Source organism: Chrysemys picta, chromosome 1 (genome assembly GCF_011386835.1).
Source record: "Chrysemys picta bellii isolate R12L10 chromosome 1, ASM1138683v2, whole genome shotgun sequence".
Classification (NCBI taxonomy): Eukaryota; Metazoa; Chordata; order Testudines; family Emydidae; genus Chrysemys; species Chrysemys picta.
In genome coordinates, this window is record NC_088791.1 from 317,120,953 (window position 1) to 317,193,041 (window position 72,089).

Genomic DNA, 72,089 nt, shown 5'->3' on the forward strand with positions numbered 1-72,089 from the left:
AAGTTAGCACATAAATTGGCCCACCAGCTTATGTGATGTATATCAGTGGTTCTCAAACAGGGGTACGCATACCCCTGGGGGTATGCAGAGATCTTCTAGGGGGTACATCAGCTCATCTAGATATTTGTCTAGTTTTACAACAGGCTACATAAAAAGCACTAGCGAAGTCAGTACAAACTAGAATTTCATACAATGACTTCTTTATACTGCTCTATATACTATAGACTGAAATGTAAGTACAATATTTATATTCCAATTGATCTATTTTATAATTATTTGGTAAAAATCAGAAAGTAAGCAATTTTTCAGTAATAGTGTGGCTGTGACACTTTTGTATTTTTATGTCTGATTTTGTAAGCAAGTAGTTTTTAAGTGAGGTCAAATTTGGGGGAACGCAAGACAAATCAAGCTCCTGAAAGGGGTACAGTACTTTGGAAAGGTTGAGAGCCACTGATGTATATTAATACCATACACATATGTTAATATTAATACCATACCATACATATGAGTCTGCAGAAGAGAAGAATGAGGGGAGATTTGATAGCTGCTTTCAACTACCTGAAAGGGGGTTCCAAAGAGGATGGCTCTAGACTGTTCTCAATGGTAGCAGATGACAGAACAAGGAGTAATGGTCTCAAGTTGCAGTGGGGGAGGTTTAGGTTGGATATTAGGAAAAACTTTTTCACTAGGAGGGTGGTGAAGCACTGAAATGGGTTACCTAGGGAGGTGGTGGAATCTCCTTCCTTAAAGGTTTTTAAGGTCAGGCTTGACAAAGCCCTGGCTGGGCTGATTTAGTTGGGGATTGGTCTTGTTTTGGTCAGGACTAGATGACCTCCTGAGGTCCCTTCCAACCCCACTATTCTATGATACACGCCTGTGAGTTCAGAGTAAGTGAAGTGTTAACCTTCCAAGTTACACTTTTCCTTTTCTTTAATGTAAGAGTCAGCTTACAAGGATTTGCAGGCCCTGAAGATGAATAAGGTTTGGATTAAAATGAGATCATTTTCCTATGGTTGGATCTTACTGTGATTCCATACTAAGATTAGGCTAGCTGATTTGTCAGGGAGAGAAGTAGGATGAATGGCTGCATCACAAACGGTTATGTGACTTTCCCCATGTGCCTTTTCACAATTAACATAATTAGAACTCTAAATGCACTTGCAAACAGAAGCCTCAAAATATTCACAGCTATTAGAGACAGAAAGTGTGCATTATATATATAAAGCATTGACAAACAGTTTGCTAAATGAACCAAATTCATGTGACCCACCGCCAGTTTGAGAATACAGATTGAAGTCAAACCAACACCAAATGTTCAGATGTGTAAAGAATGGAACAAAAAATAATACTCACAATATTATAATGCCATTATATAAATAGACAGGATACCTGGAATACACCTAGTGTTTAGCTCTAGTCAACCCATCTCAAAAGAAATATGGCAGAAAAAGAAGGGTTATGAAAAGTATTAAGTAAAAAAATATTCAATTTCCTTCCCCAAAATAATGATTTTTTAAAAACTAGTAAATCACTAGGTGAATGTACAGAGTATATGCAGGTTGGTAAAACTTTAGTTCAACCAGCTTATAATATAAGTAAAGAATATGATGCCACTGTTACAATTTCCAATACTGCTCTGCTTGTACTTTTTTCACATTGTAGCATATTAGAAAAATGTTTTCACATATTCACAGCAAACATTTATGATGTGAATTTTCTGCAGAGGTGCCCTGATAGCCTGGAGAGTGAGCTGCCAATGCTGGGAAGTACTGTTTGCTGTGGTAGTGCCAGGGCATGGCAGGAATGATTTGCATCACATTGTTTCAGCATGTAGTGAGTGATGCACAGTAATAAGACATGACACTGAATAAATTGATTAAATGAGATACAACAGAAAGTGTGGGACCACGTCCAACAGCGGAGACCTTTGAGTTGTTAATTTAAATCCTTAATTTAATCTTAATTCAATGTGATGACAATAGTGCAACAGGCCTTAATCCATTGTCAGTCACTGAGCTACATTCTGGGACAGGCAGACCTCACAAGCTAAAGCACAACCATTTAAAAAGTGTTCCATGTATGACATGCTGTAGGTTCTTACATTAACTTTCTTTTATTATTATTTGTATTACAGGAGTCCTAACCAAGCCAGGGCCCCATTGTGGTAGGCATAGTAAAAACACATAGGAAGAGAGAGTCCCTGCTCTGAAAAGCATAGAATCTAAATACACAAGGGCACAGAGAAAGGAAGCATGATCGTCATCATTTTGCAGGTTTACAAAGATATTAAGTGATTTGTACAGGGTCACACAAAGTATGGCAGAGCTGGGAATTAACTCAGACTTTCTAAACTACCAGTCGAATGCACTAAACTACAAGAGACTCCTTCAACTATACAGCCCCTTCATTTTTCTTCTCGGCCATTCAAACACTCTCCAGACCCTGCCTACACACCTCACTATACCACTGCATAATTCCATTGTTACTCCCTTTTAATGAACGTTATTTTAGAGATGAACCTGAATCCAAATACTTTGCAGTCCTGCTCACTGTTAGCACACAAATAACCCCACATGCAGGTGGGAACACTGAACAGCTGTGATGTGATGACTCCAGCAAGTGACTGGTAAAGGAGAATAACATCAAACAACACCAGCCAGTTGGCAGATCTAAGGCTGTCAGTCTCAGAATTTCTCCCTCCCTTCATGACACTAATATCAGAAACAGGCCACCGCCCACCCTATTTAAAATGGTGAATGGATAAGACTAAGAAAATTGCAGGCTGCAATTTTGTTGCAGAAACTACAACTTTCAACACACACCACAATTTCTTTGCAATACCACTCACACCATAATGATGGAGGGGCAGCTGGGCCACATTTGAGTGAGTGACATTGTGGCCTGGCACATGTGGTTGGGGCAGAGGCTGAGGAGGAGGAAGATGGGCCTAAGGACTTGTATGGGTCAGGCCAACCTCCCCGGGGGTCTCACCATAGGCAGCAGGTAGCCCCCTCAAATCTGAGACACCCCACTGCCTGCATGAACAGTGCTGCTAAGCAAGCAAATCTCTGCCTCCAGCAACACCACCCAGGTTGGTGCCAGACCCCCGGTCTCAGGTTTCTAGGAGTCTTTCAGCTGGGCTGAACTCTAGGGCGCAGGAGCTTGCCTCCCTCCACTCCACCCTGGGGAATGGAGCGGTATCCATCCCTGTTGGAGGGTAAAGAACCTTGCTGCCAATTCAACATCTAGTCAGTTACAAAAGAGTTTAGGTCCTGCCCCATACCCTCAGCCACCCATACACACCTGCACACCCCACACCACCTTTTATGGTACTGTAACTGACCGCACCAAAACCACGGCTTGCATAAACAGCAGCTGCTACTGCTGAACCAGAAAAAAAAAATCACAACTTTCTTACAGGTCTATCAGTGCATAGTAAAATACCTGCCTGAGATGGGTATGCATGGGATAACCACAATATCTGCTCACAGTGGAGATGTACCCAGCAGTCTTTCAAAAGTCATTCAACCCATCTCTAATTTAATTAATTCTGGAGGAAAGAAGGCACCCTAGGATGGTTGCTGATATAGACCAATATCCAAGTGCAAAGGGTAAGATCCAAAGCTTGGTGAGGTTACTGGGAAGACCCAGACCATCTACTCCGACTTCACGAATACTGCCAGCAAAGGCGGGATCCAATGAGGCAGGCCAGCGGGACTATACTGGGTGCTATACTCTTCTATTCATTTTCAAGAGTATCATTTATACTCCACAGCCAAGGTAGTGTGCACCGCAGATGGCAGCTTGTGTGTTGGCTTGAAGTCTGGTGCATTTCCACACAACGCTAACCAGCACACCATGAGGCTGCACAACCTCTCAGCCAGTGTGGGAGCAGGTGTGATGATTTGGGACAATTTATGAACGCTGTGTGAGCTTATGAACTCTTTGTATCTTTACCAAGCTGCAAACTCCTTTTTCAGTGTGGTGCCTTTTGCCTTCTCGGAGATCTCTTGCCTCCATGTTGAACTGAAATTCCAAAGGCTGGTGGCAAAACAACAACAAACGAGGGTGGTTGACTTAAAATTCTCAACCACTGAAAAGTAAGAGCTCCAAACAATAGATTTGCTCCCAACCAGCTGAAGTGGTTTAACAGAGGAGAGGTTGCTTTGGTAATGAAGTCACCTGACAGAGGGTTGTGCTGGCAAAGGTATCACCTGACAAAGGAGGGTAAATGCTATAAAAAGGAAAGAGCTGATCTTTCTGGGGACTTTGTTATTTTTGTCTCTAGCTCAAAAGGAGATAAAAGCAACCCAGCATGCAGCAACCTCGTGAGGCGGAGGGTCTTGCTGGCTTTTCTGAGCCCAGATGGCCCCAAGGTTTCTCAAGGGAGGGGTGACCTTGTGAGGGGCATTGCAGTTATGATGTTTATTGTTTTCTGTATGATCAGTCCTCTTTGATGCTTTACAGGAGTAAGTGAAAGAGCAAATGTGTTAGACCTATGCAAAATGTCTCTGTGTTACATACATCACAGCTGCTACAAGACCCCTGAGAGAGTTCAATTGTAAACCTGAAGCTTCATACCTTTGGGGTTGAGTTCTAGGAGAGGATGAGCTTAAGTTCAGGGGAGTCTGAAGGGCCTTCTTTGTCCCCAGAGGGGCTGGGCAGCGTGTTCCAGCTCTCAGGCAGGAGTGCTAGTCTGCAGGTCTGCACTCCAAATTGGGCCTAAGGATCCCAAGATTCACCTGGACTTCACTCTGATGCCAGAGACTTCAAACACCTTGGGATCCAGGGAACACAGGGATTTGTATTCCCCTCACAGCAGTCTTGCTGGGTTGGCAGAGGGAAGGAATAGGTGTCCAATGTTTTTCTCCTCAGCTATTGCATCTTTACGGCACGGGGCAGGGTCTGGCCCACAGCTAACAGTGCCACGTCAATATTTTGATCAACAAGATTTGGAAATGACTTTTAAAAATAGTGAGTGTGGTGTCATGCTGCTAACCATTTCTTGTTGGTCAATCTAAGGCATGTAGTGGAATCGGATTTGTGCTACAATGCATGTTGCAGACTAAGGATTAAAACTGAACACTACCCAACCAAGATGTGGATCAAAACGCAAAAATTAATTTAACCAAAATCTGGGAGCTCTTTGGATACAGTGGTTGGTTTGGTCCATTAGAATGTTAATGGTCAGCCACAAAGTTCATATCTGGATCCCAACTCTTCATAAGTTTTGAGGTGTTTGGGTTGGAGGCTTTGCCTTAGCCCTCACTCATCTCAGTTTGCATCTTGCATTGTGCTTGATGCAACTCAGTTGACTCTGATGGACTTGAACCTGCTTTTGCCCTGTCTGAATTTCATGCTTTGTGCTTACGTCTTTTAAACATTTGCAGACTAATGCCATGTGGCCCCTAACCCTTCACTGTCATTTACCAAAGCTAGTGTATTGTCTTTTAATCTTTTCTTGTTAGTCAAACCCTAAGGCACGCAAACAATTTTTGTTGCTCTTTTCTGAATTTCCTCCAAGATGTCCATATCTTTCTGTTAAAGCAGTATCTCTTTTCTGATAATTTCCCCTTAGATCTATTAGCTTGGATTTTTTTCAAGTTGTATCATTGTTTTTTTCTGCTCATATTTTCAGTATCTCTAGACCTTTTTGTATTATTCAGCTGTTCTCCATGTTTAGTAATTACCTGCAACTTTCATTAACATATTTTTTCCTCCCTCTTCTAGACCATTAATGGATACGTTCAATGAAACTGGACCTAATACAGATTCCTTCAAACCCACTGGAAGCTTCTCCACAATTTATTTTGAGCATTTCAGTTTTCACAACATAGGCTCATCCCAGATTCTGGAACAAGCTCAAATGCTCAGTTCGTGGAGTATGTACATAAGCTATACTAAAGACAAACCCACAGTAACCGTCCCCAGTTTGTGAGGGACCCCATGGAGCCAGTCTCTAGGAAATTCATGGAGATTAAGTCCATTAATGGCTATTAGCCAGGATGGGTAAGGAATGGTGTCCCTAGCCTCTGTCTGTCAGAGGGTGGCGATGGATGACAGGAGAGAGATCACTTGATCATTACCTGTTAGGTTCACTCTCTCTGGGGCACCTGGCATTGGCCACTGTCGGTAGACAGGATACTGGGCTGGATGGACCTTTGTTCTGACCCAGTATGGCCGTTCTTATGTTCTAACCTAAATGAACCCAAAGTTATGGAGACAGATATGAGTCAAGGAAGCCAGCAGAGTATCAGAAACCTGGAAAAATCTCTGACTGGATGGACTCAGGCATTTGGTCACAAGCTGAGGTGGTTCAAAAGTTCAAAGGTTTTGGATTTTTTTTAAGCAGAATTTTTGTATTGTTTCTTTAAACAATCAAACACAGCAAGCAGCAAATATTTGGTCACACACTTCTGAAACCGCAAACCATGTTCAGGTTTTGGCAGACTAATTTCAGCTTTTCAATTAAAAAAACCACAACAAATTTTGAAGGAAAGCAGACATTGTCCGTGATTTTTTTTCTGCTTTTTAAAATCCCTAGTTTTCGATCCAAAAAAAGTTTTGATGGAAAATATTTGTCCAACCCTTTTAATGAGCTTTAGTGCCTTTTAGCACTAGCTGATGCTGAGAACCAGTGATACCTTGCAAAGGTGACTTGAAAAGAAGTTCGTGGAGTATGTACATACTTTCTCAAAACTGGGTTTGTGCCGAGATGTGGAAGGTTTTTAAATGTTTATTTTTCCCAGGGCCGCCCAGGGAGGCGGGGGGGGGGGCAAGTGTGGCAATTTGCCCTGGGCCCCACAGGGGCCCCCACAAGAATATAGTATTCTATAGTATTGCAACTTTTTTTAATGGAAGGGGCCCCCAAAAATTGCTTTGCCCCAGGCCCCCTAAATCCTCTGGACAGCCCTGTGTTTATGATGCTTCAGCCGGTTTTCAATTCTCTTCATGTCCATCATGATTTGAATCAATTTTAAGCTCAAACATTTGCAAACAAACGATTTAGTAAAATCCACATATACTGCATTCTTTTCTCATCTACTGATTGTTTTGTTTTGTTTTGTTTTTTTAAATCAAAATCAAGTTTGTCTGGCAAGATCTGTTCTTTGCAAACCCCTCCTAATAAATGTTCATAATTCTATTTTTGTCTTTAGGTTGAATTTGGCCTCAAGTGGGAGATTAATTAATTAGTATAATAGAAGATTACAATAATTTAGGAAGAATATCAGGAAAAACATCTTGACAGTTCTGTCCTTTTCTATTCGGGTTGTTATACTGAGCCTGTCATCTGAGCACAATAACATTGAGATCTGTTAGGTTGTGATCAAATCATGAGATCAAAAGGTCACCAACCTCATTGACTTTCATGTGAGGAGATAACTTTGCAAATAAGCAGCAGAGTACATGCAACAAGATGTATTCTGTCATTGCAAAGATGGTTTAAAAGAAAAAAACTACATGAGCAGGAACCACAGAAGGTGATGAAGCAAAAGGAAAGAGGAAACAGAGAAAAAACTAGAGACATACAAACTGAGTGCATCAAAGGTAGCTGCCACTGTAGCATTTTGGAATATGAGCAGACAGACATTGCATAATTTGTAAATTCAACCTTCTTTGAAAGGTGATCACTTGAATACACTATATTATATCAACTCTACACATGTTATGCACACTTCAAAGAGCAAATATATGGTATCAATTTTAGGATGCTTTCAGGTGTAACAGATCCATGTACAATTCCATGACTCTCAGAAAAGTTTATATGATTTTTTTTCACAACTGTGCATTAAAATTGCAACAATACTTTAGATGTGTGTTGGAGGTGGCCCAAATCAGAACCTTTTAACTGACCCTCCTATTTCCAAAAAGATCAGGTGGTCCTGATAAAATGAAACCCAGATTCAAATCACTCCAGAGGGTTTATTTTGATTTTGCAAAGCTAGTTTGCAAAACGAAACCTTTGTCCCATTTCTAATTTCTATAATAGACATCAGTATGACTCAGCCCATAGCCCAAATGCCTTATCCAGTTTACACCTTCTTTTAACACATAAATAGAGCCCTACCAAATTCACGGCCATGAAAAACACATCACGGACTGTGAAATCTGGTCTCCCCCTGTGAAATCTGGTCTTTTGTGTGCTTTAAACTATTTCACAGGGGAAACCAGTGTTTCTCAAATTGAGGATCCTGACCCAAAAGGGAGCTGCAGGGGGAATGCAAGGTTACTTTAGGGGGTCTTGCCACCCATACTTCTAATCTGCCTTCAGAGCTGGGTGGTCAGAAAGCAGCGGCTGTTGGCTGGGTGCCCAGCTCTGAAGGCAGCACTGCCAGCAGCAACGTAGAAGTAAGGATGGCAATACCATACCCATGCCATCCTTACTTCTGCGCTGCTGCTAACAGCAGCTCTGTCTTCAGAGCTGGGCTCCCAGCCACTCCCCAGCTGCCCAGCTCTTAAGGGAGCGCCACCGCCAGCAGCAGCGCAGTAATAAGAGTAGCAGTACCACAAAACCCCGCTCCCCCCGTACAATAACCTTGCGACACTCCCCCCCACACACACACAGCTCCTTTTTGGGTCAGGACTCGTACACCACGAAATTTCAGATTTAAATAGCTGAAATCATGACATTTACTATTTTTAAAATCCTATGACCGAGAAATGGACTATGAATTTGTAGGGCCATACATATAAGACTCAATATTCAAGGATGAATTGGAAGGTTGCAATACATAAGCAGATAAGATACCAATCAACACATGCAGCATAAGCTGTCATTCTCATGTACCTTCACAAGCAACAAAAGTTTAATCAATGTCAGATATTTTTCTTTTCTTAGTTAGCTGTTCCACATGAATAGGATCTTTCAACTTCTCAATAAATATAACTAAGGAAAAGAACAGAACCTGGGATGACCTGAAGCATCTGCTGTGTTCTAATCCACCGAGACACTATCTTTGCATGAAAGTCATCAGCCTAGTTGAAGAAAAAAAATCTGGTTCTATTCACTGGACAAACTTTACGTGTCTTTCACCTGCTGTCTGTGTTACTGAAGAAGCTTAATACACTACAACTTCCTTAGTGTGCCAATCTGTATTTCCATGTCTAGGAAAGCACTTGCATCACACTATGAAACACTATAGTTGTTGGGTCTTGTACTGGAGAGAAAATGGAAAAATATCTAAACATTAACATCTGCAAAGCACCAGAAGAATAGAAGTGGAGTGACCTCACCTTGCTTCACCTGCAATTTGCTGATATAGAGGAATGTAATATAGTAAAGATACAGATTGCTAAACACTGCTGTGGTGCAGAGTTCACTCGGTATCTGGACTAGCATAATGCCATTTCCCTAGGGAAAATCGCCATTTGCATACTTCATACCTTCAGGACACAGGCACACCTTCAATGTAATGATTCAGAGGCAATTAGAGTCCAACAGAGAAATACCAATGCATTAGTTTTGCATAGGCAGCAATACAGGCTCAGTTTAAATGCAGTTTGAGCACCTGTACATTGCATGCAAAGTGCGAGCAGCACTGAATTCCCAGTTTGATTTGGATAAGTACCCAGAAGTTCCGCTGGATCTGTGAACTATCTAGACAAGAGAATACAAAATTGAGATTCAGGTTTGCCAGCTAGATTTTTCAATACTTTCTGCTTTCAGTTGAGCCAGAAATAACATTTCCCACAAAACCATCATTATTTCAGCAGTTCCACTTCTGATTGCACACAAACACACAAAAATGAAAACCACTGGGGGAAAAATATATCCAAATACCTTCTAACCTGTAAAAAGGTCCAGTATGATTTTGGAGACAGAGGTTTGGATGCACTCTTCTTTTATCTTAACAAGTTTAACCACCCCTTGCTTTATTCTGCAAAACTTCAGGTCATTTTGAAAGGAAATAGTGTACACAGACAGTTTATTTTTATTTTTCATTTTTTTGATGAAGATAAGAGATTCTTGAATTCAAAAATACTATCCTCCCAGGAATTAGAGAGCAAAGAAGCCATAGTTTGAGGGGATGATTTGGTTTTCAGTTTTCTCCAATCCAAATAGCCTTTTTTTTCTTTTTAATAGTGATCTCCATTAAATAATTGCTACTCATGATAGACTCTGGTTTTGTTTCTCTCTCTCTACACTCCAGGGTTGTGTGCTCTCCTCAGCCTCATTGTCATTTCAGTTGGTAGGCTCTTCAGACATGGTATGTCATTAGAATCTTATTTTCAGTCAACAGCATGTGCATATGTCTTTTGAACAGTTGGATATCAATCGCGCAAGTTAGGTTTCTGTAGTTTATAAACATTTTATTCCCTCCCTCCATGTGGCATAAACTTTGGACTACAGAAATAACATGTGGAGAGATTTTTGTTTTGCATTTTGGTAAGGTACACAATAGAAAGGATGGTCCTGTGGTCAAGGCTGGGACTCTGGGTTCAATTCCCAGTTCCACTACAGACTGTCCTGTGTGACCTTAGACAAGTCATTTGGGCCTGGATCCACTGGAAGTTAGGAGCCTAAACAGGGCTGGCTTTAGGCCGATTCCCCCGAATCAGGCCCCGCGCCCTAAAGAAGAGTGGCTAACGTAGGCATCTTTTTAATTTTTACTCACCTGGCAGCGCTCCAGGTCTTCGGCAGCATTTCGGCGGCGGTCCTTCAGTGCCGCCGAAAACTCGGCGTGAGTGAAGGACCCACCACCGAACTGCCGCTGAAGACCCAGAGCACCGCCTGGGCCCCGTCAAAACTATTCGAATCAGGCCGCGCACTTCCTAAACCAGGCCCTGAGCCTAAATACATTTGAGGATCAGGGTCTCAGTTCTCCATCTATAAAGTTGGGGCAGTAGAACTTTGCTACCTCACATGGGTGGTTTTGGGAGGGGAAAAATACATTAAAGATTGTGAGGTGCTCAGATACCATAGTAGGGACCATGTAAGTGTCTTTGATAGATTAACAGTTGCTAATGTGCTATCAGTTTTATTTGACATATTTGTTGGGAGAAGGCTTGCTAAATGTATATATTAAAAGCAAAAAAGAGCCTGGGTTTCAGTGATCTGAAGCAGGTGGCATTCCCATACTAATTATCTTGTTTGAAGGAAGTTCACTTTGGGCCTTATCCAGTATACACCGAAGTCAGTGTGAGCCCTTCCATGGACTAGAATGGCCATTGGATGAGGCCTTTCTGAACAGTCTTCTGATGTAAAAAAATAAAAATGAACAGCCTGGGCAGCTCATTTCTCAATTAATTCCTCCTCCTTTTGTTATTTTCACACCACACAAAAGGTAAAGGTTTTTCCACAGACAAATATTACTGTGTTAATTAGCTCCTATTTGAACAGACGTAAATTGCTCTATAAATGACAGGTATTCTTGTTATTATTCACTATGTAAAAGTCACTACATTTTCAAAGCAATAAGCAGGGTTTGGGGTTTTAGCCAGACAAGTATCACTGACTGTAATGGAAGTTGCATTGCTAAACCCCACTGCAATGGTTTGAAAAATTACCTTAAAAATAGGGCCAGATTCTGCCACATTTACTCACATTAAATAGCACTTGACTCCATGAAGCCAGTGGGACTAATTGCAGAGTAAGTGCTGAGGAATATGGGCAGAGCTAATTTAATGTGTTTCATATTTTGTTCAGCCAGTTAGAAGGAACCCAAAGGATTGGTTGCTACCGTGTTGATAAATGATGCTCAGTGTCTATGAGTTATCAAGATGGTACTGAAAGATTAGTCATAAGATAGGCTGTTTCTTGTGTAAGTGAAGCCGAAGAACCGTGTGCCACTTGCAGAGAAGCTGGAAATGAAAATATGATGCTTAGAGAGTGGGTGAAAGCAAGAAAAATTCTTTGCAAGCAAGATAAAGGTTAACTTACTATACTCTGTAAATTGCTGTCAGCTCAGTCTGAAAGGATCAAGGTTGAGTCCTCACTTCAAGAGACAACAATGCCACGGAGCTTGACTCCATTTTGTGAAGGATTCCTCAACAATTCCCTCTCTCTAATCAAGCATCACCACAAACAGCAAGCTTTAACCTAGAGCCACTCCAGCTTGAATACAAAGCTCTACAAGCAAACCCCAAATGCCACATGATCCTGCTTATCTAATTTTTCCTACAGAAGATTTTATTATAAAATTTTCTTAACAAAAGAAGCACATGAAATACTAAGCAGGCAAAAATATAGCACAAAGAGGTCTGCTCTCCCTCTTGACACCCATTTGTAGGATTGGGACAGTTAAACATGAACTTTGATAGATAACCATCCCGAGTATCCTATGCAGATTTTACCCTGGGAGCAGAAAAGCTTTGAAATCAATATAAGTCTTGCTGCTATACTACCCTGCTATTTTTGTTGCATATGATAAGCTGAGCAGTTTGCACATACACCTCTACCCCAATATAACACTACCCGATATAAAACGAATTAGGATATAACACGGTAAAGAAGTGCTCCGGGGAGGCGGGGCTGCGCACGCTGGCGGATCAAAGCAAGTTCGATATAACACGGTTTCACCTATAACGCGGTAAGATTTTTTGGCTCCCGAGGACAGCGTTATATCGGGGTAGAGGTGTACTTAGATTGGGAGACCTCTAATGAAAAACATAGTAGCGGCAAAAAAAGTGTTTGTGATTCAATAAGTGTCACTTTTCCTTCTAAGTCAATACTGAACTGGAACAAGCTAGTGCTAGTGGAGATGCCATCGTTCAAATGAAATATAAAACTGAGGTCCTGAGCAATTGTCATTATTAAGGATACCCTCAGACTTTCTGAAAGATGTCCTGATCAGCTTCTGGCTTTGGTAATTATTTTCTGCCTAAGTAAAAGTTTCCTTTGGCGGTATTTAACTGGTCATGTAGTATTGCTGTGTGTGTTTTTAAAAAGCAGTCTTGATAAACGCAACAGGTGGCTGCATTTCAGTGATGGGAAATGGTATTCCTGTGGACTCTATATATTTGAATCGGGTTTTGTCATTCTTCTGGATGAAAAGTGCTAAGCATGTAAATGTGCATGAACACCACCTGATTCATAAAGTCAGTAAGTAAATCTGTATTGGAATGAGTGTTCTTCTAAGGACTGAACACATAACCACAAGGAAACCCCACTCATACACGTGTTAAAAGCTCTTCATGAATTTCTTTCTAGGGCAGGCATCTCTCAACAGTCACAGAAACAAACATGAAGAAAATAGCAAATGCCAATCAGAGATTCAGCCCATCCTAATCAGCAAACCCATTATCTGTACAACAGGAGCGGCCAGGTCACACAAAACCAGATGTCACTGCTAGAGAAGTAAAAATTCATGCCTACATCTGACTCTCACAGTTAACAAGCCAGCTGCCAAATTGGATCCCAGCAGTTGGCTCAGATGCAGCATAACAAAAAAGCAGCAATGAAATGGGAGCACATCAATTCTCAAATCAAGAATCTCCATAATCTGCTATCAATTGTGTAATATCATTGTTAGTACTTCAATTGCCAATGTGCTTGGGAACTCCTGAAGCTGTGTCCAGCGAATCTTAATCTGTATATTTTATCTTGATACAATATTGAACAGTTGTAATATACAGGAGAAGATAGACAAGCCATTTAAACTCTGCCTAATGAGGTTAAGCAGATTAGTTGGATCCATATTTAAGAACATGAGAACGGCCATACTGGGTCAGACCAAAGGTCCATCTAGCCCAGTATCCTGTCTTCTGACAGTGGCCAATGCCAGGTGCCCCAGAGGGAATGAAAAGAACAGGTAATCATCGAGTGATCCATCCCCTGTTGCCCATTCCCAGCTTTTGGCAAACAGAGGCTAGGGATACCATCCCTGCCCATCCTGGCTAATAGCCATTGATGGACCTATCTAGCAAAAGTGAGATTGTATCCAATAGATCTATGAATTTTTAGTGGCTTGGAGAAATGTGTATTTGGAAAGCCCAGTAAAGCAGTGCTCAGTGTCCCAGGAACTCGTTATATTTTTGTATTATAGGTAAAGCTCCATTTTATGAAATCTTGAGGGATACCCAAAACTTTCATGAAATCAGGGGCCATCAGAAGGCTGGGGGAATAGAAAGGCACTTCACAATAAACAATTTTGGAAACTCTGGGTTAGTAAAAAATCAGGATTAATCTATAGTAACAAGTGTTGTTATTTTTTACTGCAGTAGAACCAAAAATGTGTAAGGTGCCAATCAAACCCATGGGAAGCGACATGCCCTGCCCTGAAGACTTTACAATCATCTTCTTTTCATAGAACTTTTGAATTATTAGACAGTTATAATATCGGAATCTAGAACTGGTACAGGAGGCAGCTGCTCTCCTGATGAGTGGAACATCTGAGATGGTTCTCGGGGTACCCAGAACTGTGAGCCACCTTGTTACACACTTGCCTCCACTATGAAAGAGTCTTTCTGGTGCTTAACTGCATGTCAGTTCCCTGACACCACCAGCCTGTTAGCCACCCATGGAGTCTCCTCTGGACTATGCCAGCCCTTTCTTTGCCTTCCAGAATAACAAAAGGTACAGCCCAGTTCCTGAGCTCATTTAAAGATTCCCCCTGTAGTGTTCAGCCCTTATCCACTCAACACTTAGAAATACCAAGTCTGCTGTCCCCAAATGAACAATGTGCACAGCAGTTTGAATGATGCAACTCAGGATCAGCACCTTGCTTAATATCACAGCACTGAGATATATTTATTGTGAAAACAACAATAAATTTACCATCAAAAAGTAAAGATTCAGGGGATAGTGAGTACAAATATTGGAAACAAATGGTTACATATAAAACAAAATTATAACAGTTTTCTAGAGCTTAACTAAGAACAACTCTTGTTTAAAGAAGCTTATCTCACCCAAAATTTTCTGCAGGGTCTTCAACCAAAGCTGGCTGAAATCCAGTTTTCATGAATGTAAACACACTGCCCGTTTACTTCCTAGGTGCAGAATAAGGGGGTATTTTCTTTGCCTTCTACTTATATTCCCAAAGTTCATGGTCTGTCTCAGAGACAATATAACTGCCCATGGCTTGTCATCTTCCTGTGTGCTGCTTTCCTGTTGGCATCATATCTCTTCAATAACTTCACATGTAAATGTATATCCATTGTGTTAGCTTACAATGCTTAATTTACATCTGTCAGAGAGAAAGATGGATAAACATCTCTTGTCTGACAAAAAAACTATTGTTTTTTTTCATCTCTGCTATGATACAGAATCTAAGAACATATTTTCAATGTGGATACATAGATCCCCACACAGTATCTGTACATACATTTCACAATGATATTATTGACCATTGTGACCTTGGCTTTCATTTAAGATCTCCCATGACATTCTTTGGTGAACCAGAATGTACACACCAGAATTAGGATATTCTTGTAACCCTTATCCTAAAGGATTCTGTTGGTGCCACTAGGCATAGCTACCAGGTAACTCGGGGAAGTGGAAGGCCATAAGTGCTGATGTAACTCCCCTGCTCTGGGTCTAAGTGAGCCACAGTACCTCCATCTTGTGAACTTTGACCAGCCTCCATGCTAGCAGCATAATGCTGAAGCAGAATATGTAATGGTCAGCTTTTTCTAGCAGACAGCTGCAGTTTCGCTCGCACTAGCAGAAGCAGTAGTGATAAGAGGGGGCAGAGGGGGGAGGAAGAGGCCTATTACGTAGAGCTTGCAAGGCCGAAGATAAGAATGCGAATGGGAATTTTTCTAACAAGCCACAATGTGTACCTACTGTAACTGCTCGGGACGGGAGGGGTAGGAGGGAGAAACCAGAACAAAGGCTTACGCAAAACAGCTTGGAATATAAAAGGGAAAACTTGCTTATATTTGCTGCGCTTCTGATTTGAGACATGCTGGTCTCCTGAGTGCCTTTTCGAGATCTCGAATAAATTTGGTTTGCTTCTCCACCCTGGTGTGTCAATTGGTGTGGCACACACCGGGCAATGAACCCTGTTGCCCCCTCGGAACCCTCTGGGCCGGCAACAGTTCTGAGGTCACAACATCTTTTTGCGAGCACATGACACTGGTGCGCCATGAACTTCACCAGCTGCCTATTTGTTCCATGATAGAATTCAATCTATAAAGCCTTTTATGGTCTGGAATCTGCACACCCCAAAAACCTCTCTCCCCATATTATATGCCACAGCTGTATTCAGTGGAGATGCTCTAGCCAGAGGACCCTTCATGTGATAGAGAGAGCTGCTGGCAGGCAGAGCAAGATCCCCTCAGTTTTGCAACTTTCCCCTCAGTCTGAAAGGAATGAGATATACTCCCTGACTGGGGCCACAGAAGAACCAATTATTTCTTATGTAAGAAGAGCAAAAACATCAAAAACATTTTAGTTCTGACCTCCATTTCTGTGGTTACTATTTTGTGCCTGAACTTTTGAACTCACAGGATTAAATTCACCTCTGTGCTAAGGGCTATGTACCTTGTAAGCCCAATCAGGCCCTCAAAATACTGCTAGGCACAAAAGTGATACATAGGTATTGTCCTGGCTCTCTGCAGTTGAGTGAATTGCCCCCACAATGAATAGTTGTTAGACAAGAGGTCAGTCTGGCACTCAGAGATCTGCTGGATGAGACTTCAGTCATGCCCATTCTGCTGTCATCCAGAAGTGGTGTTTAAGCTTGAAAACTTGTCTCTCTCACTAACAGAAGTTGCTCCAATAAAAGATATCACCTCACGCACCAGGTCTTTCTAATATTCTGGGACTAACACATCTACAGCAACACTGCACTAACTTCAATGGACATCGGAGCTGGCCAAAATTCCAAACTCTCGTGCATGTTAACCAAAGACTATTTAGCTAGAAAATACTCTTCTGAGTAATATGCCGTAGCATCTTATGGGTTCCCTAGTTATCGGGATGAGAAGTGGAATATTCTCTGAGACCTGAGAAATAGCCTTGAGATAGGGACTTGGGTGAGACGGGCCAATAACTACTGACTGACTCTGCATGTGGCCTTCTTTTACTCAGAGTCCATATTGACATGAATTTTTCATGCTTCATGATCATCAGGATGAATATGTAGTCTGCATGTCACAAGAAGATATACATGTGTTTATTAGCAAATCAGATCAGAGCCCTAAAGCGATAACAATACCATAATGGATACTGTATGGTAAGAACAGCTCTATCTGCAGTATTTTCATGGTTATTCATTTGTGCTTTTTCTGAACATGCTCCAGTGTAATTGCCAAGATTGGATATATTTCAGTTCCTTTAATATCGTGTACTATAGCTGGATAGTCATCTCCAATTATTTGGCGAATGCTGACTGGTGTATAAATTATTTCAGGTGTAAATCAATCTTTCAGTGCACAGATTTTTGGCCTCTCTCAATTAAGGTCCGGCTTGACAAAGCCCTGGCTGGGATGATTTAGCTGGGAATTGGTCCTGCTTTGAGCAGGGGGTTGGACTAGATGACCTCTTGAGGTCCCTTCCAACTCTGATATTCTATGATTCTATGATTCTATGAATGTGCCAGTGCATTTGATATTCCCATGACAAGAATTCAGGATGTTTGTGTTCTGTGATATTTGACATTTTTCATCTGCTACTCTTTTAGTATTACTGGGTGATCTAGCATGTAACATTGGAGCAACCATTTCTGAATGACTTTTTGCCCAAACCAAACTAAAAGTGCTGAGAGTTCTGTGAAGCAAGCGATGAGTAAGTTGATAATGTGAAGCATGTCACTGGTGGAGAACTATACAAGTTAGGTATTAAGAGTCAACCATGTGGAACCTAATGTGTATTTTGCTTATGAAATTGCCTGTGATGTATCTGCCAACCAGGGACTACAACTCCTGTTAGCCCACTCCCCACTGCACTTCCGTTTCCTTTGGCCAGGCAAGAGCAGGGTCCTGAACCAGGAAGTGGCCCAGGCTCTTTTACAAGGCAATAGCCACTTGGCAAGCAGAGAGATGCAGAGAAGCTGGCCAAACGGATGAATCCCCAGGAACTGTACCCAGAACCAGTTGTGAACAGGCTGCAACGTTACAGCTGGGTTCAGCTCTGTGTGCGACTTACAGGGGAGCAGCAGTGGCTGGACAGGGAGCCAATACAGAAGAGCCCCAACAGAGACACTCATTGAGCCTGGCATGGAAACCAGCAAACTCCTATTTGCTTGAATAGGGACTGGACTGGAGAAGGCACCCCAAGTACTAGGCCTGAAAAGCCCTGACTCTCAAGCGGACTGCCCCAGGGACCCAAAACACTTACCGCTATAGCTCACTTTGAACTGTCACTACTTAAGCCTCTGTACATAGAGTGGAGCAATTGCAACCTTTCCCTTTCCTGCCAGTCCTGGTATAATACCCGTTCACTTAGCCATGTGTCTGAGTGGTTATGGGGACCTACCAGGGCTGGCACCTGCAAGAATGAAGGTGCTTGTTAGATGGAAATTAAAAGGAGTTGTACGAGGGTTAAATACCTGCAAGCGGCATGGGGACTATTTAAAAACACCACAATAGAGGCTCAGACTAAATATATACCCCAAACCATTAAAAAAGAGAGAAGCATAAGAATGCCACTATGCTAGCCAGGAGAGTAATGGAGCTGCTAGAGGCAAAAAGGCATCTTTTAAAATTTGCAAGTCAAAACTTAGTGAGGATAGCAGGAAGGCACACAAACTCTGGCAGGTTAAGCGTACAAGTATAACAAAGCAGGCCAAGAAACAATTTGAGAAGCAGCTTGCTAAAGAACAAAAACTAACAGTAAAACTTTTTTTAACATACATGAGAAGCAGGAAGCCTGCCAAACAGACAGTAGGGCCATTAGATGACAAAGTGCTAAAGGAGCACTTAAGGAAGACAAGGCCATTGAAGGGATGCTAAATGAATTCTTTGCATTCGCCTTCACTGCAGAGGATATGGGGGAGAAGCCTGAAGGCTGAGCAATATATTTTTGTGGGGTGCCCTATGGCATGGGGCCCCAGGCAATTGCCCTGATTGCTACCTCTTAACGCCGGCGCTGGCTTTTATACGCAGAAAACAGCTGTTGTGGCACAGGTGGGCCATGGAGTTTTTATAGCATGTTGGGGGAAGGGAGGGGATCAGAAAGAAAAAGTTTGAGAACTCCTGCCCTAGCTAACAACCTTTCAAATTAAATGGGAAAGATCTGGTGTTTTCAGTGATAGGTTCTTGACTGAAATTTGCATCTCCCTCACCTGTGGATCTGAAAGGGTCTGAATTATTGACTTCCAATCCTCATCTATTTTCCTGTGCTTTCCTGGGTGGGTGCATGGGGAATGGAGTGGAAGCGAATGGGGTGAGGATTAGGAAAGAATTTGTAGACTCTGGTGTCTTTGGAAGGTTTTAATATGAACATTGGTCCTACTAATATTTGATTTGGAATATATTTTGGGGATTTTTTTATACATGCATCTAGACTTTCAGATAAGTGCTGTGGGATATCCAGGTGGTGGAAAGCTGGTATTATGGCCTCAGGAGGAACCTTTGGGAAAGAGACTTGATGTATAAATGCCATGGGGTGATGGTGGTAGGGTAAGATAACTGGAAGATGATTGTTCATCGCTCTGTTGATTTTTTAAATGCTATTTTCAAATACATTTTTAAGTACAACAAAACAAAATATCTCTGTTTCTAGCATATACTATACTGAGCTGCTCACAACACACAAAAAACTGTACTCCTGTTCATTGCAACCCTGATATTGCCATGAAGAAAAGAAGGCCATGCAACACTGCCAACATAATCAGGATTTTTGTATGCTTAATCATAATTAAACAAACTAAAAAATATCTTGTCTGTTTTAGGAAACAGCTTGGAAACTCTGAACAAAGAAGTAATCTTGACAGATGGTCTCATTGGTAGACTGGGTGAATAGGAAACCTCATATGCCAAAATGGATACAGAAGTGGGAAATCAAAAACACTTAGTTGTGCAATAATTTAGAAGTGACCCTGGTTTAGAAGGCTTAGAAAATGTTGCCAGAATTTACCTTCTGGGGAATCCTGGAGATGTTAAGTACTCTGATCTTGTGGTCTGGTTTAAAATAAAATTCCTAAACAATTGAGGCTGGACCCAAAAGAAAATTCTATGTAGGCAGATAACTGTTTCTGGATCCCTAATCTGAAGGAAACAGGGACAGCTAGATGATAATTCAGCAGTAATAACAATCCTCTAAAATGCAAGAGATAAGGAACATCTGCTAGCAGAGGCCTGGGTGAAAAAAGACCTTTCCATGGATGGACATAAGATATTAATATTCCCATATCTGTGTCCCACTACGCAATGGAGGAACAATGAGCTAACCAAGAGCAAACAAGGCTTTGCAGATGAAAACGTCTCTGTGAAACTTAAAGCCATATTTCAAAATAAGACTTGTTTCCTGGAACACCACTTCATTATCCCATTTGCTGAGAAATATCAGAAAAACATAAGCCCAGGAGATTGTAGCAGCACAGGTCTCTGAGGACAAAGGGCATTGATTTTTAATGTTCTGATTTTCCATTTATTGTGAGCTAACTCATTTTTCTATGTGATTTTAATTTTGCCTGGGATAATTTGTGTACCCATTCTGTTAAACTAGTCAACTCAACAGAGAGATCTCAGAGAACCACTAATTTCCTGTTTAAAAAAGACTAAAGAGTACCCTCATTGCTTTGATGACGTGCATTTCTGAGTAAGTAAAATCTTTACTTTACTGTATGAGGAAATGATGGTTACCTTTATTTAAAGGAAGAAAACAAGCTGGACCATATATGTTACAGCGCTAACCTTTTCTCTTGTATACTCTTCCACCTTATAGTAACAACCATTGTATGAACAGCTGTATTTCAAAAGCACAATGGCCAGTCTATTGGAAACATATCGGACATAATTTATGACCATATGACTTATGCACCTCTTACCACTGCACCCAATAGAATTACAACAGCTATAAACTACAGCAATTTACCAATGAGGTCCATGAGGCAGTTCTATGCCCTTCCATATTCACTGTATTCCTGGGTTGGGTTTCCTTTTTGCTGGCTTGCAGTCTATAGTAAAACTATTGTTGGATATATAAATACAGCAGAGAAAGACTCAAACCAAAACCTCAAATCCAAACTTTGCAGCAGTTCACACTGAAATCCAACACTGTGTCTCTGAAATACAATAAGGGCCTGATCCAAAAGACAAATTCCCATTGACTACAATGAGAGCAGGAACAGTATTCTGCTTTTTTGCTATAAATAAGGTTTTACTTATTATAAAAGCTTTTTTAAACTATCTGTAAGAAAAGTTTAATTACTGCATAAACTTATGGCCCTACATTTTCAAAAGTGTATGATTTTGGTTCCCCAACTTAAGACACCTCAAAGGGGCCTGATTTTTAGAAAGAATTGAGCACCCATTCTCTGAAAATCAGGCCCCTCAAAATTACTAGGGACTTCTGAAAATGTATAGTTACATGGTAGAGAAGAAAGAACATCATTCTTCACATTCAGGACAACATTCAGGTAAGGATGTGAAGGACTGCCCGGAGGTTGTTACCATTTGGAATATGATTGAGGGATAACATAAACAAGTTGGGGAAAGGAAGATTAAAGATGCAGCAGGTGTGGATGGGGAACAAAAATAAGATGATGACAATGACTGTGCTAGTTCATATATACTTCTCCTTAAATAATATTTTTAAGGGCAAGATTTTAATTTAACCAGTTCCTTTCTTGTAGACTTCATGACAGAAGTGAATTTTCTGGAGGATTTTGAATGACCTGAGGGTTGTGGGTTGAGAGATACACTTGGAGAATTCATTTCAGACACAGGCAACAGTGTGGATGAAGACAAAGAAATGCTTTTATGAGGAGGACATGTACAGGGTGTTAAGACTGGCTGTATAGTCCAGAGTATTTTCTCTAGTTCATACCAAGATCTCTACGAATCTAAAATGTCAGACAAATCAGATGTAATTGGTTGTATTTTGCTTCCTCCATAAAAGTCTGTGATCAAGAGGAATTTCCCCACATTATGACTATAAAACTTCACACTAAAGAGGGCACCCTCCAAAATGATATTTTGCATGTTAGACCAGAGTGAGTTGAACTATGAAAAAACACAGCAGATAAAATTCACCCTATGCAGAGGGCCAGCAGGAGACCTATTCTCCTCTTAAGCCATAATTTGAGGTCTTAAATGGGGCCTAAGAGGTGCACATAAAACCTTTTATTGGCCCTCTGCACAGGGCAGAATTTCAAGCCAAAACAATCATATTACATGGTATTTTCAGAGCAACACTTCTGATCTCTCATCCAGTTCACTCCTGTATAGACAACAGTGCCACTATTTCAATTACTAAAGAGACTCTACTTTCTGCCATGGCTCTACATCCTAGCTAGTATCATTCTAGATACTGTTCTTACTCATTTAAAAGTCTAATTTTTTTGTATCTCTGAACTATGGTCTTCAGTGATATCTTGCAGATGTTGTTACCGGAAGATTTGAACCCAACTGTCTTTTTAATTTAAAACCCTTTATTTTCAATTTGCCTATTCCAGTATTAAAGGTTGTGGCCCGCCCTATGGATTTTCCAGAGAAAATCCGCTAACCAAGGCCAGCTAACTTTCCCCTTGAAGGACACAGATACAGCCCTCCGATAAAGAATAGGCAGCAAGCAGTAAATTCTTCAAAAACAAAAATAATATTTATTTCGAAGTAAAAGGTTACAATAAAAGAGGAGAGATATAGGTAAAAATAAAAATAATAAAATAACAGTAACAGTTACAGATACAGTGTAAAGGAAGCAGCACGAGAAATAAAGCCACGGTACTACAATTACAGTTTAATAACCATATACTTAATACTCTATACCTTGCAACAATATCTATTATATATACACATCTCTACCTTGATATAAAGTGACCCGCTATAACACCAATTCGGATATAACGTGGCAAAGCAGTGCTCCGGGGGGCAGGGCTGCACACTCCGGTGGATCAAAGCTAGTTCGATAAAACGCGGTTTCACCTATAACACGGTAAGATTTTTTGGCTCCCGAGGACGGCGTTATATCGAGGTAGAGAGGTAACAATATATCAATTAAACATGTAACAATATATCAAACAACAGGCTGGCCTAACAGGTACCAAATGGGTAGGGAGATCTCACTCAAACCACGGACATCCAGCTTTATTTAAACTTGAGACCCATACGCTTCAGGATGTCAAATAAAAAAAGATTTTTAACTTACAGTTAACTTACAGAAAATCCCTCGGAATCGTCTAGTCAAGGTCCTTCTGCTCTGTCTGTTGCTCGAGAGCGATGACCATAGATGTTTTGGTTGCTGTGGCGAGTGGGCAGTGCTGCGCTGGGCGGCTGTCTGCTGTCGCGGAGGTAAAGCTGCTCCTCCAGTGAGAGATACAGAAGCTTGCTGGGCACTGCTCCCGGGCTGCTGTGGAGGCCTCCTGCTGGCAGGGTGCCGGGAACGGCCATTGTCAAGGCAACCCTGGAGCCTGGGGGTGCACTGCTTCTGTTACAGTAGCTGGCTTTCAAGCAGCTCCTCCTTTTTCAGCTTTTCAGGTGGCTTCTTTTGCGCAGGTATCTTCTTATAGGTGTTTGACAGTGTTCCGCTCTCTTGCTGGTCCCTATCCCTTCAGAGCTTTAACCTGACGGCTGCTGCCTCAGGAATTAGCATATTTATGGCACGTGTATCGACATGTGACACTCAAGATCAGCCAATCAGTTTCCAGAAATTAGCATATGCTAATTGCTAATCTCACTACATTACATAACCCTATCGCCGCCATTACTGTATTTTCTCATTTAAACTATTATTAATTTTTATTTAATTAAAGCTTTATTCTTAAAACTGTTGATTGTTCTAAGCATGTCAAAGCGTCCTCATACTATCACCATGTATTTTATGTTCAATTAAGCAATTTTTTAATTTCAGCAAATTTAAACCCCTTCCAAGGTTTTTCTGTAGATTTTCCCATTCAGAACTTGATAAGGTATTCCGGGCAACTGAGGTAAAATTCTCTCGTCACAATGTGAGTTCCACAGGTTAATTATACTTTGCAATAACAAGTATTTCCTATTATTCAATATCATTATTTCCTTATTTCAATTGTCTATTTGTGCTGTAAGGGATAGAACAAATGAAAGCAATCAAATGAGGTCTATATTACCATTTATTATCTTATATTTCTCTTTTATACATAATTCTCCTTTCCAGATTAAGTACTTTTTAAAGTCTCCCAATGTGTTTTTAGTCTCTCCATATGTAGAATGCCTTCCCTCCAATCTTAAACTTCTAATCCATTTTGTTGCCCCCTTCTTGACTTTTACTATTTTTGCTATGTCTCTTGTCTTATACACGATCCTTCAATGTGATGAGTGCCTACCACTTTCATTGAAATCAAACGGAAGGCACTGGGCATCATCAGGGTACTTATTTTCTGTCCCCTGCTTAACACAGTTTAACATCTGATTCACTTTCTTTTGAGTCCCACTGTACATTAAGCAGATGTCTTTACCTAGCTGTCCATGATGACACCTAGATCTTTTTCCTAAGATGTTACAGCTAATTCGAAACCTAACAAGTGGGAGCAGCAGCAGCAGATTCACCTGGCTATGAAGTAGCCATGGTGGCACATAGAATGGACTTCCATCTTAAGCAAGTCCTCTTCATTTGACAAGAGTCAGTATGGGAGGATGTAGGTCTCTTACCCTGAGAGGGATAACGGAGTGTGTTGTGTACCTGTAATTTGAATTGTTCTCTCCAGCGTGCATTATCTTACACACTGAATTCCATCAGCTATCCTGTTAGGTCTTTTTGGAGTTCTTCACATTCTCTCTCACTTTAAACTGGTTTGGCCATTGGTATGTAGTAGGAGCGCAAGTGAAAAAAAAAAAAAAAGAGAGAGTTTAACAAAGCTACGGCACTGAGTTACGTCACAAATTTCCAAAGTGCACTGGAGGTCTTTCCAATTCAAAAGCTTTTAAAATATTAATTAATTATAAATAATTAAAAACCTAGTCTGCCACACAGAACACCTTAAACGCTAACAACATCAAGCCATGAATATTTATATTATGGCAGCATCCAGACATTCTGATCAGGATTGGCGCCCTATACAGACAGGTAATCTGGGGTAGGCTATAGATAATTTTAGGCACTGAACAAACCAAGACTGACATGAGATAGCCCTTACTCCAGGTTGTTTGCAACAAGCATCATGTGTATGTAGCCCCACTTACTTCAGTGGAGCTGCCTATCATGGCTGCCTGGATGGAGTTCATTGCAGGATCACAGCCCACTGGTGGCTGGGAAATGATTTTCCATTTTTTGTTGAAAATTTTCTTAAACTTTTTGAGGTTTTAGTTGAAAAACTGATAAGCTGAAAATAAAAATAAAAAATTGTGGGTTTCAGCAACTGGAATCTCCTCCCCTCTAATTTTATGAAATCATAATTTTTTTCACAAAAATCTTACTTTAATTAAAATGCCATTTTTTATCCACAACGTTTCAGTGGGAAACTTGACCAGCTTTATCAGGGTGTACGAGGATTATATTTTCAGAAGTGCTGAGCACTCAAACTTCCCACTGAAGTCAATGAGAGTTCTGGTTCTAAGCCCCACTTGGAAATCAGGCCTTTTACATTTTAGGATACACTTTTTCCATTTTAGAAATTAATAAAGCAAAAACCAACGGTCCCTGTTTCTTTTTTTCAGGAAGGACCCCATGCACAGTCCCTTGTCAACCAAGCAGTCTGTAAGCCTTAAACCGCTATCTACACTTTGTAAGTAATGAACGAGGTGACGGGCCAGCGGATTGACAGTTGTCTATGCTCAAGAGGCACTGAGTACATGCCTACAATATAAACGGGAACAATCCGCCAGAGAATTTCTATTAACTTTTAGTGAAAGCAATTACATATAAAATACATATAGGAAACAAGAAGTGGGTGAAAATGCTGTAGAGGCAGCATGCTCAGCCCATAGCAGGGCAGTAGGTTGTTACCCAGAGAGGTCACTGCTAGGCTGCACAGAGGAGCAGCCCCGACTGTTTCTGCTGGAAGTACAGTCCAGTTTCCCTTGTCAGCACAAGGAGAGTTTGGTGCGTATGATATGAGATGTCCTGGGTGAGAATGTGCAGGTGGTGTGGGAGGAGGTGAGGGAGAGAAAGTGGGAAACAGACATTGAAAGCTCCTGCAGACACGTGGAGAGCCCTCCCTGGAAAACAACAGCTAGGATTTTGTTTTAAAATTCAATCCACAGAAAATTCATGTACAACTATACTTTACTCCAAAATACCACCTCCTTTGCCATCTCTTGCAAATAACGTGATCATGGCCAAAGCTCTAGGCAGTCTTGTGAAAAGCTTCAGCATTTACACAATTTTTTCAGGGGGGGGGGAGAGGAAACAGGATGGGGCAAAAAGATACACTGTCTGCCAGAGAATATTTCTGTGCCCTTCACCACCCTCATTGTAAGTCAAGGTTTCAAACCATCTTTTAATGATTTCAGAGCAAAGAAAACAGTGAGCTTACACAGGATCATCTGAGACAGAGCTGGGAATAGAGCCCACTCCTGGAGTATAATAGGCCCAAATCTTAGCCATTTTGCCACATACACTTTCATAAGAAATATGTCAGTTTAAGTAGCCGTTAGACCACATATAGAGGTTTATTACTGTGCATGCCAAGAGACCTGGCTCTTTAGCTCAAGTAACAAATGCTCATGCTTTTATACCCAGATGTCCTGGGTTCAGTCTTCACAGATGTCCTAAAGAGCAGCTGTCTGTAACCACTAGATCATAAAACTGCCCTCTTAACAAAACAAAAAAACAGTATAACCCTTTTGCAACGCGAGTATTGCACTCCCTGTGTGGACTGGCCCACATAGAGGATAACAGCAGCATACTTTCCTCACCAGTCACTGACAGCCATGGGGGAGAGTGAAAAAATGGTGTACAACTATCTTTGCATGAACTGTAACAGGTCTTTTCATATGTTTTCCTATTGCAAACTACATCTTGATAGAATGAATCATGAACAACTGCCTTTCCATTTACAGTTTGTGGGAGACGACCTTCCCATTCCTGATGGCAAAACATCCCTACAACAGTACAGCAATCACTTACATGGACAAGTAACATTAGGAATGGGGATTTTGTTTTAAATTAAATTTAGCTGCTGGAAACAAATAGGAGAAGCAGCACCATATGGCCTGCTAGCTCTCTAAAGACCACCAGTAAGAGCTCCATACACTTCAGACTTGGGAACCTTTTTTAGACCTTCGCAACAGAGTCAACAAAGATCAACAGAGCTATGGAAAAACAGATTCATTTTCATGTAAGTAAACTGATATTTTCAGGAGTATTCATAATTTCAAGATTTCTACCATCTAACAGGGGTTTTATGATGAAAGCAAAGACATTCTCTACTCTGGACAAAAATCTGGGATTTTTATGACTTTTCCTGAGGTATAATTCCTTGCAAATGTAAAAATGGCTTCTCATGTAAAAAAAAAATCACTTTATAATCAGTGCTAAGAATTTTGAGCACAACTCTAGTCAGCAACAGACACAATGGCCCTGTCCTGTAGTGCTTAGCAGGTGACTTCAGAATAGGGTTCAATAACTGTTCCCTACTTTTGGTACTGGGTCTTCAGAACTAACAGAATACCCACTGCCTTCAAATAAAAATTAATAGAAGCAATAAAATAAATGGAATAGGAAGGCGTCATTGCTAAAGTCAGAGAGTCTACAAGTTGCATAAGCAGCATGGTAGCCATTGAGAAACCAGGCAAGCTGCACATTTGCATAGATCCAAGCAACCAGAACAAAGCCCAGAAAAAGCTCAGTGCCAAATATCTACAACTGAAGAAATATTACCTGACTTGGCAAAAGCAAAAATATTCTCAGTACTTGATGCCAAAGATGGATATTGGCACGTGCTACTCAGTAAGGAAACCAGCTACCTCACCACATTTTGGAGACAAGCAGGTAGATCATTATGGTTGAGAATGCCATTTGGAATTAACCACGGAGCAGAAGCATCCCAAAGCCACCAAGATACGCTAACAAGACTTGAGGGATCAATGTCATAACTAATGACATTCTGGTTTACAGACACAGAGGTGGCATGCCAGAAGCTGTAGTAGATCATGACCACAACTTCATCTGTCTGCTAGAATTGAAATAAATCTAAAACTGAATACAAATAAGATGAAATGTGATTAATTATAGGACACTATATGAGACATTTGCTGGCTTTCCAAGGCTACAACCGGATGAGAAAGAGGTAAAAGCAATACAGCTGTTGCCCACACTTAATGATATTAAGTCAGTTCAGAGACTATTAGGATTGTAAAGTATCTGAAAAAAAATGTCTAAGTCTCTCAGAGATGTGTGAATCTCTGAGGCGATTACTGAACAAAGACACAGTATGGATAAGTATCAGAGGGGTAGCCGTGTTAGTCTGGATCGGTAAAAAGCAACAGAGAGTCCTGTGGCACCTTTTAGACTAACAGATGTATTGGAGCATAAGCTTTCGTGGGTGAATACCCACTTCATCAGACACATGCATCTGACGAAGTGGGTATTCATCCATGAAAGCTTATGCTCCAATACATCTGTTAGTATGAATAAGATCACCTCAACGTGATACAGCCATCACATGTGTCAAGAAGCTGGCAATCAGCTATCCCATCCTGAAATACTACGATGTGGATGAAAGGGCAACCATACACAGCAAAAACTCTCATCCAGGTTGTCCTCATCTTATGTCTCAATTATTGCAACATCCTTTTTTCTGGCCTTGATAAATGCACACATGCCCTGCTCGTAGCCATTCAGAATTCGTTTCCAAAAATCATTTTCCTAGTTCGTTGCTCTGACTATGTCACCCCATCGTTAAATTTTCAAACACTGTCATGCTTTGTCCCTGCTGCTTCTCATGCTTGGGAGAAGCTCCCCATAAATATCTGCAAAACCACTTCTTAGTCCTCTTTCAGATCTCTCCTCAAAACTCTCCCTTGCCATGGTGCCTATAAATAACATAACAGTTTGGATGATAATGCACTGAGATCACTGCCTAACATGCTGACTGATATTGTCTCATATTTTTCTGGTACTCCCCCCACCCATCTGTCTGTATACATCTGTTGTCTCTTATACTCTCCGGGACAGGGACAGCCTTTTTGTTCTGTGCTTGCATAGTGCCTACCACAATGGGATCCTGGTCCATGAGTAGAGCTCTTGGGCACTATAGTAATACAAATAAATATATACACAACCATGTGAGGCCAGTGGAACAGGGCTTGGAGCATCACACCTAGAAAAGGGACAGCCAGCAGCTTTCGTATCAAGAGCACTATCACCAGCGGAACAAAGATATGCCCAAATTGACAAGGAACATCTCATATGTGACCACATATGAAAAGTTCATCCAGTATGTTCAAGGATGGGAAATCATTCGAGTAGACCACAAACCACTGGACAGCATTTTTTAAAAATCTTCTTCAAAGAGGCCCCAAAATGTCTTCAGTGCATACTACTGAAACTGCAACGCTACATCTTAGATATCCGCTATGTGAAAGGGACTAAGATGTACATAGCTGTTACTGAGAACAGCGTTGGAGCATGAAAATAAGACAACTGAACACGAATATGAGATCCTCAACCAAATAGAAATCATTAACCAAACCAGTGCCACTTTCAAGACAGGGCTGGAAAGAATCCAAAAATAAGACACACAAAACAAAGATTTACAAGTGCTCACAGCCATTAGTGTCTAGCTATCAGGAGATAAGTTCCAATTGCTCCTGAAGAATTCTGGAATTATCAAGACAAGCTAGTGTACAAGATAGCATCATATATAAAGGCAGTCAAAATATAATAATCAGATCACTGAGAGCAGAAACTTTTTCAGGACTAGTTCAGTGCATTGTGGAATAGAACTCTACATCTGGAAAGCCAGAGATACCTTTTACTGGCCAAACATGACCAAGGATATCAGAGCTCTAGTGAGCAGTTGTGATAACACATGGGGAAATGCAGCCCCAGCAGCAAAAAGAGACAATGAAAATACACAGCATTTCCAACAAATCTTGGAGCAAAACAGGAAGGGATCTTTTCATGAAAAACCGTACTAACTATCTCATTACTGTAGATTACTATTAATCTAATTTTCAGACACTACCGCTGTGACCATCATAGACAAAGCAATGAGGCATTTCAGCAGACATGGCATTGCAAACTGTGCTGTTTCAGTCAATGGGCTCCATTTACCTGCAGTGGGTTTGTGCTATTTACTCAGGAATGGGAATTCGCTCATATCACATCATCACCATAACACAGTCAGTCAAATGGCAAAGTGAATCAGCAATTTAAATTACTAAGATTCTATTGAAAAAACTGCAAAAAACAAACAAACCCAACAACAACGAAGAAAATGTATGGCAAACCATCCTTGAATAGAGAAATGTCCACAGAAGGTATGAATAGGAGCCTAGGACAATTCTTGATGTGAAGACGCACACATGCATTGGTGCATATAGACCCAGAATTACTACTACTGGCAGTGGTGGAAGGAGTAACAGCTGAAAAAGAAGACACGCATAAAAACCAAAGCCTACTGTGACCAACAAGCTAAAGACTTCCCAGTACTACTGTTTCCTCAGGAGAAATCATGTACTTAAAGAAAGCAACATATTTCAACAGACGAAAACCTCATTAATATAAAGAAAAGGATGAGAAAACAAGAGACTGACAGCTATTGGAACAGGTTCTTAAAACCCCACACCACCAGAAGAACTGAGTACCAGGCAGTCTCCTATCACCATAAGAAAGACTTGCACTTGCTCCAACATCAAAACTGCTCCCAAGGTATACAATAAGACTATGTACAATACTAAGGCATGAAAAACAACCCTTCCAAACTCAGAGGAAAATACTTTAGTTCCCAAACAAGTTAAGAGTTAATAAAAAATAAAGACTTGGCATTGTTATATATATATACACACATACATATAATCTAAATAGGGTTGCCAACTGTCTAATCATACAAACCCAAACACTCTTGCCCTGTCCCCTTCCCCAAGGCTCTGCCCTGTCCTGCCCCTTCTTCAAGGCCCTGCCCATTCTGTTCCCCCCCCCCCCGTCACTCACTCTCCCCCACCCTCAGTCACTTTCACGGGACTGGGGCACGGGGTTGGGGTGCTGGCTATGGGCTGGGGCCGAGGGGTTCAAAGCGTGGGAGGGGGCTCCGAGCTGAGCTTGCAGCAAGAGGTTGGGGTGCAGGAGGGGGTTCAAGCTCTGGAAGGGAGTTTGGGTGCTGAAGGGGGCTTAGGGCTGGGGCAGGGGATTGGGGTGCAGAAGGAGGTCAGGGGTGCAGGCTCTGGGAGGGAATTTGAGTGCAGAAGAGAGCTCTGGGCTGCGGTAGGGGGCTGGGGTGCAGGAGGGGGTGCAGGGTCTGGGAGGGAGTTTAGGTGCAAGAGGGACTCCGAGCTGGGTTTGGGGTGCTGGAGGGGGTTTGGAGTGTGGGCTCCAGCCAGGAGGCACTTACATCGGGTGGGTCCCAGGCAGTGGCGCAGTAGGGCTAAGGCAGGCTGCCTGCCTGCCCTGACCCCGTGCTGCTCCCAGAAGCAGCCACCATGTCTGGCCCCTGGGGGGGACAGGGGGCTCTACACTGTGCCCACAAACGCCACCCCCGCAACTTCCATTGACCACAGTTCCTGGCCAATGGGAGCTGCTGAGTCAGTGCTTGGGGCACGGGCAGCGTGTGGAGACCCCCTGGCCACAGAGACATGCTGGCCACTTCTGGGTGCGACACGAGGCCAGGGCACTTGCCTTACAACTCTGCTGCGCTGCTGGACTTTTAGCGCCTAAAATCTCCCAGTTTGGCTTCAGTAGCCTCCGGGAGATAGGGTCTGATTCCAGGAGACTCCTGGCGAAATCAGGAGGGTTGGCAACCCTAAACTTAAAGTACATACTCGGGGAAGCTAACTAGGTATGTATCCAGGGCTATACATACTTGGCCACAGCTACACTGCAATTTTTAGTACACTAGCCCGATTAGTGCTAGCACAGGTATATCTACCCAAGCTGGGAATTATACCTCCAGCTCCTGCTCCTGTGTAGACATGCCCACAGTAACCACAAACTCAGAACTATTACTAGCTTTGCTACTGTAATGCAAGGAGAAAGCCTCCTAGCTTTTGAACATAAACAAACTGTGCAAATCTGTTGACTTCAAGGGGAGCCACAGTCCTTCATACAATAATCTACTTAATGTATAAAACACAGGTAACAGAATCATAAATTAACACAGTTGGCTGTCTGGCTAACCGCAGGACAGTGCACACATTGAAACCTACAGGGTGCTGTTCTGTCTGAAAGTCTACTTGTTTACTTTTATCTACAGGCCTTTTTACAGGACTCCTTGTAGCACTAGACATTAGCGCACCATGAGTCACTTCACTAGTGGGGAAGCGCCAGCAGTCTATTGCACAGATATACAGTTTTACGGAGCTGAGAAGAATAGAGGAGATTGTATTCATCCACAATATTTAAAATACAAAGTGAACTCAGAGCCTTACTCCTGTTTGTTAGAGAAGAACCATTGGATTCTCCTGTCACACTAAGTGAGAGGAGAGTCAAGCCCATTGTGTTTTTTAAATAAAAATAAAACCTCATAAATCTGCCTTAGTTGCTTTTCAGACTCAAATGGTTTATAAACAAATCTACTGGCGTATATTTATATATTCTGTGCTTAATGCTGGCAACTCTTCCTCTCCACTACTACTGAAACCAATGGAGGTTCAAGACACCAAGCATCTTGCAGTAGGGGCTCAGCACTGTGCAGCATTGTACCCTCTGTGAGCCAACAGAATAATTATTCATTGCCAACATTTGCCATTTGAAGGAGATGCTGTTCATGCTCCTTGCAGCCTCCAGCCCCTGAAGTCCCTGCTACAGCATATGGGCTGCCCTGCCAGCAGCAGAGGGAGGGCTAATTGAGATCTGCTCCAGAGAGGCAAAATGTAAGTACTTCCTGCACAGCTTCCCCTAGGGTGACCAGACATCCCGATTTTATTGGCACTGTCCCGATATTTACTTGTTTGTCTTGCGTCCCAACTGATGTTCGGTCGGGACGTGAATTGTCCAGATATTTTGCGCTTCGGCGCACAGGCAGAGGGGGCTCGCGCCTCCCCCCACCCCAACTCCGCCCCCTCCCTCTCCATTGGATCCCTCCCCAAACTCCCGCCCTTGCCCCACCCCCAGCCCCACCCCCTCACTGCCCCATTGGCTCCCTCCCCACATCCCCGCCCTGGCCCCGCCTCTTCCCCAAGCACGCCGCATTCCTCCTCCTCACCCCTCCCTCCCAGTCTTGCGCTAATCAGCTGTATGGCGGTGCAAGCGCTGGCGGAGGGGGGAGAAGCAGGATGCGGCAGCCAGCTCAGGGGAGGTGGAGGGGAGGTGAGCTGGTGTTGGGGGGCGGGGCATGGAGCTGCCGGTGGGTGCTCAGCCCCCACCAATTTTTCCTATGCTCCGGCTTTTCATAAGAACATAAGAAAGGTCGTACCGGGTGAGACCAAAGGTCCATCTAGCCCAGTATCTTGTCTACCAACAGTGGCCAATGCCAGGTGCCCCAGAGGGAGTGAACCTAACAGGCAATGATCAAGTGATCTCTCTCCTGCCATCCATCTCCATCCTCTGACAGACAGAGGCTAGGGAGACCATTCCTTACCCATCCTGGCTAATAGCCATTAATGGACTTAACCACCATGAATTTATCCAGTTCTCTTTTAAACTCTGTTATAGTCCTAGCCTCCACAACCTTCTCAGGTAAGGAGTTCCACAAGTTGACTGTGCGCTGCCTGAAGAAGAACTTCCTTTTATTTGTTTTAAACCTGCTGCCTATTAATTTCATTTGATGACCCCTAGTTCTTGTATTATGGGAATAAGTAAATAACTTTTCCTTATCCACTTTCTCCACATCACTCATGATTTTATATACCTCTATCATATCCCCCCTTAGTCTCCTCTTTTCCAAGCTGAAGAGTCCTAGCCTCTTTAATCTCTCCTCATATGGGACCCGTTCCAAACCCTTAATCATTTTAGTTGCCCTTTTCTGAACCTTTTCTAGTGCCAGTATATCTTTTTTGAGATGAGGAGACCACATCTGTACGCAGTATTCGAGATGAGGGCGTACCATCGATTTATATAAGGGCAATAATATATTCTCAGTCTTATTCTCTATTCCCTTTTTAATGATTCCTAACATCCTGTTTGCTTTTTTGACCGCCTCTGCACACTGCGTGGACATTTTCAGATAACTATCCATGATGACTCTAAGATCTTTTTCCTGACTTCTTGTAGCTAAATTAGCCCCCATCATATTGTATGTATAGTTGGGGTTATTTTTTCCAATGTGCATTACTTTACATTTATCCACATTAAATTTCATTTGCCATTTTCTTTCTTTCTTTCTTTTTTTTTCCTCCGCCACCCGCTCTTGGGGTTTTTTTTTCCCCCTCTGCCGCCGGCTCTCGGGTTTTTTTTTTTCCCTCCACCACCAGCTCTTGGGGTTGTTTTGTTTTGTTTTGTTTTGTTTTTTGCTCTGCCAGCACCTCCCCCCTCTCCTGATATTTCACATCTCTCATCTGGTCACCCTATCTTCCCCACACCCATAGTCTTTTACTGCTGTACTATACGCCTGCTTCTTCAGCCAGGTAGTGGGTGTCTGTGTCAGAGAGGAAAGGGAAGGGTTCTGTCTGTCTGGAGAGTTGTACCGGGAGGAGTCAGGAAGGTGAGGAGAGTTCAGAGCTGGGAGTGGTGCTGAGCTGTGGAGAGGTTACCTAGGAAGAGGAGTAGTTCAGGCTGAGGGCAGATGTGGGGTTTGGAATGGAGGGAGCTGCATGGGCCTGGCTGGGGAGCTTCTGAGCTGGGAGAGGGATGGTTTGGGTTGGCGGGGTTGAATGCTGAGAGGAATGAGCCTACTGGGAATGAGGATGTAGGTAAACTGGTGGGGGAGGCAGGAGTTGGAATTAGATCTGAGGAGGAAGATTAGGCCTAACACTAATTAGCCTAGCCTAGCACTCCACATCCAGCTGCAGAAACTTCTGGAATTGGGTGTGGAAGTTTTGGGTCTGCTCCAATAGGTAAAGTGGGATCAGACTCCATGAGGGCAAGTGGTCAGGGCAGCTGCTTTACTAAAGGCCATGTGCTCTCTGTGAGTTGAGAGAAGCTGAGCTCAGGAGCAGAAAGCAGGCTGTTGTCCCTTAACTCTGAAGCATCTTGCAGCAGTTTAGTGATATTGTTAACTGTCCAACAGGGAAGCATGGGCAATGTTAATAACACCAAGGGGAAACTGGGATGGTAAAATAATTTATTCTATTTTAAATGTATGCTTTGAATATTGCTTGAGTTTAGCCAAACTGTTTTAGTTAAATTGTCTCAACTAGTCTGAGTCACCAACTTTTCTTTAAAATGTGATAATGGGGAAAGAGTCATCTATCTTTGGTGGTCTCCGTTTTTTGTTTTCTCGTAGCAGTTTTTTTTTTAAATCTATACACTTAACTGAGTGATTGGTTAATCGGTTAGCTGACTGGCTAGCAGTGATTTCAACAGAGGAAGAGTCTGATTCCAACTGAAGATTCCTACAAGCAAGTGAAGGGAAAATGTTGTTTTAGACTCAGCAGACTGTATAGATTTGGTGATCAAAGACTCTAACTGAGACTTAGGTGAATTCAGCCTAAGCTTTTGGGAACTCTGAGTTTCTTCTCACTGTGTTTCTGTGTTCAGATTTTAATTTGTTTTCTTTATGTTTATGTATAACTGAAGATAATATATGTGGCTTATAAAATAGCCATGTTATGTTGTAAAAATTATTTTTTTATTTGTTTCTTTATCATAAGATTTTATAAAGTTGTTACTTACTTAAATTCATTTCTTTAATTCCTTTTGGGACTAGAATGTGGGAAGGTTGACTCTGTGCAATCCTTGCTGAAAATCCTTAGAGACTGAATTCTGGGTCCCCACCTACTTTTCTATGGGAGCTGAGCAGTTTTTAGGCACTGGAGAAGGGCAATGAAGTGAACTCTAGCAGCCTACCCAAAGGTTACATTGTCTCTCTCGCTCTCTGTATGCCTGAACAGGGAACCTGATGTTAGAAGTCAGTTGGCTCCTGCACATATGTGAAATCAGAAACTAGTATTGGAGGGGGGAAAACAACCACCAAAGAGAAAGCAATAATCATGGCAGCATACCAGATTCTTGGCCCAAGTAGATGGACATGAAAGGGGATATGTTCAGCAACTTGACATTCTTTAGATCACAATGGAAAAACTACAAAATTGCTACAGGACTGGATAAAAAGGAAAACAAAATAAGAGCAACTATTATCTGCAATGGACAAAGGCTCCAACAGCATCTGGATATGTCCACAGCAGGACAGATGAGCTATGTAAAATCCTAGAAAGAGCTTCCAAAGCATTGTCAACCCACAAAAAATGTCATTTCTGAAAGTCATCGTATCTTTTCAACAATTGTAATCAAGACTCTGGAGAAACAATAGATCAGGATATTGCCAAACTGTGCAAAGTGGTGACTCGTGTGATTATCAAATCTTAAAAGATGAACTAATGCATGATAAATCAGTAATAGAGATGAAAGATACAGGCATTCAAATGAGAATTCTGAGAGAGCCCATGCTAACTCTTCCAAGAGCTATAGACATGTGCAAAGTTAGTGAACAAGCTCACATCCAAATGCAGACCATAAGTGGAACAGGTCAGGAAATAATTCTATCAAGTTGCACAGGGAAAGCATGAAAATACAAGGAAAAATATACCAAAATGTGTGCAAAAGCAAATGTGAAAATACAAAGTAGAGGATGTAAAAAAATGCAAAAGAAGACCTCTGAGTTCCGTGAAGAAAACATGATAATGGAAAATACCCTGAAGAGGGGGTCATAGTGTCAAGAGAAATTATAGCAGAACTTGCAGGCAAGGAAAACATGCACCATATCCAGAAAGGAAGCAATGATTCAGAGGATGAGATTTGCATGTACATGACATTAATGCATAGTGCAAAATGGCAAAAATAAATTATTTCCAAAACTCAGACTAGCACCAGATGCAAAGACAAGACAGCAGAATACAAACAGGAAACTGAATGCCACATAGAAAGTGGGACAAGGTGGGTGAGGTAATACTGGACCAACTTCTACTTTCCCAGACCTGAAAAAGAGCTCTGTGTAAGCTCGAAAGCTTGTCTTTCTCACCAACAGAAGTTGGTCTAGTAAAAGATATTACCTCACCCACCTTGTCTCTCTAATATCCTTGGATCAACACAGCTACAAGAACACTGTATAAATAGATAGTGGGGAATCCGTCAATGTGCTAGGTTACAATGGCTTCAGCAGTAATATGCAAAGGAAGAAAGCAAAATTTCAAGCCAAAATATTCAGTTGTATGAGCATCATACCACTAGGACAATGTAAATTATAAACTGAATACCAAGGAAAAGCATACAAGCCGAAATTTCTGGTAGTACAAACAATACAAGCTATTGCTGTCCAAGTCATGGTACACATGATGCTACTAGTATCTTGGACTTTTGGAGTACCACAGCACTGAGCAGCTGTAACAATTACACTAGTTATTAGAATGCAGAATCATTGGAATGCCTGCCAGGAAAGTTGGCTTAAGTTTGTTTGTTTAAGTTATCATGCTTACTTGTTGAAAATGCATTCAATTATGCAATTAAAAACCAAGGGGGGAAATCATTCAGGCAGCAAGCAACAAAAAACATTATTTCTTGATTCAGCTGTGCCAGCCATTTTAATTAGAGGATTAATGCTCCATCACCCAGTTTGCAATCTTTGTGCCCATGTTCAAACCCAAACCAAATTTCAATTCATTGTACATATGGTTGCAAGTTACAAACAGCAAATTTTTTTACTAAAATCCAAATAAATTACATCTACCCAGTTGACAAAGGCCCCAATCCTGCAGCCTTTTATGCACCTGCTTCATTTTTCAAATGAGTGGTTTCACTACATCAATGGGGCTACTCACTGTGCATAAAGTTAAACATGTGCAAGATTGCAACCTGACTTTGCAGTTCTGTCAAAAAGGCAATCACAGATTTGTCTGACTTAAAGAGATGCTATAGATTTGCTCATGATTTCATCTCTGTTTAAAGATTTTTCTCTCCATTCCTTTACTTGAAATAGAAATTAGACTTTCGCACATTCATTACCAGGCTCATTTTCTTACTTGTGCATATCTCCAATCTTCTCGTTCCTATCTAGGGATGTGTTCCAAAGTCTGTTGAAGCCTTTTGATTGACTTCAATGACCACTGGATAAGGCCTTCTCAGAAATAATTGTCAGTGGCCTCGTAAGTTCATTAACCTTAACACACTGAGATGCACATCAAACAGGCAACTGATTTATCTTGAGATTTTCCAAGTATTCCCTTATCTGCCCTTTCCCAATTGTTAGTTTCAAAAGGTTCTTATTACTTCCTAATTATGCACACTTTTTATTTTTCTTCCCAAAGACAGAGTTTTAAAAAAGAAAATGAGTATCTCAGCCACCTGTGACTCAACATTCATTTCATCCCCTCATCAGTTACTAATGAGACTACTTTCTCGCTGGTGTTTTTTTTTTCTTGCATTAACTCCTGCTTTTTTGTGTCTGTGACAATTTAGGGAATTTGTCTATGTACAACATATGAATTCTGGTTAATTTAATGAAATTGCTGCATCAATGAATGTCTCAATGTGTAGTGAGTCAATCATGGACTGATAAGATTCTTGTCACATAGCATCCATCCTGTCTGGAAGAAGCTACTGAACAAACAGAAGTCATTAACCTTATAAACTGTAGGGTTACCATATTTCCACAAGCAAAAAAGAGGACATGGGGGGGAGGGAGGAGCCCCGCTCTAGCCCCGCCCCTGCCCTGCCCCACCCCCATCCACTCCCTCCCATTTCCCACCCCCTGACTGACCCACTCAGAACTCCCAACCCCCCCACTCCTTGTTCCCTGACTGCCCCCTCCTGGGACCCCTGCTACTAACTGCACCCTAGGACCCCACCCCCATCTAAGCCGCCCTGCTTCTTGTCCCCTGACTGCCCCCTCCTGAGAACCCCCCCACCCTAACTGCCCCCCTAGGAACCTACCTGTCCCCTGACTGCCCCTTATCCACACCCCCACCCCATATTCACACCCCCGCCCCCAGACAGACCCCCGGGACTCCCATGCCCTATCCAACTGCTCCCCGCCCCGACAGGACCCCCAGAATTCCCGACCCATCCAACCCCCTCTGCTCCCTGCCTGCCTCAACCCCTCTCCACACCCTTGTCCCCCTGACAGCCCCCCCAGAACCCCTGACCTGTCTAACCCCCCCGCTCCCTGTCCTTGACTTTCCCAACCCCTCTCCATACCCCTGCCCCCCTGACAGCCCCCCCCCCCGAACTCCCGACCTATCCAACCCCCCCTCCCTGTCTCCTGACCAGGACCTGCTTTAAAGAGCCCAGGACTCAGGCTGCGCTCTGGCCGGGGTTGCGGGGCTTGGTCGGAGGTGCTCGGCCTGGGCTGGGCCGGTGTGCTCAGCCGGAACCAGGGCTACTGCCCTAGGGCCCAAGCCGGGCCGGGCCAGAGCTGCTGGGGCCGGAGGTGCTCAGCCGGCGCCGCTCAGCCAGGGCTGGGCTGGCGCGCTCGGCCGGAACCGGGGCTGCCGCCCTGGGGCCCGAGCCAGGCCGGAGCTGCTGGGGCCAGGGGTGCTCGGCCGGTGCTGGGCTGGCGCGCTCAGCCGGAACCAGGGTTGGTGCCCTGGGGCCCGAGCCAAACTGGGCAGGAGCCACTGGGGCCAGGGCCGGAGCCGCTGGGGCTGCCGGGCGCCGCTCGGCCCGGGCCGGAGGGAGCCGCTTAGCCAGGGCCGCGCCTCCCCAGAGCTCTCCTCCTCACGTTCCCCCCACCCCAGCCCCAGCTTACCTGCTGCTGCCTCCCGCCTGCCCCTGCTTTTTTTCAGACTTCCCGCGAAGATCTGATTTGCGGGAAGCAGGGGAGGGGGAGGAGCAGGCGGGCGGAGCGTTCAGGGGAGGGGAGGAGGGGGAAGACAGCTGCGGGGCCAAACAGCGTGGTAAGACTGCAGGGGCTGGGGGAGCCAGAGAAGGGGCTTTGGCTGCCGAGCGGCAGTTGGCCGCCGCTTTTCTGTCCATAAATAGCCGACCGGGGGGAAATCCCGGACATTTTAAAAATTTTAAAACTCCCCCCCGGACGGCTATTTATAGACCGAAAAGCCAGACATGTCCAGGGAAATCCGGGCATATGGTAGCCCTAAACAACTGTGCTCTAGATGAACAATAGGTATTCTAAGAAGAGTGCTAGAACTGAAAGAAAATCTAATTCGACCAAGTTTATCTGCAGGGAGTGGAGAGTGGAAAATCCTGAAACAAGAGAACAAAGGGACAGATGACAGAACCAGGGTTTAAAAAGATAACTGAAGTTTGTGGCATAGGACAGGAACAAAGACATTGTCTTAACATAAGAACAGCCATACTGGGTAAGACCAATGATCCATCTAGCTCAGTATCCTGTCTCCCAACAGTGGCCAATGTCAGGTGCTTCAGAGGGCATGAACAGAACAGGCAATCAACTAATCACCATCCCCTGTTGTCCACTCTTAGCTTCTGGCACTTAGAGGCTAGGTATATGCAGAGCATGAGGTTGCATCTCTGACCATCTTGGCTAATAGGTCCATCAATGGCTTTCTTTTTTGAACCCCATTATAATTTTGGCCTTCACATCATCCCCGGCAACAAGTTCCATAGGATGACTGTGCATTGTGTGAAGAAGTACTTTCTTTTGTTTGTTTTAAACCCGCTGCCTATTCATTTTGATGGGTGACTCCTGGTCTTGTGTTATGTGATTGAGAAAATAATACTTCCTTATTCACTTTAACCACATCAGTCATGATTTTATAGACCTTTGTCATATCCTTTCTTAGTCATCTTTTTTCTAAGCTGAAAAGTCCCAGTCTTTTTAATTTCTCCTCAGATGGAAGCTATTCCACACCCTTAGTCATTGTTGTTGCCCTTCTCTGTACCTTGTCCAATTCTAATATATCTTTTTTGAGATGGGGCGACCAGAACTGCATGAAGTATTCAAGGGCATATCATGGATTTATATAGTGGCATTATGCTATTTTCTGTCTTATGATTTATCCCTTTCCTAATGGTACCTAACACTTGTTAGTTTGGGGTTTTTTTAAACTGCAGCTGCACGTTGAGTGGATGTTTTCAGAGAACTATCCACAATGACCCTATGATCTCTTTCTTGAGTGGTAACAGCTAATTTAGACCCCATCATTTTCTTCGTATAGTTGCATTCTGGCTTCTGGAGGGAGAGGGGATTTTTTAACTGTGGAATTAGACACGGTCAAAGGAAGGTAAAAGAGCGTAGAGTCCACGTACCAGAGGAAAAACCATGAGGTGACAGATCCAGCAGAAGGGACTTGGAATGCTGAAAACACACTGACCCAAATTCTGCAGACCACTCCAGAGTGATGAGGAAAGTGAGACAGGAAGCAGTGTATGAGTGTTTTATTGTTTTGTCTAGATGTGTGTATTTGTTGTGCATTCTCTAATAAAGAGTGATTGGGCTTGGAACCCTTTTGCAAAGCCTGTGTCTGTTTGTTTCAACTATCATATCTCCCTGGAGAGGTAAACTGTAAACTAGAGTGCCCACAGTTGGAACTCTGGGAAACGATGTGCTTAAGCTACTAAGGAGTCTGGGGAAGCCAGCACTAGTTTCAGGGCCTAAGAAGTTGGACAGCCGTGTCTCAACTCTCAGAAGGGAGTGGTGCTACACAAGGATCTGCACCTTGAGACTGTGACTTAAAATCCAGAACCAGAGGCAGTACCTGGACTCTGTTTAGACTCAGGAAGCTTAGAGCACACAGGTCCAGCATATGGTGACCCAAACTCAGCAGTCCGATGAGTGTCCAGAAGTGGGAGCTTGACTACTGTGACCAGCCCTTATAAGTAGTCTGCATGTTCTTCTCTGGTTGTCTCCCACCTTTTCCATATAGGTTTTTGTAGATCTTTGAGCAGCCCCACTTTTTCCAGAGTTCTTCTGCACCGTAATGCAGAATTTCCCAGGTTTCTTCCAAACTGTTGGAGTTGAGTATTTCTTCTTAGCACATGTCACTCAGCACTCACTAATTTTATTTACTTCCCCAAACCTGAAATTCTTGCAGTGTTGTGTTCTGAGAGTCCATTTCTTGGTATGGCAAATCCGGGTAGCATGTGGCCACTGGTCTCTAGTATTCTTTTTCTCTGCACTTTACTAAGCTGATGACTCAAAAATAGCTCTCCTTGTGGTCTATTCAGCTTTAGGAACTGCGGTGACTGTGCATGATGGCTACATCTTTAAGGTCTGTAATATTCAGGACTGGCACCATTCAAAAGATTTGAGAGTTGGTTGGAGACAGAAGGCTTATCTACGCTTATCAGGCTGCACCGATGCAGCTGCACTGCTGCAGCACTTAGTGAAGATGCTACCTACGCTGACAGGAGAGCTTTTCCCATTGGTGTAGTTACTCCACCTTCCAGACAGTCAGTAGCAATGTCGACAGGTGAAGCCCTCCATTCGACAGCACTGTCTACACCGGGCGTTAGGTCCATATAAATGCATTGCTCAGGGGTGTGGATTTTCCATGCCCCTGAGCAACGTAGTTATACCGAGTGTGAGGGGATAAGGCCAGATGACTATAGGAAAGTAGTGAGAAACAGGTATGTTAGCCCCAGGCTAAACAAATCCCTGTTATCAAGGTAACCAAATGCCAGTTGCCCCAGGTTAATCAAGACACCTGGAGCCAATTAAGATCTTTCTAGAAAGCAGTGGAGACAGCTAGGTTGATTGGGACACCTGAAGCCAATCAAGGGCTGGCTGGAACTAGTTAAAAGCCTTTCAGTTAGAGGTGCATGTCAGGAGCTGTAGGTGGAAGCTGCGCTGCTGGAGAAACTGGGCAGGACAAACCCTATCAGGCACAAGGAAGGAGGCCCTGAGGTAAGGGTGAAGTAGATGTTGAGGAAGGGCCCAGGGAATTGTACTCATTCTGTTTCAAAAAGTCAGCTACTAATAGCTGCTACTATTAGGGTTCCTGGGCTGGAGCCCAGAGTAGAGGGCAAGGCAGGGCTGGGCTCCCCCCCCCCCTACTCTCCCCGATTAATCAGAGAGACTGTGAGACAACAGAGACTGTGCGAGGGAGGGTTACTTCTTCCCACTTCCCTTGTTGGTTTATGATGAAAATGGCCCAGTAGGCTGTGACCCTTGCCTCTAGAGCGAGAAGGGCTACGTGGAGGGTCAGTAATCTGCATGGAAGTGTGGGACCCACTGAGACAAGGTTGGAGCTTTGTCACACAAGGTAAGTTGCTGGTGTAGACCAACCCTTAGAATGAGATGGGACTTAATATAGCTTGTCACCAATGTCACTGTGCTAACTTGACTACTTTGTTTGTCATTTTCTTTCTGTTGTTGTTCTAATCCAGTTAAAGTCACTGTATAGTTACAGTACAAGGTAAGATTGGCTGACTGGATATTCAGAGACAAGAAAATCACTAGCAGCAAAGATACTAGTGGCCAAGGCACCTTTGATGGCTGCAGCTGAGATCCTCCCCTGTGTCCAACCCCCTTCTCACAGACTGCCATAGGCACTGACTCTGTGAGTGCTCCGGGACTGGAGCACCCATGGGGAAAAATTAGTAGGTGCTCTGCACCCACTGGCTGCCAAGCTCCTCCCCCTCTTCCTCTGAGCACGCTGCGTCCCTGCTCTTCCACCTACCTCCCAGCGCTTCCTGCCCAGCTGCTGCTAAACAGCTGTTTGGCAGTGATAGCACGCTCCAGGACGGGGGGAAGGAGCGGAAATATGGCACGCTCAGGGGAGGAAGTGGGGAAGAAGCAGGGCCAGGGATTTGGGGAAGGAGTTGGAATATTGGCAGGAAGGGAGCAGAGTTGGGGCTAGGACTTTGGGGAAAGGGTTGGAATGGAGGCGGGGAAGGGTTGGGAAGAGACAGGGCAGAGGTGGGGCCTCATGGAAGGGGTGGAGTGGGGGGTGGGGCTGGGGGCAGAGGGGTGGTAGAGCACCCATGGCAAAGAGGGGAAGTTGGTGCCTATGCAGACTGCACCAATAGCAGAGGCAGGGATCCTTATGCAGGCATCTGAACAAACACACGTCCCCCCACTACAGCCTGAGCAGTGACCATGATCCCCCACCACGATCCCAACAGCAGTTGTGGCAGATAATTCCCTTCTTTCTCTCCAGCTGTCAAGACAGTGGCAGTGGTGGTCTTCCCCTCCCCACTGCCTGCCACCTGAATTCAGCAACTCAAAGCCAACAGCCCCGGGTGCTTACCTGAATGCCTGGGTGGAATCAAAGGGTTCTCTTTTGAAGCAGACAGCCACATCATGCTGCAGCCAAGCCACTGGCTCCATAGCCTTCAGGATGTATATGATGATCTCCTTATCATCATCATCATGTGACCTCAGAGCTGGGGGCCATAGGCAGGGACCTAGTGTGCCTAGTGGCTAACCTGGCCCTGTAGATGTGCAAATTATCTAAATTGTAGGTGCATAACAAAAAGCCCAATTAAGAACAGGCTGAAATTTGGCCCATTATTGTGTGTGTGTTCACTTTACTTTTTAAATGGGTTAAAAAATTAATAGGAATATATTTTATTGGCTAAAAGTCCAATATATCCCCTCTGTCCTTGATTTTTAAAAAAAGATAGTCGCAATGGATACATGAGAATTGCTTTCTTTCCTATACCTATCTGATATGCAGATCCAGACAGTGCTTTTCAGAGAATAGTGGTCCATCATTTTATAAATCGAAGCACTATAATAACCCCAAATAGCCCTCAGTCTAAGAATGAACTGTAATTTCTTGGCAAATACAGCCCCATTTAATTCAGTTTAATTTCTGTGAAAAATTTCAATCAGGTTTCCAAGATTCATCACTGGCTGAGATGGCACTTCAAGGTTTATAAATGATTTATTCAAAGCAGATGACTTTTCTTTTAGTTTCTTTGGATCTTTTGTCAGCATTTTACACCCCTGACCACAGAATTCCCCTCAGTCACAATGTGCATCATGGGACTCTGACACAGAAGTATCTTGGTATGATTCCTCCCTGATACCTATTAACCTCAAGATGCAGTCAGCCCATACTGCAATGTCAATTGGTTTTCCAAATTAAGACCTTTATTCTTCAGTGCCTTTTGGTCTTTACATCTTGCACAACCCTTGTATTTAAAATGCACAAATGCAAGAAACCTGGGAAACAAGCAGGGAGAACTGGAAGTCCTGGCACAGTCAAGGAATTATGATATGATTGGAATAACCCTCTCTTACATACAGTGCATCTCCCCCACCTTTTCTGTCCTGCCTGAACAGTTTATATCCACCCATGACAGTACTCCAGTCATGTGAGTTAGCCCACTAAGTCTCTGTTATTCCAATCACATCATAATTCCTTGACTGTGCCAGGACTTCCACTTCTCCCTGCTTGTTTCCTAGACTTTTTTTTTAATGGCCCCCTCAAGGATTGAACTTACAACCCTGGGTTTAGCAGGCCAATGCTCAAATCACTGAGCTATCCCCCCCCACACACATATTAACATAAAGGTCACCTGACACCAGTGTTTTTGTTTTTGTTTTTAAATCAAATGCCAGCAGGACCTACCAACTCTAGATGCCTTCTCCGTAGGCTATGGATTTTTGGACTCTCCCTGTTGGTCTGCTGAGAAACCTTTAGCCAGCAGGAAAATTGCCATCTTATTGGATCCCCTTTCCAATTTCCCTACCTCCTGAGGAAGAGCAGCCAATCTAAGCCTCTGTATCTGCTGAAGGACAGCCTTGTCCCTCCAGCTGCTCCATGCAATGTGCTCTCTCTTTCCTCTTCTGAAAACCTGGGAGCACTGCTGTGTGCAGAGAACAGCTGCTCTTACCAATGCTGCAGCTTCTCCCCTCACTCTCAAGGCTGCCCCACCCACAGGCCATTGTTCCCTGAAGTACAGTCTCCTAAGCCTGGGTGCGGGTAGGCGCATAAAGTGGTTCCCAGCAGTGCACCTCCCCACCAGGCCAGATACTGACTAGGCTTCTGCTGCTGCTCCCTCCCTACAGCCACAGGCCTGGGAAAGAGTGGAGATCTACACTGCACTGACACATCCAGGTTCACTGGTAAGGTGGGGAGGTCAGAATGAATATGGTTTTGGGAGGGAGAAATATGTTTAAAATTAAACTGGATTGGGGGGCGGGGAAATGCTTTATAAAGAAATAAATCCAGGGGCAGGAGTTTCAGTGAAATGGGCTTTTGAGGAAGGGTATTCTCTGAAGAATGGAATTGGGTGTTTTATGGTGAAACTGTGTTTTGGATTAAGAAGGATGAAAAGTGTTTTGGAAGAGGAAAGGGAGATGAAGAGAAGGAGATGCTGGGATGATCTCTCTCCTCTCTGTATATCTACACAGATCTTTAACAGTTTTTACAAATCTACAACTTACTGGTTTTTGTTCTGAGGATTTTGGCAGGTACCAAAACATATAATCAATCAATGACCACACTAACAGCTCTATATTTGTGATCATTTATTGATGATATGTGGAGTGATGACCACAAAAATAGAGATGGAGGCCTTAAATTTTTCAGAGAAAGATAATCCAGGCCCTTGTAGGAAAGTAAAGCTGCCTCCATCAGTCTGTCATCTGAGTGAAGGTGGCAATAGAAAACCAATACTCCCCCACTAACACAGCCTCTCACTGGTGCACGGATAGACAATTTACAACTCCCAGCTGCAGCTTGGATGAATTGAGCCCACACTACATAGGATGGTGTGTGCCATGGAAAACTAACTTAAATATAAATAAAGGCTGTGCAAAGAATTGTTAAGTACATGTATATATGTGGTGGGACATGACAAGGTTTAGGAAGAAGTTTTCAGTTGTAAAAGTGTGTGTGTGTGGGGGGGGGTGTCTTTCCTTCAAAAGGCAGCTCAGACATGTACTTCTGACAAATGTTAAGCAAGGTCTGTTTTCACAATTTTTTGCACTATTGAAACTTACTGCTGATAAAATAAACCTTTTTGTAGACTATAACCATCATTTTGCAGCCTGTAAGTGTAATCTAAGCTAATTATTCAAATGCTGAGTTAACTCTACACTCTTTTTTCAAGTTTATGCAAACGACAGGGGTATTGGGACAATAAATCCACTAATTTTTTTTTTCTACTCAGATGCCATGGACATAAATATAAAAAAGCCTATAAATAAATTAACAAAACCAGCAGCCTTGGTCACTCTCCTCCTCATCCAGAACATCTGCTTTTTGGGTTGGCCTGTGCTGGTCCTCTGAGGCCCTCTCAGGATGCAGAGCTGGAAGGGTGGCCATAAAGTCCATGAGACAGAGCTTTCTCAGGGGCCAGTCTGAGACTACGGAATGAACACTCACAGGAACCAAGGACCATCCCAAAACTCACTAGCTTCCACTTCAGGTGCAAGTTGCATTTCTTTGACCTTGCCTTCGCTAACATAAACCCAGAACAGCAAGCACAATAAAACAAACCCAACCCCCCAAGCAAAACCCTGCCACAACAAAAGACTACACAGCACACACAATTCTCCCTCAGCAGAGAGGATATGAGCCAGACCAAACCACACATGACAGAGGTTAGTCACTACGCTTAATAACGCAGCCCCTCATCTTCCCATTGGAATAAAATTACCAGTTTATTTATGAATGTTTTATTTCTCTTTGGGAAATTCTTACTAAGTGGCTCTTATCAGCCATAAAACATATTCTTTAAATTATTAATGATGTTTCTGTCATTTTACTGAAATAAATAAGACACTTAGGACTTTAAATGATCTGTCAGTATTCAGTGTCAGCCCAAGAGATTGTGCAAGGAGTTTGATAACCATGGGCAAATTAATCAGATTTTCTTTTCTTAATTTATAAAGTGGGGTTGAGAGAACGTGGGCTTCAGCTGAAATATGTTAATTAAGTACTTGGAGTTTTCAGATTGTGGTGGGGGAGGGTTTCTTATATTCCAGCAGAGAGAGAGCTTTCTTCATGTGGGCTGGGGATTCTTTGCAAGAGAGGCCCAATTCAACACCCACTGAAGTTAGTGTGAGTTTTTCCTTTGACCTCAGTCAGCATTGGATCAGGCCCTAGGTTCTTATATTGGACATAGATACTGCAGTTGGGCCTCCCTGCTGTTGTTCTCTTCTTCCAGGTAGCTTGTCAGCAGTATGCTGATGGGAAAATGTGATTTCTTTTCCCTTTGCCCTTTCCTTTCTTTGTCACATCTATTTCCACTGTAAATCTCTGGTGGTAAAATGTTCAATGCAGTAACCAGGCAGGAATTTAAGCACATGACTTCAATTGATGTTATTAAAGCTAGGAGCTGCAGAAAGCTGACGATATAAAGCTTACAAGTAATCAGAGATACTTAGCAGGATAAGATGAGAGTAGAGTATGATCTTGATAAATTGGAGAAATGGACTGAAATCAATAACTCAAGCCTTATTAGGGCAAATATAAACGTATTCACTTTAAGAAACGTTTCCTGCCGACAGACTAATAGTTTTAAGGTATCTTCAGAAATTTCCTGGCAAGCCCATTAAAAGTGCTCTCTCACTAGGGTGATGTCAAGAGAGAGAGAAAGAAACAGCTGAATAATCTGATCAGGTATCAGGGGGTAGCCGTGTTAATCTGTATCTACAAAAACAACAAGGAGTCTGGTGGCACCTTAAAGACTAACAGATTTATTTGGGCATAAGCTTTCGTGAGTAAAGGTTTTTACTCACGAAAGCTTATGCCCAAATAAATCTGATCAGGATTTTTATAAATTATCTTTGGGGGGAAAAAATCCCTAAAAGACTTCCCTGAACATCAGGATCTTGGCCATTTGCCACTCTGGTTTTCATTCTTCTTTATCTAGCCCCAAAGTGCCACCAAATATAATTACTGTTGATTTTATAAGGATCGTAATCAAGAATCACAAGGAGGATTGACAGGAAACTCTAACACCAGCACCTTTAACGTGTCAGTGACAAAGCAGAGGGGCAGAGCCCACTCGGGAGCAGAAAACAGAGTGCCTAATAACTGCATGGGGAGGGGAAGGGGCAAGGCTGCTGCCCCTTCTCCTTGCCCCTAGAAAACGAGCAAGGTGTTTGGCTCCATGTATCTCAAAAACCCATGGAGGTCTTGTGCTGGTCCATATTTGCACAGCTCATGCGGAGCTGCTCCTCCACCTGTGCAACATACACACACACACACACACACACACTTTGGAGGGGATTTGTTCAAACAGGCCCTGGTTCCACTGCACCTCCTGAGATCCAGCCTCTAATCTCATGATCCCATACTACATCTCAAATAAAACAATTATTTTTTCTTCCAAACATGGTGCATCTTGTACCAGTGTGTGCTACTCTGCCTGTGCAAGACAGACCAGGACAATCATTTATCTCCAAGATGGGAATAAGCTAGGGCTTGTGAGGCTCTGTACAATGGACACCTTATAAAGCTGTAAAATATAAATACTGTATGATATATATTTATAGAATTGAATGCACGTATTCAATTCTATCAAGGATGTCCTCCAAGGAAAAATCAACAAAGTAACATGCACCAACCTCTTCACCTCAACAGTACTGCTGGCAATATTGTACAGCAGCAAAACTGTCTGTCATGGAGAGGGTGGTAGAAAGAAGAATTCTGGGGATTTCAATCCCACGACTGAGTCCCCAATGAAGTAATCAGACAGCAGAGTGGAGTGCAGGATGTCATTGTTGAAAGCAGGTACAGTAAAATGTGATGGGCCAGGCATATAGCTTGGCTCACTAACAATTGACATACGACAGCTGTCCCCAAGTGGTACCCATGGGAACTGAAATGACCACTTGGCAGACCTCCAAAGAGATGGGAAGATTTTATTGTGAAAAGGCATGGCCGCACATGGAGAAGGAAGGCCAGGATAAGAGAAAAACGGAAGATGTGTTTTGATCAGCACAATCTATATGAGGGCTGAAGGACCAATCGAACAAGATGATATTATTACAGAAAAGTGTTCACATCATTAAAAATTATATTGTGATCCATACAAATAATGGGGGTGGGGAAGAGTTAAGGTGGTGGATGCAAGCTTATCAGTAGTAGAGGAGAGGTAGCTCAGTGGTTTGAGCATTAGCCTGCTTAAACCCAGGGTTGTGAGTTCAATCCTTGAGAGGGCCACTTAGGGCTCTGGGGCAAAATTGGTCCTGCTAGTGAAGGCAGGGGGCTGGACTTAATGACCTTTCAGGGTCCCTTCCAGCTCTATAAGATAGGTATATCTCCATATATTATTAGTGTTGTGAGTGCTCAAACTCTGCTACTTTAACATGCATAGCCTTATGATAGTGCCATAGTGTTTTTTTAAAGAAAATAATATTCCATAATCTTAAACTGTTTGCAACAAGACTGCCCTGTCCACTCAAGGTGCACATCCAACAAGCAAGGACTCCTGTGGAGGGTTTCACCTTAGTCACTGTTCTCTTGGTTCACTGAGGCAAGGGCTAGTGATCCCTACCCAAATAATATACAGAGATTCTACAGCCAGAAGGGACCATTGTGATCATCTAGGCTGACCTCCTGTCTAACACGACCATAGAACCTTCCCCAAAATCATTCCTAGGACATATCTTTCAATCCTGGTTTAAAAACTTGTCAGTGATGGCAAATCCACCACGACCTTTGCTAAGTTGTTCCAATGGTTATTTACTCTCACTGTTAAATGTTTACACCTGCAGTGACTGGAAGAGCCAGGAATTCTTGCCATCTGGCACTGGTTGCTCCGTGACTGAGATCCTGTGTCTCTCTACTGTTTCCTTGTCCTCCCCACCCTCTCCCTCATTTGTCTGTTCCAGCCTACTCTCAGTATTATCCAAATGCTGGATTTGGAGTTCTCTGAGGCAGAGACTATCTTTGGGTTAGTTGTTTGTAAAGTATAATGGGCCATTGTCAGGGGCCGTTAGTGAAGCCACAGTAGAAACAATACTCTTTTTCACAACAATCCTCTCCCCTGCCCAGTACATTTAACATGCAGCAAAATTAGCCATGCACACAGCCTGTCTACTGTTCCTCAAACCTTACAAATATTAAAACTACCTCAGTCCTTGTTTTAATGTACCATACAAGTTACAGTGTGAATTTTACACATTTATAAATCACAGACAGCTTTCACCAAAGCATTTCCCAGTGAGGGCCACTACCCTGCCAAATCACATTTTGTGGCTCTAGAGCCATTTCAAGATGAGGTTGCAAGATTATTATTTTTTAAATAAAGGGGAAAGTATTTTAATGCTCCTCATTCTCAAAAATGGCTAAACCATTTCTCCTCCCCCCATCCGCGCCAAAACACAAAGATCTTTGAGCAGAGACCAGACCTAGAAACTTTCAACAAAAATATATTGTGAAAATTATGAGCTCCTGAAAACAGGAGGTTAGATTAGAAACATTTAAGTGATCTTAACCATAGGTTTGCTAGCAGTCCACCTATAATGCTTGCTTTTAATGGACTTAGAAGTAATATTACGTGTGTGTGTGTGTACACATACACATGGCTTTTTTAAAAAATTCTAGCCAACAATATCACCTTGGGCCATATACAATGGAAAGATCCTATATTCGAGTGGCAGTGACACTGAATTAATCACACTTTAACACCAATGACCTTGTTTCCTCAGGGGATCTGACAGTTAAGGTCTTAAAGAGTTATTGAAAAGATCACAGAGATAAACATTGGAAACATTAAAAACTGTGGGAGAACATTAATTTAAATTATGATAATATGACCTATTAAAGAAAGGAAGGAAAATCTCCCAATTGGCCAGGTCAAAATAAATTTTATTCCACAAGTGGAAGTTATACACCAGTTTTAAAGAAGTAGAAATAAATATGAACATTTAATTCTCTGTCTATTTAAAAGGAGATACCTAGAGGATATTCTTTGCTTTCACGGTCGACGGATGCTAGGGTAGATTTCTCTAGGCTTACCATATCCCTGCAATGAGGCTTTTGTATTAACTCCTACAATGCACATGGAAGGGCAGGTGTCTGGTGGACTGGGAATTGGAAGCAGAAGGTACTCAGCATAATATAAGCTTAAGTGGGATTCTTCAGTGATATTAATCCCTATAACAGAAGGTGAAGGAGGCAAATGGTTGTTACAAGAGTTCTGCTACTGTAATAAGTGCAACAAAGGGTGCAGGTAGGTAGCAGAACTCTGATGGGATCCTGCAAATATGAGACACAATTACATTTCAGCAGAGTTCAGCTGTGGGTTTATTGTGCAAAATGTTGGTCTGTGTAATAACATTACTTTTATGACCCATATCTGTTTATATTTTCAATATCAATTCCCACTCTGTGTCAAATACTTTCCTAAAGGCCCATGTGCTTGCTGCATTGATGTTGACAAACCTGGCACATTTTGCCAGCAAGACCTTTGTTCCAGAGCATCCCATCTTTACAAAGGCATTGATTCTCTTTGTAATGCTGGTGTGCGTATTTTGACGGGCAATGTCAAGGAAATTTAACTATTACTCCCTGGCTCTAAAAATTCAGTAACTTCATAGCTGGGGGATTCTCTTTTCCTCCCCTTACACATTTTTCTGTGGCTTCACATATTTTTCCTAATGTACTAGTTCCCCATGCCTTGGCTTACAGCTTCAAGAACTTTCTTTGGCTTCCTCCCTTCTGAGCATATAGGAATTTCACAAGTAAATCACTGATAAAGGGAATACTGTGATAAGATAGGATCAATATTACAACACTCCATCACTAGAGACACAAATACAGTAAAAACTGCCAAAAGCGACCAGTCCTGGGAGCTAGCAACAGTGGTTGCTTGTAAGAAGTGGTCTGTCTTCAAAGGTATGGTATTGTCACCCTTACTTCTGCGCTGCTGCTGCTGACTGCGGCACTGCCTTCAGAACTGGGTGCCTGGCCAGCAGCTGCTGCTCTTCACTCTGCCTTTAGAGCCGGCAGTCAGATAGTGGCAGCTGCCCAGGCACCCAGTTCTGAGAGGGAGTAAGAAAATGTGGTCACAGGTCACAGATGACAAGTCATCATTCTTCACAGTTAAATTATAGGGGGGGGAAAGTTCTGTGGCCTCTGCAAGTAGTCACTTGTAACAGGTGGTCTCTCTTCAGAGGTGGTTGCTAAAACAGCTTTTACTGTATTAATTATCCATCTCCACTCAAAAGTCTAGTTTGAGGATATTAGAATGTAACAGTTAAGGGCCAGTTGGGTTCTAAATATTTTGCTTATAGCTTTATATACATACATATAAAACAAAAGGAATTACAGCCTCTGGATACTACATTGCCCTATTTTCAGTTTCTCGCAACTTTCTGAATCTTACCATATATTATATTATTTAAGAAATAGCATGTTCTTGCGTAATTAAAGAGTATTGTAATATAAATAGACAGGGATGATGAATTAAGGTAACATGTGAACTATATATTAAAACTATATTAAGATTATTAGAGCTGTTGAAATTTTCCAAATTTGATTTTTCAGTGAAATTTTGTGTTGAACATTTTGGATTTTCCGCTCAATATTTTACCAATACTACTAATACGATACAAATCAATACATAAATGAAGTAGAGCCATGCTCTATTGGTTGACAGGCCAAGGGGCAAATAAATAAGGACAGAAGTCAGAAGGGAAACAAGTTTTATTTCCATAGCATTAATATTACCCAGCGTGTGCTGTAAGCCAGCCAGCACCCACTAGACAATTAGAGGAATGTATTAATTGATACATAAAAATAGGAAGCCATTAAATAGACCTTGACTCTGAGCTGAGGAACAGGAAGAGTTAAGAAAAGAATTATGTTTGTATGACTCTCTGTGAGTATTGGTTTTGAAGAATGTTAGTATCCATCTGGCTGCTGTAGTTAAGGCTGCATTCAGCAGTTCCATTATAAATCCTATTTTCAAGGGTTTATAACTTAGCCATAGTATAAATTCAATCTAGTCTGAAACTCAACATAGGAAACAAAAGATCTTTTAAAGAAAAATCCTTTTGGTCGTTTCCAGCTAAAGGAGTGAAAAATAATAAAGTCATTAGAGGGGTTGAAGCTCTTGTGCCCTCCTGTAAATTAAAAATGGTGACTATTTAAATGGAAGATTTCACAGGTCATTAGTCAAGAATGTGGAATATATCTATGGGTTATTGGCATTTAAAAACTGAGCTATTTCATTTGAAAACGCTACTACAAGGTACGTGCCGCAACTTTTGCAAAGTTTCAGTATAAGTTTTGACATGCAAGTAGAGGACCAAACGTCAGCCTTGGGATGAGATGGCCCAGCTCTCATTGACTTCAGTGGGAGCTACGCTGACTCACTAAAAGGCTGCATTTGGTCCTAAGTACATTCAGTAAGGCTATCCTCCAGGCACTATATAAGACCTTGAATGAGCCATTACTATGCCTGGCCAGCAATCCTTGTTTCCAAAAATCACTTGAGAGCATTTGTTTGCTAAACCACAAACCCTCCAAAAATCCTTTTAATAGTCCATGTTTTTAAAAAGTTGTATGAATAGGGTCCTTTGGAAGGAGCTGCAAAGGATACTGGCTGGAGTTAACACCAGAATGCCTCCAAAAGAACTGAAAATGATCTAAGGAAAAGCTCTGTATAAGTTCAGAAGCTTCTCTCTCTCTCTCTCACCAACAGAAGTTGGTCCAATAAAAGATGTTACCTCCCCCACCTTCTCTCTCCAAGAGAGCTGTCACTCCCTGTTCACCCTACGTACAGTCACCCAGCACCATAGTATTTGTTCAGCGGGTCAATCATTCAAATTTCAGCTAGTTCCTAAATGCTGCATTCTCAGTTTCCTAAATGCTTTATCCTGGGAGGTGCCATGGCCCTTCAATTCCCATTGACCTCAGGGGGAGGAGGGGTTGAGGTACTCAGCAGATCACTGGGTTGGGCCCTATGCTTCTATGTACCTGCTGCATCAGGGGCATGCGCAGGGTGGAGGGGGGGGCAAACAGTAATAATTGTTGGGGGCACAGAACTCCTCCAGCCCTGGGGCCAAAGAGTGGGGGAAGGAAGAGCGAGCTCCTGCCAGGCGGGGGCGAAGAACGAGCTCCTGCTGGGCCGGGGGGAGGGGAGGGGCGATGGAAGAGCGAGCTCCTGCCAGGAGGGTGGGGGGAGGGAAGAGTGGGGCTGGGCCAGGGGGGCACAGTCAAAAGGGGTCAATGTTAAATTTCTGCACATGCCCCTGTTCTGCATACAGACATATAGAAGATACTCAGTTAAAAATACTTTGTTAATAGTTGCAAAGTGCTTTGAAGATGTAAAATGCTGCATGGAGAGGGAGTATTATTCAGTGGCTAAGCACAGCACTAGAATTAGGGAAACGTCTGCCACTGACTCTGTGACTTTAAATAAGCCACTTAGCTCTATCAGTCTTTGCATCTGTAAAATGAGGATAGAAGAGGTGGAGGGGGATGGCTTAGTTCATTCACATTAATAAAGATCCATGGGCAGAAGGTGCTATGAGTATTATCATCACAGTTGCAGGGAAATGAGACGTGTTGACAGAAATATCTTCAAGCCTGGAGAAAAGGCTTGTTTCAGCTAAGAGGTTATTATTGTAGACCGACCAGTTTGCCCATCCCTAGACACAACTCTCTTGTTACTTGGAGTGTTTGGGAGGGTTAATAATGTTTTAATGATGGAGGTTTAAATTTAATTGGAAACTTCTAACTGAATGTTTCTAAATAGAAGGAACTAATTGCATCTATGAAAATTCAATGGGACTGTCAGGCATCCATCTGGATCGGCGTATTTCCCTGAAGCTGGTGAGTTAATAAGCTTCCTAATTTCCTTGAAGGGGATTTTGTTTCATTAACTTTTCTTTGCCCTTTTCTGTTTAGTCATCGTCAAAGGAATTTGATATGAATATACCATAGTACTGACTTCAGTGTGTCTGAATATGCTGGAGTACAGAGATCTGGTTTGTAGGCTCCTGAGCCCAGAAATATGAAACCTTTATATAATGAATTTTATCCTCATATTTACAGAGCTCTCCCAAGCTATTTATTTTCCTTTTAAATGAAAAATATTCTAGCTAATGAGCAAGGCCATTCAAATCTGACCTGCTAAGTGCTGAGTACTGGAGCTAAGGGGAATTGCAGGCAATCTGCACCTTGAGGAAGGCATTTAGCATCTCACAGGAAGGGCAGGGTTGAGAGCCAAGGGGTTTTCATCACCTCACAGGATGTGACCGTTGGAGCCAGATTCTGGTACCTGTATTCACATTTGATAGAACCTGACACTTCAAACAGCCCCACTGAAGTCAAAACATTTTTCTTTTAACTGAATTCTTCAGAACCATGTGTGGAATATGATGCTATTCAACGTGTGTAAGGGTATCAGAATCTAGTCCTTAACTATGCAGAAGAATGAGAGATTGAATGTAATGTTCGCTTATTAAAAACAAAAAACACCCCACTCCCTTTAAAACACCATGAATTTGCTCCTCTTTAAACTCAAGCATTTCAGTCACCATAGCTGACACACTGCAAAATTCTTCTAATCTGATTTTCTTTTAATTCAACAAAGGAAATCAGTGTTTTTGAAAGGCCAAAAAATGTGTTTTGTGATCTTCTGCAGGGGCAATTAAAGCAAAACAAACACATTGGGTCCCCACTGTTATGCACAAAACTGGACAAAAGGACCTCATCTCCTTGTCAGGGCTATCGTAAAATAAATCAAACAATTAATATCAAGTAAGTTAAAGCCATTGGTTCTGTTAGATGGAACACAGACATGGTAAATATATCTATATTTGAAATGCAATGACACAAATTCCTTCCCAAATGGTAAACAAAACATAAAAATGAAGGTTTTTGCACTTCCACTCCAATTACAGATTCTGCCAGTGCTTAACAACATGCATAACTATGCTCATGTGACAGGTTTCAGAGTGGTAGCTGTGTTAGTCTGTATCAGCAAAAACAACGAGGAGTCCTTGTGGCACCTTAGAGACTAACACATTTATTTGGGCATAAGCTTTAAGAGGGCTAAAACCTACTTCATCAGATGCATAGAGTGAAAAATACTCATGTGAGCATAGTTGGGCATGCGCTTAAATGCCTTCCTGGATTGGTGCCATGGTACAGAAATGCTTCGGACTAATTTTGGTTGTTGGGTTTAGTGTGCAGGTGCTGGGTGGTTGTTGGTGGCCTGTGATATACAGGTCAGACTAGGTGATCTGGTGGTCCCTTCTGGCCTGAAACTCTGAGGAAACTGTGTATAAACTTGGAATTGTAAAAAGACAAACAAAAATAAAGTTAAAGAAAACCATTATTAATTTTCGATCTGCCAATATTACAAACAAGAGAGAGTAAAATATAGTTAGAGACTGCTTTTAAAACAGAAAGTGTTCTTTTAAACCACGAGACATAAATGTATTAGTATTTACTAACCACCCCCCGGAGTGAAGTTTGAAAAGGAAAGCCTTTACCGTGCACTAACGGGGATTTAATGAACTGCCAGGTGACTCAGGACGTAAGTCTATTATGGATTTTAATGATCAAGAAGTTTGGCTCTAAAGGACTCTGCAGTAACAGTTTAACAAGTGGATCAGCATGGGCACCACCTTACATAGAGGTGACATGGCACAAATTAAAAGGGAGGGGGACGAAATAGCTCACATAAAGAGCCGCATTAGTCCATTTTCTTATTAACCCCTCCTCATTCCGATCCCTTCTAAAACCCCATTTCTTCCATGTTACCCACAGGAAGCCAGTTATCCTGTGTAAAAAATTATAAATTGAATGGCACCATCTAACTAGGCATGTACCAAAATGGAGTAATTGCAGATTCTTATCACTGCAACCCTTGTCCTTCCTCCCTGCATCGTTTATTGCTCTCACCCTTTGCATCACGTCTAAAATTAGATTGTGAACTCTCCAGGGCAGGGACCAGGTCAGATCTTTGTATTCACTCTGCAGAGTGACTAGTACATTTTTGGTGCTGTATAAATAATAGGCAGAGAGCCTGAGCTGGCAATCTGTACTTAAGTAAAATTCCAATTAACTTCAGTAAAATTCCAATTAACTTCACTGGGACTCTTGCCACAGTAAGGGCTGCAGAATCAGGCCCATAATATACAATTAAACCCAGAGCTGGATTCACTAGTGTTCACAGAGGGAGGTGTAAATTATACCCAACCTGCCATGGGGGCATTCATTCCATTTCATACGATCAAGTAAATCTGTGGTGGCAGAGCTCTGAATTATTTTAGTGTCTATGCCACATCTGGACCCTTAATAATAAAATAATATTTCATTGAACATGATAGATTATTATTTCTAATGCAGCCTGAGTAGATTTGTTCTGAATGTGGACAGCCAGGATGGTTGCTGACATACTAAAATCAGGATTTTTTGCCATTGAATAAACTTAAGTAACTAACATCTGTTGGTGAAAGAGACAAACTTTCGAGCTACCCAGACTTCATCAGAAGAAGAGCTCTGTGTAGCTTGAAACTTGTCTCTCTCATAACAGAAGTTGGGCCAATAAAAGATATTAACCTCACCTACCTTGTGTCTCTGATATTCTGGGATCAACAGGCAGGGCCAGCTCCAGGGTTTTGGCCGCCTCAAGCAGCCAAAACAAAAAACAAAAAAAAGCCATGATCGCGATTGCGATCTGCGGTGGCAATTTGGCAGGAGGTCCTTTGCTCGCAGGCGGAGTGAGGGACCGTCCGCCGAATTGCCGCCGAATACCTGGACGTGCCGCCCCTCTCCAGAGCGGCCGCCCCAAGCACCTGCTTGAGAAGCTGGTGCCTGGAGCCGGCCCTGTCAACAGGGCTACAGCACCACTGGAGACCATAAGTAATTAACACTCACTAATCCTTCTGTGAATTATAGAAATTATTTACAATTGGATTTACAAGTATATGAAATCATGGTTGCAAGCAGGAATTCCAAATGCCAAATAAACTTACAGAGCTGAAGATGCCTAGTGAGCATTTCAGTGTAATGACTGTACCTCATTAGGAAATTACACTCACTGAGATCCTCTTCCCACCCTTTATTCCAAAGGTTGGATGTTTATCCAAAGTTTATCTGGAACATACAAATATTCTGAGTTTGTCTTCCTATATCCCACTTCAAGCCAATTCTTCTCTCCTCCCACCTGAATCCTTCTCCTTTCCCCTTGATCTGATCCCAGAACCAACTCTGATCAGTCACTTCCCCTCTGGACCCAGTTGCATCCATTTTGTTTCTCTTCATTCCCCACGATCTGTTTTACCCAGCTTATATGCAATCTGACAGCTTCTCATCTGCACATTTGATAAGTATACTCTCCACCCTATTATCCAAGTCATTGAAAATGTTGAATAATATGGCACCCAGGATAGACCCCTGTTAGATCCCACTATATATGTCCTCCCAATTTGACAGTGAACCATTGATAACTACTCTTTGAGTATGGGCTTTCAACCAGTCATATACCCACCTTATAGTAGTATCATCTAGGACAGGGGTTCCCAAACTTGGTTCGTGGCTTGTTCAGGGTAAGCCCTTGGCAGGCCGCTGCTTCCCGCAGCTCCCATTGGCTGGGAATGGCGAACCATGGCCACTGGGAGCTGCGAGTGGCCGTACAAGCGGACACTCAGGTAAACAAAGTGTCTCATGGCTCGCCAGGGGCTTACCCTCAACAAGCCACAAACCAAGTTTGGGAACCCCTTCTAGGACACATCTCCCTGGTTTGCTTATGAGAATGTCATGTTGCTTATGAGAAGATGATATTGTTCTGTTAATATTCTGCCCTGCTATGTTGATGTTTATAGGATGTAGCTCCCATTTTCTTTTACAAAACTATTTTGGTGTTGTTTGCCCAGGAAAATGTTGTGCTAACGGGCTAATAGCTTCAGTTACCATCCCCTCAGCAAACAGCTAGGAATATTAAGTCTGTATTTTATTGGAGGTATTGTCTAATGGCCTATATTTTTCAGTGAAGTTTATTTATTCTGCCAGTAGTATCTTGAGGCCCCAGTCAATATCAGGGCACTGTACATACAGTAAATAAAAAGACAGTCCCGGCCTCTGAAGAGTATATAATCCAATTTGAGAAGACAAACAGACAGACAATATACAAGCAGAACATTCTACAAGTCTTGTTAATTACATTTATTTAAAAAATTAACTACCTCTCATTCCCCTGGTGCCATCATCCAGGCAGCCTGTTCCACCATAGCTGATCAAATTTCAGATGTTGCTCTGATCCTGCAAACACCCATATATATGCTGAACTTTGCACACCCGAGTAAATAAATCCTTCATCTATGAAGTCAATGAGATTACTCAAGTGCACAAAGTTAAGTCTATGTGTAAATGTTTCAGGATCAGGACCTTAGGTCTAAATCACTCCTGCTCCAGGCAGAATGCCCTGTGATGTCAATGAGAATCTTGCCTGAGAGAGGAGGATGTGGAAGTAAGGACCAGAAGGCTCAGTCCAATCTAGGTGCAATCTAATACTGGATAATTTGTACAAAGTAGAAAATTTGCAAAAATAAACTTAACATAATTAGGTCAAGAAGAAACTTTCTTAAAAGGTGGGATGATGATGGCTTGGAACACCCTGATAAGAGTTTCTGATAACTAGGGCTGTGTTTTGTTCATGACAATGATATTTTAAAGTTACAATTTGAAAAGGACAGAAGTCATGGCAATGTAAAGGTACCTGGTACCCTGAGTTCCCTTTGTTTCCTGCATCTAATCCCATTCCCACAGATCCCTCCTCCATGGCACTGTGCATGAGTCCAGACTGCAGTCTTGTTCCTAAATTCCACCCAGCCACCAGGCTCTCACATACACCAGTGTGTTATCTATCTCCTTGTACGAGGACAGAGAGAACCTCCACCTCCAATTAATCGGCCTGTATTTCCCTGGAATAAGTTAACCAAACGTGACTGCTGTAGTTTTCTTAAACAAATTAAGATTATATAATCAAACTAGGCTACATAGAGAAAATGGGCAATAAGAGGTTGTGGGGGAGTAGGGGAGAAAGATTTTGGACTTAATCTGACCTTGCTTATTCTTTCCTTAAACTCGTGTAGCTTCAGAGGACTTAATCCTGATTTATGCTAGCATGAGAGAGATCAGGGCCATGTTGCAGTTTGACATATCTATACCCAAGCTCCAAACTTAGGGTATGTCTACACTATGGGATTAATCCGAATTTAGATAATTCGGATTTGAAAAACAGGTTGTATAAAGTCGAAATGGATGCGGCCACACTAAGCACATTACTTCGGTGGTGTGCGTCCAAGTACCGGGGCTAGCGTCGATTTCTGCACCGTTGCACTGTGGGTAGCAATTCCATAGCTATCCATAGTTCCCGCAGTCTCCCGCGCCCATTGGGATTGTGGGTTAAGATCCCAGTGCCTGATGGGACAAAAAACATCGTCGCAGGTGGTTCTGGGTACAGCCTCACCTCCTCCCTCCCTCCCTGCATGAAAGCAACGGACGGCAGACAACCATTTTCGCGCCTTTTTTCCTGGGTGGGTGAACACTGCAGACTCCATACCACGGCAAGCATGGAGCCCGCTGAGCTCAAGACAGCACTCATGAATATTGTAAACACCTCGCGCGTTCTCGTGGAGTTTATGCTCAGCCAGGACCAGAGAAACGAGGCGAGGATGCAGCGGCGGCGGCAGCGCAGCGACAAGCATGATGAGGACATGGACACAGACACGGATACAGAATTCAGTGAAACCACAGGCCCCGGTGCTTTGGAGATCATGTTGTTAATGGGGCAGATTCTATCCATGGAACGCCGATTCTGGGCAAGGGAAACAAGCACAGACTGGTGGGACCACATAGTGTTGCAGGTCTGGGACGATTCCCAGTGGCTGCGGAACTTTCGCATGCGTAAGGGCACTTTCATGAAACTTTGTGACTTGCTGTCCCCTGCCCTGAAACGCCAGAATACCAAGATGAGAGCAGCCCTCACAGTTGAGAAGCGCGTGGCGATAGCCCTGTGGAAGCTTGCAACGCCAGACAGCTACCGGTCAGTCGGGAATCAATTTGGAGTGGGCAAATCTACTGTGGGGGCTGCTGTGATGCAAGTAGCCAAAGCAATCACTCAGGTGCTGCTACGAAAGTTTGTGACTCTGGGAAATGTGCAGGCTATAGTGGATGGTTTTGCTGCAATGGGATTCCCTAACTGTGGTGGGGCAATAGACGGAACCCATATCCCTATCTTGGCACCGGAGCACCAAGCCACCGAGTACATAAACCGCAAGGGGTACTTTTCAATGGTGCTGCAAGCACTTGTGGATCACAAGGGACGTTTCACCAACATCAACGCGGGCTGGGCGGGAAGGGTTCATGACGCTCGCGTCTTCAGGAACACTACTCTGTTTAAAGGGCTGCAGCAAGGGACTTACTTTCCGGACCAGAAAATAACCGTTGGGGATGTTGAAATGCCCATAGTTATTCTTGGGGACCCAGCCTACCCCTTAATGCCATGGCTTATGAAGCCATACACAGGCAGCCTGGACAGGAGTCAGGAGCTGTTTAACTACAGGCTAAGCAAGTGCAGAATGGTGGTAGAATGTGCATTTGGCCGTTTAAAAGGTCGCTGGCGTTCATTATTGACTCGCTGTGACCTCAGCCAAAGAAATCTCCCCATTGTTATTTCTGCTTGCTGTGTGCTCCACAATCTCTGTGAAAGTAAGGGGGAGACCTTTATGGCGGGGTGGGAGGCTGAGGCAAATCGCCTGGCTGCTGATTACGCGCAGCCAGACACCAGGGCGATTAGAAGATCACACCATGAAGCGCTGTGCATCAGAGAAGCTTTGAAAACCAGTTTCATGGCTGGCCAGGCTACCATGTGAAATATCTGTTTGTTTCTCCTTCATGAAAACCCTCCCCCTTTACTGACTGATTTTCTGTAAGGAACCCACCCTGCCCCTTCCCCCAGCTTTCTTTCAAACCAAATAAAGTCACTATCATTTAAAAATCATTTATTCTTTATTAATAGATTAGAAAAAGAGGGAGGGAACCCGGGTGGTATTTGGGAGGAGGATTGCTGGGAAGGAAAAAGCCACAAAGAAAAGGTTAAAAAAATGACAGCCTTTTGCTTGGGCTGTCTACTGGGGTGGAATGGGAAGGTGTACGGAGCCTCCCCCCCCCGCGTTCTTACACGTCTGGGTGAGGAGGATACGGAACATGGGGAGGGTGGAGGGTGGAACAGGGGCTGAAGCGGCAGTCTGTTTTCCAGCAGCCGTTCCTGAACCTCCACCAGACACCGGAGCAGCCCCAGCGTTGCATCCTTCATCCTCTGGTCTTCCTGCCGCCACCTCTCATCTCGAGCGTCTCTCCTCTCCTCACGTTGGTCCCTCCTCTCCTCACGTTCACTGACTTCTTTCCTATACTTTGAAACTGTTTCCTTCCACTCATTCAGATGAGCTCTGTCACTGCGGCTGGATTCCATAATTTCCGAAAACATGTCCTCTCGCGTTCTCTTCTTACGACGCCTTATCTGTGATAACCTTCGGGATGGAGGAGGGAGGCTTGAGGAATTTGCAGCTGCTGTAGGGAGGGGAAAAAAGAGAGAATTGTTTTAAAAGCTACATTTTGCAGAACAATGCTTATACTCTTTCACGGTGACCAACACTGTTCACATTACATAGCACATGTGATTTCTGTGCAAGGTCGCATTTTGCCTCTTAATGCTGAGTGCCTGTGGCTTTGCTGCTAGAGATCACAGGTCTGGGCAACAGAATTCGGCTTGCATGCGGCCATGGTAAGCTTCTGCGCTCTCCTTTCCCACATACCAAGCATAGCTTGTAGAGTGCTGAAGAAGCCTGGCCAATCTCAGCCAGTTGGGGGGGGGCAGTGTGGGGGGGCTTGTCTGGGCCCCTTCAGGCAAGTAGAGTGCTGCGGTTTTTCTGTTAACATTCAGCAGCACCAGAAAACAAACTAACCACGCCCCCCCTCTCGCCATGAATTCTCTGGGATGATCGCTGTACCCCTCCCCCCCACTGCGTGGCTGGTATCAGGGAAGATCCCTGCAGGCACCAAACTAACCCCCCCCCCGCCGCCGCCCCCCTCCCGCCATGAATTCTCTGGGATGATCACGGTACCCCTCCCCCCACCGCGTGGCTGGTAACAGGGAAGATCCCTGCTAGCCAAATGCGAAAAACTCAGGGCCAATTTCCCATCTGTGCTTGGCTAACTGCAGGGAAGGATTTTTCCGCCACAGGCAAACATCCCAGTAGGAACGGCCACCTCTGTCCCCTTAATTAAGTTCCCGTATTTCAACCAGGTTACCAGGAGTGATATCACTCTCCTGAGGATTACACAACAAGATAAAGAACGGATGTTGCTTGAATGCCAGCAAACACCGGGACCATACGCTGCCAGGCTTTGTCAGGCAATGATACCAGATTACTTGCTGCAAGCATGGCGTGGTCAAGTGTCCTACCATGGAGGAGGGAATAAAGATGCACTGGCCAGAAACCTTCTGGCAAGGCTTTCGGAGTACCTCCAGGAGAGCTTCATGGAGATGTCCCTGGAGGATTTCCGCTCCATCCCCAGACACGTTAACAGACTTTTCCAGTAGCTACAGACTTTTCCAGTAGCTGAACTGACCGCGAATGCAAAGTCAGGCAAAGTAATCATTAAAAACCGTTTGCTTTTAAAACAAGTTTTATATTTTAAAAGGTAAACTCACCTGAGGTCCCTTCCTTGGGGTCAGAGTCTTGGGTACTGGCTTGGGAGGGTACTTCAGTCAGGGTGAGAAAAAGATCCTGGCTGTTGGGGAGAACGGAGTGCTGTGTGCTCTCTGCAAGCTCATCCTCATCCTCCTCCTCCTCCTCTCCCCCATCGGCAGAATCCTCAGGCGTCGCTGATGAGACTATCCCCGACCCAGAATCCACGAACACAGGTGGGGTAGTGGTGGCAGCCCCCCCCTAGAATTGCATGCAGCTCGGCGTAGAAGCGGCATGTCCGCGGCTCTGACCCGGAGCGACCGTTTGCCTCCTTTGTTTTTTGATAGGCTTGTCTGAGCTCCTTGACTTTCACGCGGCACTGCTCAGAGTCCCTATTGTGGCCTCTCTCCATCATGCCCTTGGAGATTTTTTCAAAAGTTTTTGCATTTCATCTTTTAGAACGAAGTTCTGCAAGCACTGAATCCTCTCCCCATACAGCGATCAGATCCAGTACCTCCCTCACGGTCCATGCTGGTGCTCTTTTTCGATTATCAGCCTGTATGGTTACCTGTGCTGATGAGCTATCTGTGGTTACCTGTGCTCTCCACGCTGGGCAAACAGGAAATGGAATTCAAATGTTCGCGGGGCTTTTCCTGTCTACCTGGCCAGTGCATCCGAGTTTAGATTGCTGTCCAGAGCGGTCACAATGATGCACTGTGGGATAGCTCCCGGAGGCCAATACCATCGAATTGCGGCCACACTAACCCTAATTCGAATTGCTAAAATCGATTTTGGCACTACTCCGCTCGTCGGGGTGGAGTACAGAAATCGATTTAAAGGGCCCTTTACATCGAAATAAATAGCGTCGTTGTGTGGACGGTTGCAGGGTTAATTCGAATTAAAGCTGATAAATCCGAATTAAAGTCGTAGTGTAGACCAGGCCTTAGCATCCTCTCCTGTTAGTTCTATAATATATAGAAAGATTACTGAGTTAAATACCACTAATATAATCAACCATAGAGAGAAAATTTAAGGGAAAAGTATCAAAGGAGTTTTCAATGTAATTTGGAATCAACCACTAAGAATGATTGTAGTGGATTATATTCCATAGCTAGGCTGGTGTGCTAAAACCACTGCCTGTCATGTTGACCAACACTGTCTAATTGTTTCTTTGCTCATGCACATATACCCCGTATCACAGCGTTCACTCACTCACTGAGTGTCTCCTCCTAGCTACTCTGTGAATTAGTTCCTTCCAGGTCCAATGCCCACCTTCTGTCACTCACTCAAGCACCCTGCTGCCCCCCGCCCCTGCAACTCAAGGTGCTCTCTCTTTATGGCTTGGCCCTTCACCAGCTCACTATAATCCTCCCCTTCTGGGATAGCAAAATCCTATCAGACACCTGTCCCAGGCAGTCTTCTGCTTCGCTGCCCAGTCTGTGCCACTTCCCCAGTGACTGGTAGGGGAACTAGGGCTCACTCTCTACTCCAGGTTTCTAGTTTCTAGTTCAGGGACTGTACATCTAGCAACTGCCATCTGCTTTCTCCAAGACCCTCTTGCTCTTTCCCTGGACTCCTTCCTACATCTTCTGGCTCCGCCCCCCCCCCCCCCAGGTTTACTAATCCAAACTCCCTCCTCCCATGGAGTAACTGCAGACTACTTAACTCCATAGGACTACACACACCTTCCTTCTCCCAGGCAGTGACTGTAGACTACTTTCCTGCAGCCCCTTTCTGCTGCCAACTTCCTGCCTTTACACCAGACCTTGCCTCTTTCTTCTCAGTTGGACTCCATCTTCAATCAACCTCTCAAGCCCTGGCTTTTCCTCGGGTGCGGCGTATCTGGATAATTAACCTAATTTAACCTGTTCTGCCTTGCATGGGGTGGACAACCCATCACAGCCTGTCTGTCTGTGTAGAGCCATCTGTTGTCTTTTGTCTTCTACTTAGATAGTAAGCCCCTTAGGGAAAGGACCATCTTTTTGTTCTGTGTTTTGTACAGCACCTAGCGCAGTGGGGTCCTGGCCCATGATTGAGACTCCAAGATGCAATAGTAACACAAATAACCATAGAAAGATGATCAGAAAAGTCAATAAGAAAAGAGTTAATACACTGTGTAACTGGCAAATGATAAGACTTGAGACTGCTAGGATACAAAGGTGAAGAGTCAGACACAACAGAAGCTGAAATAAATAATAATAATATCAATAATAAGATATGAAAGAGAATATGACAATACTGATAATAAATTAGATATCCACCCTGGGAATAGCATCAGTAAAGTAAGTTTTCAGTGAACTGCAGCCAAGACTTCCAAGGAACGGTGAACCACAGCCTCTGGGAGCTGCGGGGGGCCGTGCTTGTGGATGGTCAATGGAAACAAAATGTCTCGCAGCCCGCCAGCAGATTACTTTGATGGGCCACATGCCAAAGCTTGCTGACCACCCCTACTCTGGAAAGTGGTAGTGATGAATCAGTAAATTTTAATACTGAATCATGGATGGTCCATGGCTGAAGCACTGGATTTAGGAGATCTGGGCTATTTCCTAGGTCTGGCACAGACTTTCTTTGTGACCTTTGATAGTCACCTAATCTTTCTGTGTCCCAGTTCCCTGTCTGAAAAATAGGGATACTATCAGCTCATATATAACACATCTCATTAGTAGATTTCATAGCTCTGTACAAAGGATCGATACCATTATCCCCATTTTACAGATAGGGAAACAGAAGCACAGAAAGGGAAAGTGACTTGTCCAAGGTCACCCAGTGGTAGAGCCAGGAACAGAACCCAGTTCTCTTTCGTCCCAGTGCTCTAGCCACTAGATAGGGTGACCAGACAGCAAGTGTGAAAAATCGGGATGGGGGTGGGGGGTAATAGGATCCTATATAAGAAAAAGACCCAAAAATCGGGACTGTCCCTATAAAATCGGGACATCTGGTCACCCTACCACTAGAACAGACGGCATCCTTCGTCCCACTCTCTGTCTTGTCTATGTAGATTGCAAGCTCTTTGGGGCAGGAATTATTTCTTCCTATGTCTTGGCCTAGGACTCAATGAACCTCTAATTTTATTGCAGGCCTCTAGGCACTATCCTAATACAAATAATAATCATAGTATTGTTAATGAAGGGAGTGGGCCAGACTTAACTCAGCCAAACAAAGAATAACAATAGCACCATGAAGGAACGGAATATTTTAGAAGTGAATGGCCCTGAGTGGTAAGTGCTGCATACTCAGCCTCAGGTGCTGACCCTTGAGTAACTCTCTCTTGCAGATGCCTGGAACTGCATTGACCAGAGAAGCCCAGTAACAGTTAATTTGACTAATAGAGCTGAGCTGTTTTCTTTCTACATCTATCATTGTACCTAATGGGTTGGCATAAACAATTAAAAATGAGACCTAATTAAAGTTTTGGTGAGAAAAGGATTGATTCAATTCTATTTATTGTTTTGCTATACATTTTTCCATTCCCTTCTCATTCAATATGGATAGAAACAGTTCTCTGTAAAACCCCTGGCTAATCACAGTAATTTATGTTCTGTATTAGCTTTCAATAAATATTTAACATTTAAAATGTAGAATATTCATTTGGTCAGTGAGCATAGTATGGATTAAATTTATATTGCATTGTAAGCAGCTACAAGTAAGTGATTCTTGATGTTACAAAGGATAATTTCTATGCTACCATTCAAAGAGTATAGCATAAACTATAGATTACCTTCAGTAATACACTCTTTCCAACAGCATCTGTGTTCTTACTCAATTTTTTAGTTTTAGTTTAGACAAAAGTTTCTTTAGAAACAGGATAATTAATTTCTTTGGCATGAAAATGGAATTTAATGGGGAATGCTGAATATATATCTATTACTCTTATTCAAACACAACATTAGGTGCTGTCAGTTTATTTTAAGATCCAAATTAGAACCAGTGTCCTAAAATAGTTAGACAATTGTCAGGCTGTTGAACACAAATTAACTCTCTCTACAACAATCTCGGTGTTCCTAATGCACCATATCTTAAATATCTACTTTTTTGTTGTTGTTCCAGCATTATTTGTTGAGAAAATTCTAAAACAACCACAACTACTAATGCTTAAGTAGGACCTATTAAAACCATATTTTCTGCTCCTTTGATTGGCCCTTTAGCAGTAGCTAACTTTATTTCCAGCAGCAGCCTCAGTGACTATCTGCAAGTAAACCAAAAGGCCTTGTTAATTTCAAACCCCATTATAAGTGCAGGAAGTAAATCAGAATTTACCACCCCCCTCCCAAAAAGAGGCATATTTTATTTGCTAATTCTACAATAGTTGAACAAAATGTAATGTATATATTTTAAAGCAATTGACAAAGTCCCTTTAAGAGCAACAACAGTTTCATTTTTAGATATTTTTTCACATACTGACAGAAAATAAAAAAGCTTTCCCTGTTATAGAGCCTTTCATCTGATGCTCTCATCGTGAAATATGGGACACTTTGGAATATATAGCTTGAATCTGGCAAGGATATTTTTAATTTGCATTGGAGAAATGGCACGTCCAGCAGCTCAAGACCCTGAACATTGACTACACCAGAATGTTGGCTTGGTGCAGCCTCAGAGGGAAGAATGCCATCTATTAAATCAACAACCTAACTTCCTACAGCAACAAGATGTTCTTTGGAGGTCTCCAATCCCAACTGTGCTCAGCTTGGAAGTTCTGAAAGGATCCCCGCAGAAGATGCTATGGCTACAGGCCATGTAAAAGTCCTCTGGACTTCTAAGCAGGTGACAGATGAATTAATAACTCCATTATATAATATGCGCTTTATTATAAACACCCGTCGGGTATCAGATGGCTATTCTATAACAGTACATAATGCTGAACTGCGGTTTAGAAAAGGAAGTAATGAAATGACAAATACATGTAGCTAACAAACAAAAATAAAGGGTAATTTCTGAAGGTACAGTAGTTATCCAGATTAGATTCTAGCTACGTCCCCCAGCTAACACCAGCGCTCTTTTAGGAACTGCAGTAGGTTCTTTGATGACTATAAGTGCTTAGGTCCCCAATTCTACATCTCAGCCAGTACCACAGTGGCCATAGCACCTGTCTTGGGTATCAGATCAGTACTAAAACACCAACACCGCATTGTGAAACACCGAGGTTTTCACTGGAGGTTTCTGTGATGTTTTGGGGAGCACTCAGATCAGTAAGGTGCCTGCCCTTTAATTTTAGCGGTGCAGCATTGGTTCAGATCCCTGACACTGGTGGCCTGTCCACAAGCACAAGGTCTCACCCTGGCTTCCACCAGTCTAGTTACTTCTTGCTGGGTAACCAAGAGCCCTTCTAGTCCCGAGTCTCTGCAAATCCATCCACCCAAGTTCTTAACTACTTGGACTTTTCCCCTCTGGTTCATCACAACCAAAGGTGTGAAAACAGCCTCACTGTTATCAGTTCACTTTGGCACACACCTTCCACGCAGTTTGCACAACAGAGACCTGCCCAGGGTAAAAATAAACAAAAAGTTTATCTAAAAGAAAAACCACAGATTTAAAGATGAAATAATCAGGGAAAGCAAATGTACACAAGTTACACTGAAAATAAGCATTAAGGCACAACTTCAGGTTTTACACTTCTATATTAGATAAAATACCTTTTCTAATACAAATTACCTATTGCCTTTGAAGAGTTTCCCAGCATACCCCTAACCATAGGGGCGGGGCTCCAGCATTTCACAGACAACCTTGAGCCTCCAGACTGGCCCTCAGTCTCTGCATGAAAACTTCAGTTTCAAGCCTCCTTTTTAAAAGGCTTCAAGCCCCCTCCTCCCCCCCTTCCCCGGCATGGCAACTCGTGGTTATCCCGAGTGGGAGAAATTCCCAGTTGTCTCAGTGTCTTTCCATTACCTTTAATTTTCCACCATTGCCCTTTCCTGGGCTTGACACTGAAGACAGGTACATGCCGTTGATTTTGTGTAAGTGAGCTTGAGAGGTACCCCTCCCTGACAGACAGCTCCCTGCTCCGCTTGAATGGAGCTGAAGTTTATGAGCACAGTTTTTATATACATAAATTCATAAACAAATCTTTATACATATATCATAAACACTATCAAATTCAGAACATTCCAAGCTTTCATAAAAGACCTTACTCAGTATATTTCTATAATATAATGACAGTGTACAATCAGTTGATTTAACTGTGTCTTTGGGGAGGGGAATGTTAAACCTTCTGTACTCCCTTTGGGGTATCTGGACGCTGATTGTCACAGTCTCTTATACAAGTACAGATCTGTCCCAATCCTGCTTTTTCTTATGACATTGTGCAAGATCACTGCTCAAGGTGGCATAACTGAAAAGGTATTAAATAAAACAGTTTCCCAAGCCCTCCAAACATCTCTTATAAGACTGATTGTTACAGACTCACCAAACCATTACAAAAACAAGTGTATTTACAAATCTGATCAGCAAAGCTGGTTGTCCAAACTCTCTAATCATCTGCCAGACTTCACAGCAATTCAGAGTCCAAAATACAGAACATGTAATTGAATACATCATTAACATGCCTTAAGTATAGATAATAACTGGAATTATTGAGGTCTATATCTTATGTCTTTAATCCAAAAGAAAGGTAGCATAAAGCTTTATCAGCTATTAGAAATATTCTCACTCTTTCATGCTAAGAAGTTTGTCACTCTCTCCTGCTCTGTAAATTGTTTGAGATCTAATCTTGTCATCATTTAATTCACTCCAGGTGTCAGGAACAACAAAATATTAAAATTCCATCAGGTGTGCCTTAGAAATGCAGCTTGAAAATTAAAGCTTTATCAAATACTCTTTCTGTACGACTTATTTCACCTGTTGTGAGGTGGTGAATTTAAGGATTCAAAGGTTTAATGTTTCTAATAGCCATTTCAATTCTATGATATCCCATTAGCTGGTGTATGAAGCAAGTTTGTAAGGCCTGAAGCTTCTCCAAGGCTTGTAGCTCACCTGAAATCAATCACACCAGAAAAACTGCAAGCTTCAGAGGGTTTATTCAGCCATTCTCTGCCTGCTGTCATCATTCATTACAGGTGGACTTCTATAAATGTATTTTCTTTACACCAAAATCTATTTTATATAGTTCATTTGTAACAATACTCATCTGAATTCTTAAACTCAATAGTTCGGCAAACAGACTTACAGCTATTGGAGATGGGCACAATGTAAGGTGAAGCTTTCTTAAAGGAACAGCCCCCAGAATCCAGTTACCAAACACCAGTGAGTAGGGAAGGTCATGGTGTCATAACTATAAAGGGAAGGGTGACAGCTCTCCTGTGTACAGTACTATAAAATCCCTCCTGGCCAGAGACTCCAAAATCC